This window comes from Budorcas taxicolor, chromosome 13, assembly GCF_023091745.1.
Source record: "Budorcas taxicolor isolate Tak-1 chromosome 13, Takin1.1, whole genome shotgun sequence".
In the NCBI taxonomy this organism is placed as follows: Eukaryota; Metazoa; Chordata; class Mammalia; order Artiodactyla; family Bovidae; genus Budorcas; species Budorcas taxicolor.
Window position 1 is genome coordinate 62,383,197 of NC_068922.1, and position 72,089 is coordinate 62,455,285.

Here is a 72,089-nt window from a genome sequence, read left to right on the forward strand (position 1 = left end):
CCTCTAATGTCACTCCATATGGAGGCCTACAGAAGTTTCTGGGGATGAGAGGCATAGGGATGAAAGTGAAAGTGTAATCGCTCAGTACTGCTCAGCTCTTTGTGATCCCATAGCCAGTAGCCGACCAGGCTCCTCTGTCCATGGATTTCTCCAGGCAAGAATACTGGAGTGGTTTGCCATTTCCTTCACCAGGGGATCTTCCTAACCCACGGCTCAAATCTAGGTTCAATCTCCTGTATTGCAGTCTTTACCATCTGAGACACCAGGGAAGCCCTTCAGAAGGCTCTGGGGGCAAGAGGCAGAGGGGTGGGACCACTTGAATTAACTAATATTTTGAACAGAGTCAATTAAGAAATAGATTCAATTAGGAGAAATGTCCGATTGATGAGGAATGCAGCATCATGATGTGGTGCCCACTTATTTGTTCATACTTTTATTCAGCTAACTTTTTTTTCTTGTACTATACTAGGCGCTTGGTTAAGAACCCACTTACCAATGTAGAGGACATAAGAGACATGGTTTGATCCCTAGGTCAGGAAGTTCCCCTGAAGCAGGACAGGGCAACCCACTGCAGTATTCTTGCCTGGAGAATCCTATGGACAGAGCAGCCTGGCAGACTATTGTCCTTGGTGTCAGCAAGGGTCAGATGCAACTGACTGACAAACACTAACACTGTACTAGGTGCAGATTTTTTACTATTATTTGAGAATTAAACCATGAAATAAGTCACAGTCCCTCCTCTAAGGAAGTCACAGCCTGGTGGGAAAGGCAGCCAAGTTGTCACTAACTAGTACCCAGGACTCTGAACAGTGAATGAAGGCAGCAAGATGGTGGAGTGGGGCCCCCTAACCTAGACTCTGGGGAGAGGTCTGGAGGACATGATGTCTTACTGAAGCTGGAAAGTCAATAGTAAGAAATGATTCAGTTTTAAATGAAAAGAAGAGGAAAGTGTTCCAGGCAGAGGAACCAGCATGTGTAAAGGACCTCTAGAAAAGAGAACTGACCTGGAGTCAAATGTGACTTCTCATGTAGTAGTGCCTTTATCCACTGGTTGTTTGTCTCTGGGCAAGTAAGTTTCTCTGGCTATCTGACCTGGGCTGCCCATCTGTAAGAGAAGAGATAACCATGTCTATCTTCAAGGACATCTGAGTGTCAGAGTGATAGGTGCTCATCCGAGATCCTGTTTCCCTGTGGGTAATTCTCACTCCTGTTCCTCCCATGACTGTCCAGGTGTCAGGACAAGATGTTTCAACTTTGGAAACTTGTTCTGTTGTGTGGCCTGCTTGCTGGGACCTCAGTGTCTCTTCTTGAAAATCTTGGAAGGATGTTCTGAGGAAGCTGAAATCTAGTCTTGACAAAGGACTTGACAATCTTGACAGTACACTTGAAAGTGAGTCAACAATGGATGATCAGTGGCATCTAGGAGTTTGCTTCCTAAGTACTACTACTATTACTACTACTACTACTACTACTGCTACTAAGTCGCTTCAGTCATGTCTGACTCTGTGCGACCCCATAGATGGCAGCCCACCAGGCTCCCCCATCCCTGGGATTCTCCAGGCAAGAACACTGGAGTGGGTTACCATTTCCTTCTCCAATGCATGAAAGTGAAAGGTGAAAGTGAAGTCGCTTAGTAGTCTCCGACTCTTAGCGACCCCATGGATTGCAGCCTACCAGGCTCCTCCCTCCATGGGATTTTCCAGGCAAGAGTACTGGAGTGGGGGTGCCATTGCCTTCTCCATCCTAAGTACTATGCCTGTATTAACAAAGGCTAACCCACTCCAGTGTTCTTACCTGGAGAATCCCAGGGATGGGGGAGCCTGGTGGGCTGCCATCTCTGGGGTTGCACAGAGTCGGACACAACTGAAGCGACTTAGCAGCAGCAGCAGCAGCAGCAGCCAGCAGGGGCAGCTCCTTATGAGTGGTTTACTGAGACAGGTGACTAACTGGTTCCTGGTTCATTTGTTTATTATTTTTCTAGAAACAGGCATTACTTAACTGGATATCAATTTATATCTTCTATCATGGTAAACTCTGCTAATATACTAATAGGATAAATTCTTAAAAGTGACATTATAAAAGTCAAAAGATGTGTATATTTTAAATTACAGCAGATATTTACAAATAATCCCCGTGTTAACAGTTTCTCCAATCATCTGTGAGAGTATCTTTTTTTCTACTCTCTTGACAGCACTGGTTAGGACAACTGAAATTTTTGCCCATCTCACAGATAAAATGTTACAATTGATCTCTTCATTTCTCTAATTATGAAAGATTTCACTCATATTTTCATATTTTATTAGGCATTTATGTATTGTAACTTAAATACTTAATTTGTAATTGTAGCATATTCTTTTGTTGGGTCATTCAATTTTCTTAGTAGTTTGTACTAAGTGGAAAAAGATTCTTACCTAGCCCAGGTAGCTTTAAAATTACCTAACTTTCTAGTGAATCATATTTCCTTGTAATTCTGATTTCTTGGCAGAACTTGGTCTTCTTTTCACTTTTTGGAAATATTACTACACATTGCTAAACATTCTTTATAGGGAGAAGCTAACTTCTGTAAATGATTTCCCTCCAAAACTTGCCAGGGCTTGAGAGTGACTGGGTGATAGTTGCTCAGTCATGTCCAGCTCTTTGTGACCCCGTGGACTGTAGCCTGCCAGGCTCTTTTGTCCACAGAATTCTCCAGGCAAGAATACTGGATTGGGTTGCCATTTCCTTCTCCAGGGGATCTTCCTGACACAGGAATTGAACACAGGTCTCCTGCATTGCAGGCAGATTCTTTACCAGCTGAGCCACCAGGGAAGCCTGGCAACCTGAAAGATATAGGAGGGATCCACTTTCCAATTTCATTGCTGATAAAACTGAGACCAGGTCAGAAGTGTCTGCATCAAAGTCACCTAGTACGTTATAGGCCCAAATGTAGTTTCCACCTTTGCATCATTATAACTAGGTACTGTCCTTTGCAAAACCATGTTGCAGTACTTTGATTACAAATTTTTCTTGCAGCCTTTTATTATTCTTTGAGCTAGTTGTTGCCTTGCTGTTTCTCATTTGTATTATTTTCTACACATATTTCCTTAATACTTTTCAAATGTGCCATTCTACATCTGCTGTGTCACTTCCTCTCTCAAATCCCTTTTTCTCTGTCCATTAGGATTCTATCCTTGTTCTCCTGTATGAGTCATCTCTTTCTAGACCATATGCAAAGCTGTCATTCAGGGACTCCTATTGGCCACTTTCCTGATTTACATTTGTATATTTTCTTTGATTCTAGATTTTCCATTTCTTATTCCATCCTAGGTTTATTTTGTATGAGCAGCTCATTAGTGCTTCACTTCTAGAAGCTGATGTGCAATCGATACCTATTGCCTGCTCAGTGGGATGATGGCTTTGTTTCCCCCGCCCACCTTCAATATGTCTTTTTTTTTTTTTTTCTTACTTTACGATACTGTATTGGTTTTGCCACACATTGACATGAATCCACCACTGGTGTACATGAGTTCCCAAACCTGAAACCCCCTCCAACTACCCTCACCATACCATCTCTCTGGGTGATCCCAGTGCACCAGCCCCAAGCATCCTGTATCCTGTATCAAACCTAGACTAGTGATTCATTTCTTACATGATAGTATACATGTTTCAATGCCACTCTCCCAAATCATCCCACCCTCTCCCTCTCCCACAGAGTCCAAAAGTCTGTTCTTTACATCTGTGTCTCTTTTGCTATCTCGCATATGGGGTTATCATACCATCTTTCTAAATTCCATATATATGTGTTAGTATACTGTATTGGTGTTTTTCTTTCTGGCTTCCTTCACTCTGTATAATTGGCTCCAGTTTCATCCATCTCATTAGAACTGATTCAAATGTATTCTTTTTAATGGCTGAGTAATACTCCATGGTGTATATGGACCACAGCTTTCTTATCCATTCATCTGCTGATGGACATCTAGGTGGTTTCCATGTCCTGGCTATTATAAACAGTGCTGTGATGAACATTGGGGTACACGTGTCTCTTTCAATTCTGGTTTCCTCGGTGTGTATGCCCAGCAGTGGGATTGCTGGGTCATAAGGCAGTTCTATTTGCAGTTTTTAAAGGCATCTCCACACTGTTTTCCATAGTGGCTGTACTAGTTTTCATTCCCACCAACAGTGTAAGAGGATTCCCTGTTCTCTACACCCTCTCCAGCATTTATTGTTTGTAGACTTTTGGATCGCAGCCATTCTGACTGGTGTGAAATGGTACCTCATTGTGGTCTTGATTTGCATTTCTCTGATAATGAGTGATGTTGAGCATCTTTTCATGTGTTTGTTAGCCATCTGTATGTCTTCTTTGGAGAGGTGTCTACTTAGTTCTTTGGCCCATTTTTTGATTGGGTCATTTATTTTTCTGTAATTGAGCTGCATAAGTTGCTTGTATATTTTTGTGATTAGTTGTTTGTCAGCTGCTTCATTTGCTATTATTTTCTCCCATTCCGAAGGTTGTCTTTTCACCTTACTTATAGTTTCCTTTGTTGTGCAGAAGCTTTTAATTTTAATTAGATCCCATTTGTTTATTTTTGCTTTTATTTCCAGTATTCTGGGAGGTGGATCATAGAGGATCCTGCTGTGATTTATATCGGAGAGTGTTTTGCCTATGTTCTCCTCTAGGAGTTTTAGAGTTTCTGGTCTTACATTTAGATCTTTAATCCATTTTGAGTTTATTTTTGTGTGTGGTGTTAGAAAGTGATCTAGTTTCATTCTTTTACAAGTGGTTGACCAGTTTTCCCAGCACCGCTTGTTAAAGAGATTGTCTTTACTCCATTGTATATTTTTGCCTCCTTTGTCAAAGATAAGGTGCCCATATGTGTGTGGATTTATCTCTGGGCTTTCTATTTTGTTCCATTGATCTATATTTCTGTCTTTGTGCCAGTACCATACTGTCTTGATGACTGTGGCTTTGTAGTAGAGCCTGAAGTGAGGCAAGTTGATTCCTCCAGTTCCATTCTTCTTTCTCAAGATTGCTTTGGCTATTCGAGGTTTTTTGTATTTCCATACAAATTGTGAAATTATTTGTTCTAGTTCTGTGAAAAATACCGCTGGTACCTTGATAGGGATTGCGTTGAATCTGTAGATTGCTTTGGGTAGTATACTCATTTTCACTATATTGATTCTTCTGATCCATGAACATGGTATATTTCTCCATCTATTAGTGTCCTCTTTGATTTCTTTCATCAATGTTTTATAGTTTTCTATATATAGGTCTTTAGTTTCTTTAGGTAGATATATTCCCAAGTATTTTATTCTTTTCATTGCAATGGTGAATGGAATTGTTTCCTTAATTTCTTTTTCTACTTTCTCATTACTAGTGTATAGGAATGCAAGGGATTTCTGTGTGTTGATTTTATATCTCGCAACTTTACCATATACACTGATTAGCTCTAGTAATTATCTGGTGGAGTCTTTAGGGTTTTCTATGTAGAGGATCATGTCATCTGCAGACAGTGAGATTTTACTTATTTTCCAATTTGGATTCCTTTTATTTATTTATTTATTTTTTCTGCTCTGATTGCTGTGGCCAAAACTTCCAGAACTATGGTGAATAGTAGCAGTGAACGTTGGCACCCTTGTCTTGTTCCTGACTTTAGGGGAAATGCTTTCAATGTTTCACCATTGAGGATAATGTTTGCTGTGGGTTTGTCATATATAGCTTTTATTGTGTTGAGGTATGTTCCTTCTATGCCTGCTTTCTGGAGAGTTTTTATCATAAATGGATGTTGAATTTTGTCAGTGGCTTTCTCTGCATGTATTGAGATAATCATATGGCTTTTATTTTTCAGTTTGTTAATGTGGTGTATTACATTGATTGATTTGTGGATATTGAAGAATCCTTGCATCCCTGGGATAAAGCCCACTTGGTCATGGTGTATGATCTTTTGCATGTGTTGCTGGATTCTGATTGCTAGAATTTTGTTGAGGGGATTTTTGCATCTATGTTCATCAATGATATTGGCCCACAGTTTTTTTTGTGGCATCTTTGTCAGGTTTTGATATTAGGGTGATGGTGGCCTCATAAAATGAATTTGGAAGTTTACCTTCCTCTGCAATTTTCTGGAAGAGTTTGAGGAGGATAGGTGTTAGCTCTTCTCTAAACCTTTGATAGAATTCAGCTGTGAAGCCGTCTGGACCTGGGCTTTTGTTTGCTGGAAGATTTCTGATTACAGTTTCAATTTCTGTGCTTGTGATGGGTCTGTGAAGATTTTCTATTTTTTTCTGGTTCAGTTTTGGAAAGTTGTACTTTTCTAAGAATTTGTCCATTTCTTCCACATTGTCCATTTTACTGGCAGATAATTGCTGATAGCAGTGTCTTATGATCCTTCGTATTTCTGTGTTTTCTGTTGTGATCTTTCCAATTTGATTTCTAATTTTATTGATTTGATTTTTCTCCCTTGTTTCTTGATGCGTCTGGCTAATGGTTTGTCAATTTTATTTATCCTTTCAAAGAACCAGCTTTTGGCTTTGTTGATTTTTGCTATGGTCTCTTTTGTTTCTTTTGCATTTATTTCTGCCCTAATTTTAAAGATTTCTTTCCTTCTACTAACCCTGGGGTTCTTCATTTCTTCCTTTTCTAGTTGCTTTAGGTGTAGAGTTAGGTTATTTGACTTTTTTCTTGTTTCTTGAGGTATGCCTGTATTGCTATGAACTTTCCCCTTAGCACTGCTTTTATAGTGTCCCACAGGTTTTGGGTTGTTGTGTTTTCATTTTCATTCGTTTCTATGCATACTTTGATTTCTTTTTTTATTTCTTCTGTGATTTGTTGGTTATTCAGAAGCGTGTTGTTCAGCCTCCATATGTTGGAATTTTTAATAGTTTTCCTGCTGTAATTGAGATCTAATCTTAGTGCATTATGGTCAGAAAAGATGCTTGGAATGATTTCAATTTTTTTGAATTTATCAAGTCTAGATTTATGGCCCAGGATGTGATCTATCCTGGAGAAGGTTCTGTGAGCACTTGAGAAGAAGGTGAAATTCATTGTTTTGGGGTGAAATGTCCTATAGATATCAATTAGGTCTAACTGGTCTATTGTATCATTTAAAGTTTGCGTTTCTTTGTTAATTTTCTGTTTAGTTGATCTGTCCATAGGTGTGAGTGGGGTATTAAAGTCTCCCACTATTATTGTGTTATTGTTAATATCCCCTTTCATGCTTGTTGGCATTTATCTTATGTATTGCAGTGCTCCTATGTTGGGTGCATATATACTTATAATTGTTCTATCTTCTTCTTGAATTGATCATTTGATCATTATGTAGTGGCCGCCTTTGTCTCTTTTCACAGCCTTTGTTTTAAAGTCTATTTTATCAAAGATGAGTATTGCTACTCCTGCTTTCTTTTGGTCTCTATTTGCATGGAATATCTTTTTCCAGCCCTTCACTTTCAGTCTGTATGTGTCCCTTGTTTTGAGGTGGGTCTCTTGTAGACAACATATATAGGGGTCTTATTTTTGTATCCATTCAGCCAGTCTTTGTCTTTTGGTTGGGGCATTCAACCCATTTACGTTTAAGGTAATTATGATAAGTATGATCCCGTTGCCATTTACTTTATTGTTTGGGGTTTGGGTTTATACACCCTTTTTGTGTTTCCTGTCTAGAGAATATCCTTTAGAAATTATTGGACAGCTGGTTAGGTGGTGCTGAATTCTCTGAGCTTTTGCTTGTCTGTAAAGCTTTTGATTTCTCCTTCATATTTGAATGAGATCCTTGCTGGGTACAGTAATCTGGGCTGTAGGTTATTTTCTTTCATCACTTTAAGTATGTCTTGCCATTCCCTCCTGGCCTGAAGAGTTTCTGTTGAAAGATCAGCTGTTATCCTTATGGCAATCCCCTTGTGTGTTATTTGTTGTTTTTCCCTTGCTGCTTTTAATATTTGTTCTTTATGTTTGATCTTTGTTAATTTGATTAATATGTGTCTTGGGGTGTTTTGCCTTGGGTTTATCCTGTTTCAGACTCTCTGGGTTTCTTGGACTTGGGTGTTTATTTCCTTCCCCATTTTGGGGAAGTTTTCACCTATTATCTCATGTATTTTCTCATGGTCTTTCTTTTTGTCTTCTTCTGGGACTCCTATAATTTGAATGTTGGAGCGTTTCATATTGTCCTGGAGGTCTCTGAGATTGTCCTCATTTCTTTTAATTTGCTTTTCTTTTTTTCCTCTCTGATTCATTTATTTCTAGCATCTATCTTCTATTTCACTAATCCTATCTTCTGCTTCCACTATTCTACTATTTGTTGCCTCCAGAGTGTTTCTGATCTCATTTTATTGCATTATTCATTATATATTGACTCTTTTTATTTCTTCTAGGTCCTTGTTAAGTCTTTCTTGCATCTTCTCAATCCTTGTCTCCAGGCTATTTATCTGTGATTCCATTTTGATTTCAAGATTTTGGATCATTTTCACTATCATTATTGGGAATTCTTTATCAGGTAGATTCCCTATCTCTTCCTCTTTTGTTTGGTTTGGTGGGCATTTATCCTGTTCCTTTACCTGCTGGGTATTCCTCTGTCTCTTCATCTTGGTTACATTACTGTGCTTGGGGTGGCCTTTCTGTATTCTGGCGGTTTGTGGAGTTCTCTTTATTATGGAGTTTCCCCCCTGTGGATGGGGTTGTATCAGTGGCTTGTCAAGGTTTCTTGGTTAGGGAAGCTTGTGTCAGAGTTCTGGTGGCTGGGGCTGGATTTCTTCTCTCTGGAGTGGAATGAAGTGTCCAGTACTGAGTTATGGCATGTCAATGGTTTTGGAGTGACTTTGAGCTGCCTGTATATTGAAGCTCAAGGGTGTGTTCCTGTGTTGCTGGAGAATTTGCATGGTATGTCTTGCTCTGGAACTTGTTGGCCCTTGGGTGTTGCTTGGTTTCAGTGTAGGTGTGGAGACGTTTGATGAGCTCCTATCAATTAATGTTCCCTGGAGTCAGGATTTCTCTGATGTTCTCAGAATTTGGACTTAAGCCTCCTGCTTCTGGTTTTCAGTTTTATTTTTACAATAGCCTCAAGACTTCTCCATCTATACAGCACCGATGATAAACATCTAGGTTAGAGATGAAAAGTTTCTCCACATTGAGGGACACCCAGAGAGGTTCACTGAGTTACATGGAGAAGAGAAGAGGAAAGGGGGAGTTATATGTGACTGGAATGAGATGAGTTGGGATCAGAAGAGGAGAGAGCAAGCTAGCCAGTAATCACTTCATTATGTGCGCTCCACTGTCTGAGACCGCTCAGAGATGTTCACAGAGTTATACAGAGAAGAGGAGAGGGAGGAAGGAGACAGAGGTGGCCAGGAGGGTAAAAGAGGGAAATGAAAAGGAGAGAGACAGATCCAGCCAGTAACCAGTTCCCTAAGTGTTCTCCACCATCTGGGGCACACAGAGATTCACAGAGTTGGGTAGAGAAGAGAAGGGGGAGGGAGGAGACAGAGGCCACCTGGTGGAGAAAAAGGAGAGTCCAAAGGAGGAGAGAGTGGTCAAGCCAGTAATCTCACTCTCAAGTAAAAATGGGTACTGAAGATTGGGTTTTTAAAGGTACAAAACTGATAACAAATACCAAAAAGCAAAGATTAAAAATCTAGAGTAGAGATTGGATTTTCAAAAATACACTATTACAGAAAAGAAGAAGAAAGAAAAAAAAAAAAAACAAAGTCACAAGAATTATTAAAAAACAACAACAACAACCACAAAAAATATATATATATGGCATTTGCTTTAAAAATAGGGTCTTTTTTTTGGAAAGTAATAGTAGATTATAAAAATAAAAATTAAAGGAGAAATAGAGAACTTAAAAATTAAAAAATGTTAAAATTAAAAAAAGAAGAAGAAAAAGAAAGGAAGAAAAAACCAAAACAACAAAAAAAGAATGATCATAAAAATGGTAAAGGTATATCTGGGACTTTCTCTGGTGTTGTGTGGGCAGTGTGGGGTCAGTTCATTTTCGGATAGTTCCTTGGTCTGGCTTATATTTCTCAAGATCTATACTTCCAAGGTGGTTCCCTCTGTTTTAGCTTCTTCCGTTTGCTGGTCTCTTCAGTGTCTGTTTTCCACCCTGACAGAAGAGGGACGGTGGTGGACACTTTTTTTTTTAAGCTCACTTGTTCAGTCGCACTGTGGGGAGGGAGGGATGCTGCAAACAAATAACACTGGCATGTGCTCATAGTGTCTCAGCCACGCTGGGCCTGCCCCTGCTCACAGCGCACACCGCTCAGGCTCTAGGTTGCTCCGCTGGGAACCGTCTGAGGCTGGCCCTGGGCTGCATGCACCTCATCCGTCTAAGCCGCTCAGGCTCAGGCACTCAGGTAGTCCTCAGAGGCATAGACTCGGTTGGGCCTGCATTTTGTGCCCTTCCCAGGTCCGAGCAGCTCAGGTGTTTGGCGAGTGCAGTTGCTGTGACATATCACCTTTCCCATCCCTGCTGCTCAGTTTTCTGGGTGTACAAATGGCGCCCCTTCTTAGGCGGATGGTGACTGTCCAGAACCCCGAGAAGTCTTAGTTAGCAAAGAAGCTTGCTTGCAGTTTGGAAGTTAATGTCTCTCTGGGGCTGCGATTGCCCTCTTCATGCCCTTCCGACTCTGGCTGCCTGTCACTGGAGGGGGATGGTCTGCAGCCAGCTAATTCTGTTCCATCCTTTGTTCTGTGCACGGTCCTGGAGGTGTCTTATGTTAGAGCTTTTCACATGGTAGCTATCCCACAGTCTGGTTTGCTAGCCCAAGCTAGTTCGCTCTGGTTACACTTGGGGCATTCCAGCCCAGTTCTTAAAAAGCACTGCAGCCCGCACATCCCTGCCCAGCCCCCGCTTGCTAGTGGCAGATGCAGGTGTCTGTGCTGCTTCTCCACTGGGGGAGTTATCATTGGGCTCGTAATCTGTTGGTTTTAACTATTTATTTATTTTTCCTCCCTGTTATGTTGCCCTCTGTGCTTCCAAGGCTAGCCACAGACTCGGCAGCGAGAGTGTTTCCTGGTGTTTGGAAACTTCTCTCTTTTTAAGACTCTCTTCCTGGGACGGAGCTCCCTCCCTACCTCTTTTGTCTCTTTTTTCATCTTTTATATTTTTTCCTACCTGTTTTTGAAGACAATGATCTGCTTTTCTGGGTGCCTGATGTCCTCTGCCAGCATTCAGAAGTTGTTTTGTGGCGTTTACTCAGCGTTGAAATGTTCTTTTGATGAATTTATGAGGGAGAAAGTGGTCTCCCCGTCCTATTCCTCCATCATCTTAGGACCGCCTCTGATGGCTTTGTTGATGGATAAGGAGTGAAGGCAACTTGGAAAGAACAAGATCTCCTGGCTGTGTGACTTTGATCCATTTCTTAAACTTTGATCTTTTATTTCCTCCTCTGAAATTACAGGTATTTGTAGTGCCTACTTTATGGAGTTGTTACAAAGATTAAATGAAATACCATAGGCTCTTATTTAGTACTTGGTGCATGGGAGCTGCTTCATAAGTTGTGTACCACACTAAATGGAGATTGTTTCTCAGCTATCTTTGAGCAATTGAAGACTGACTTCGTATTGCCCCAGGAATCCAATACTGATGAAGAGGCCCCGGAGAAGACCAAAGATACTAAGAACTTGTTGGAACAACTCATTTCTGGAATCTTTCAAGCAGTATATGTGCTAACAGGGTGAGCTGATGCTTCCTTTGGAGATCTTTATTCACAGAAAAGAGAATACATTTATTTGGGGACATAAGTTTGACATCAAAGACAGAAAGATGAATAAGCCTTGTGTGTTCTCACAGAGGGCTTCCCTGGTAGCTTAACTGGTTGAGAATCCACCAGCAATACAGGAGGCCCTAGTACGATTCTTGATCGGAAGATCTGCTGAAGAAGGGATACACTACCCACTGCAGTGTTCCTGGGCTTCCCTGGTGGCTCAACTGGTAAAGAATCCACCTGCAGTGCGAGAGACCTGGGCTCTATCTCTGGGTTGGGAAGATTCCCTGTTCTTGCAGAGCAGAAGTGGTCTGAGGCCAACTCCTCCAGTTCAGTTCAGTTCAGTTTAGTCACTCAGTCGTGTCTGACTCTGCAACCCCGTGAACCTCAGCGTGCAGGCCTCCCTGTCCATCACCAACTCCCAGAGTCCATCTAAACCCATGTCCATCGAGTCAGTGATGCCATCGAACCATCTGTTGTCCCCTTCTCCTCCTGCCCTCAATCTTTGCCAGCATCAGGGTCTTTGCAAATGAGTCAGCTCGTCGCATCAGGTGGCCAAAGTATTGGAGCCTCTGCTTCAACATCAGTCCTTCCAATGAACACTCAGGACTGATCTCCTTTACGATGGACTGGTTGGATCTCCTTGCAGTCCAAGGGACTCTCAAGAGTCTTCTCCAATACCACAGTTCAAAAGCATCAATTCTTCAGCATTCAGCTTTCTTTATAGTCCAACTCTCACATCCATACATGACCACAGGAAAAACCATAGCCTTGACTAGATGGACCTCTTTTGCCAAAGTAATGTCTCTGCTTTTGAATATGCTATCTAGGTTGGTCATAACTTTCCTTCCAAGGAGTAAGTGTCTTTTAATTTCATGGCTGCAATCACTATCTGCAGTGATTTTGGAGCCCCCAAAAATAAAGTCAGCCACTGTTTCCACTGTTTCCCCATCTATTTGCCATGAAGTGATGGGACTGGATGCCATGATCTTAGTTTTCTGAATATTGAGCTTTAAGCCAATATTTTTACTCTCCTCTTTCACTTTCATCAAGATGATGTTTAGTTCTTCTTCACTTTCTGCCATAAGGGTGGTGTCATCTACATATCTGAGTTTATTGATAGTTCTCTCAGCAATCTTGATGCCAGCTTGTGCTTCCTCCAGCCCAGCGTTTCTCATTGATGTACTCTGCATAGAAGTTAAATAAGCAGGGTGACAATATCCAGCCTTGATGTACTCCTTTTCCTATTTGGAACCAGTCTGTTGTTCCATGTCCAGTTCTAACTGTTGCTTCCTGACTTGCATACAGGTTTCTCAAGAGGCATGGGAAAATTAGAGTCAGGTCTGCAGGACCTGTTTGGCGTCTCATGATTTGGGGCTTTCTCCTGTGATTTCAGGGTCAGGATGAAGGTTCTCTTCACCCCCAACTCTACCTGTTTGATGGTGTCTAATGTTCCTTTCCTAAGGAATAAGACTTTTCTTCTCTGAATATAGCTGAGCATAAAGGTCTAAATGGTCTCAGGAGAGAGGAAACTAGAAGTCACAACACATAGGTGACCCTCCACATGAAATCTTAGAGTCAAGCAATTCTGGGTTCTAATTCTGGCTCTGCATAAAAAAGAATGAAATAAAGACATTTGCAGCAATAAAAGGGTGGATTTAGAGATAATCATATAAATGAAGTAGATCAGACAAAGACAAATATCATAGATACCACTAATACATGGAATATAAAATATGATACAAAAGAAGTATACAAAGCAGACTTATGGACATAAAAAAAGAAAAAAAACCAACACCTTATGGCTCCCAAAAGGGAAAGCAGTGTCAAGGATAAATGAGGAGTTTGGCATAAATATGTATACACTACTATATACACAATAAACAACCAACAAGGGCCTACTATATAGCACAGGGAACTATACTGAGATATTTTGTAATAATCTATAAGGGAAAAGAATCTAAAATAAAAATACCTCTATATCTATATATCTGTATCTATATCAAAGTGAAAGTGTTAGTCACTCGGTTGTGTCTGATTCTTTGCAACCCCACTGACTATAACCTACCAGGCTCCTCTGTCCATGAATTCTCTAGGCAAGAATACTGGAGTGGGTTGTCATTTTCTTCTCCAGGGGATCTTCCCAACCCAGGGATCAAATCCGGTTCTACTGCATTGCAAGCAGATTCTTTAACCTCTGAGCCACCATGGAAGCCCCACACCTGAACCTAACACAACATTGTAAAGCAACTAGATATCAATTTAATTTAAAAAAAAACAACAAATTCTGGCTCTGGCACGTATTCACCCTTGGAGTCTTAAGGGAAATTGCAGCTGTCTGATCCTCAGTCTGCCATGCCATCCAGTGGAGAGAATCCAAGCCCTGAACAGGGCTCTCATGAGACCAAAGCAGGCAAGGTCCATGAGGCTCAACTGCTCAGCACAACACTGGCATAGAGAAGAGCCCAGAAATGGTAGTCAGGAGAAGTAACAATGGTGAATTTATTTTTTGCTCAGGGTGAATATCAGTAACCTGCACATCCTGGATATCACTTTAGATGCAACTTCTGAGAACAGCGCTGACATGAAGATCCCCATCACTGCTGACATCACTGTGAAACCGTGAGCATGCTTTAAAATCCGAGGTTTGGGAGCGGCAGTGTGGTGCGGCCAATAGGTATCCAATTTGGAATCAGTCACTTTTCACGCCACTTGCCTTAGTCTCCCCATTTGTAAAATAAGGATACCTTTGCAACTCCTAAATCTTAACCTTTAAAATGTTCTAAAGAATGTTGCCCAGAACCAAATCTCTTTTTTAAAAAAGTCCTCCATGAAATATATTTCCAAAATCATAACACTTATCTAATTATAAAATTTGAGAATTGAGAAGACATGAGCACATAACTCTTAGGCAAATTTCCTCCAGCATCATTTTGTATCTCAAGGTTCTATTTAAATAGCAGTGACCCATAGGGGCCATATAGTAGTGCACAGTATGTAATGAAGAACATGCGAAAATTATATGGAAAACATAATTTCTAAGTACTTTAATTTGAAGATACAAAGAGATAGGACAATAAGAATGTGTAGAAGAGTCTTATACATTAGAGTGCACCATGACTTCATCATTCATTAATTATGAGATCTTGAGATACTTACTAAACTTTTCTGTACAATATGTTTCCTCATTCTGAAAAGATAAATAATGATAGTGCTTTTTTCTCATGGTATTGCTTTTGAGATTAAATGGATTAATCCAGGTAAAATACCTAATGAAGAATTTTGCTTAAGAAATGTTAACTCAAGTTAATTTTGATCATTAGTGTGATACTTTATATACAATTCACATGAGTCAAACCCTTGTGGCCAGGAGAAGAAACTCCTAATATAAGAATGTTGATACCATAAAGAATATAGACAATATTGACATTGTCCATTTGTTGTTCAGTCACTAAATCCTGTACAACTCCTTGCAACTCCATGGACTGCAGCACACCAGGCTTCCCCATTCTTGTCCATAGACATCCCATATAATGTTCACACAAGAGAGAGGCTAAAGTGGGCAATGAGAAGGGACTTCTCCACCTCTGTTCACTGTGAATCTGTTTCCCTGCAGGACTCTGTTGGATGAGATTGTCCACCTGGACCTCAACTTGGTCCTCAAGTTTAGTGTCAGAGTTGAAAATGATACCAAAACTGGTGTCTCCAAGGTGGTCATGGAAGAATGCAGGAACGATCAACACAGCATCTCACTCACCGTGCTGGGACGGTCAGGCCCACACATCTCAGCAAAGCGGGGATCTCAAAGGAACTGGGGTCCCTAATTTCTGCTTTTCTTTAACTGGGAGAGAGTAGAGTATGGAAAAGAAGAGGTCAGACTCTTGAGTCAAACTAGCTTTGCCACTCCCTTGTGGTTTTGTAATCAATTTAGCCTCTAGAAGCTTCAGTTTTCACATCTGTAAATGGAGGATGGTAATAATGCCAAATTCGTAGGCTACTGTGTTGGCTAAATAAGAAAATGTCAGTGTTTAACATACAGCCTGCAACATAGTAAGCTGTCAGTAATAATAACATCCATGCTGACTTTCTGTCTCTTGTTTCTTTCCCTTACTGAGACAGGATTGTTGACCTCTCCGATCATAACTGTGAATTGGTATATTTCACCTGTTAGCTTTCTGTTTTTGCTACATGCTTTTTGAAGCTCTGTTGACAAATGCATGCACATTTATATTAGATGCATTAACATTGCTTGGTCTATCTGAAGAATTGACCCTTCTCATATTACATAATGCCCCTAAACCATAATAATGATAATAATAATAATTCACTGTGCTTACCTTTTTGCCCCTAGTTAGGAGATGGCAAGAGGATCATTAAATGCCTACCAAGGGCCCTAATTTCAGATTGTTCCCAAACCATACTCAACCCACTGGGAAATCCCCAAAATGAGATCTTGAAAACTGAATCTTCTCCATTTAAATCGCTGATCTCTGGTAACCCACCAAATCTACATCTTAAACTGTGTGCTTGATAGAGCATGTTTAGCCCAGGGAAGAGGGTATAAGGAGAAAGGATGATCCCGGTCCTGGCTGGGAGAGGAGAAACTGTCTGGAACTTGAGGGCTGGCACAGGTTGGCCTTGGCAGAGTACAAGTCTGAGGCATGAGCAGAGGTCAGTCCATTCTGCCTCAACAAGGGATCTGATCACAGGTTAACTAAAGACCCCCCAAACCAAAGATACGCTCTTCAGCTTACCATGAGTTAGAAGACTGAGCTGTAAGTCCAAATGCCTGAGCCCTGCTGGGCACTGCCTTGCCCAAAGCCCCAAGGAAACCATTCTGCCTCCAAGTCTCAGTGTCCGTATTTGTGAAATGGCATTCCACTGTGCTGCTCCAAACCCTCTGGGGGCTTTTCTCTCCACTTGGGTATAATCGCAGGCCCTCCAAGAGCCATCTAGGCACTACCTGATGTGGATCCACATCTTGCCCACTCTGCCCTTGACCCGCTAGCTTTTATCTGAGCCTCAGATGAACTCCTTCCACTCAAGACCTGTGCACAGGCTGCTCAGGCACCTAGGACACCTTTCCTACATCCCATTTCTATGTATGTCTCATCATTTAGGGCCTGAAACAAGTGTCCTCCTCTTCTCTCTTTTAATATTCTACTCTCTGCCTTCTGTATACCTGTCACAAGTTGTCATTATATATTCAATCATATGTTTACTTCATTTGTTCCATCGGCCAAAAATGTGTGGAGCACCTGCTCTATGACAGGCAATCATCAGTCTTAAACCTGGAGAATTTACTGGTGACTGCAGAGAAGGAGCTTGTACTCCTGGATCTTGGTATCTGGAGGGAAAGGCAGGCAAACATGCATTCAGTCCACAGTAAAGAGCCCACAAGGAAAATGTTCGATTGCAATCATCCCTGGGCAGAACAACACACCTAACAGGGAGCTATGACACAAAGCCCTTCTTTAGGCAAGCAGTCACGAGGGCTTCCCCAAGGAGGTGACAGTTACGCTGAGAGCTGAAGGTGAGAAGGAGCCAGCCTTAGAAACGTGATTAATATCGGGTTGGCCAAAAAGTCTTTTCAGGTTTTCCATAAGCTGTTACAAAAAACTCCAAATGAACCTTTTAGACAACCCAATATTTATGTACCACATTAGGAGCTGCTTGCGCTTTGTTCATCACTGTGTCCCCAGTCAGGCTTGGTTCCAGTCATGTAGTTGGTGCTCTCTAAATATGTGTTAATGAATGAACGGATGACTGGATGGATGGATGGAAGAATGGATGGATGGACAGAAGAATGGATAGATGGATGGATGGATGGATGGATGGATGGATGAGGTTTCAGGTTTGTGATGAGACTCTCATGAGCTATTGGGATAAGCTGTTGGTCAACCATCGGGTTCAAAGTGATGATCATCCTCGGTAGAAGCTCAAGTCGCCTGGCTTCACGGTGGTCCACCACCTGCTGCCCCTCTTCGCACTGCTCTTGCTTGGCTTCTCTGCCAATTTCACCAAGCTTTTACCAGTTTCTTCTCCCCCAGTTTGCTCAACAGGGTTGTGAACTCTACGGACAACCTCGTGAATGAGGTGTTGTCCCTGTTAATGCACTACGAGGTGAGTTCCCCATTCTTGGGGCTGCAGCCAGGCCTGGTGGGGCAGATGTGACTTTCCCTGGGTGGGCTGTACTCTCTGGAACCTTCCTTTCTGATGGTACAGCTTTCTTTGGGGCAGTCAGTTGCTACCTGCCCCCGTTCACTCAGCCTGGCCTGGTGAGGAGATGAGCAGGGGCCTGACATGAGCTGAAATCACTGGGTCCCACACTTGAACAATTTGCCATACTGCCGGGGTCCAGCCCCGGTGGATCCAAGGTAATTCGAAGGTGGGGACAGAATCGGCATCCTGGAAAAAACTTATTTAATTACAGATATAGAGGGAGATTAGAAACAGATAGTGTAGTAGGAGAATTAGTGGAGAAAAGAGGCTGAATAACTGGTTTATGTGGAATACCAATCACCACCTACGTAGGCCACAGGCGTCTTTCCATTCTCCTGAAGGAGAGAAGGCACTGAGGCCTCCCCGGTCCGATCTCAGAAGCCCAGGCAGAATTAGCAGGCTTGGTGAGTACCCACATTTCAGAAAGGAATTCAGCCAGGGAAACAGGGAGCAAGAAAGAAATGACACGGGGGAATCAGTCTTTCCAGAAACTGATCCGATTTCTTTATTTTTCAGGTTTGTTTATATACCTTTTTGTTATACATAGGGATGAATACAGAGTCACGTGGGGGTCAGCAGACCTGACCCTTGTCACAATCAGATGCTTCATATAAAATTATACAAAGGTCTTATGAGTTTCATCATCTTCTGGCCATGAGGTCTGCTGACATTTTATGGCCCTTTCTGATACCAGTCAGTTAACCAGAAAACTTATTTTTCCAGAGGTGATTTTTTCTTAAATCAGGTGCCACCCTCCAAATAAAGTTGCATCCCTATAGAGTGAGGGTGTAGTAAGTTACAATCAAGAAAGGAATTTACTTAACCTAAGGTTTAACATGTTTAATCTTAAAGGTTAATACTTATTTCTCCTATATGCTAGTTATATTCATTATAAGGGCAGGAATGTGGAGATTTAGCAGCAAATATTGGCTCAACAAATGTAAACCCTTCACACCAATGTTTCCCTTAAGATCTATTTAGTCTTAAGATAGTGATAAAGTTACATTTTTGCATAGCAAGGACAGTGATTTATAGTGATTTATAACAAAGTACAGTGATCCATAACAAAAGAGAAAATTCATTAACTCAAAAAGTCTAGTATTGCTAACATCAAAAAACTACTATATTTCCTTTTCTATATTCCAAATACATTGTTTAATATATTCCCAGGTGCCTAAGGATATGGAGGCCTGATGGCAATCATTGACTCATCAATGAGAAAAGCCCTACACTAATACTCCAAACTCTCTGTGCTATTTATGATTGAGGGGTTGTCACACAAGCTAGTCTGTCAGCAGAGAGGTTTGACCTGAGACATCCTTGTCACATCCAAGGCAGGGAATTAGCAGTAATTAATGGCACGACAAATGAAGAAAAAACCCTTCACCAATATAATTCCTAATCGACCCACTAATACTGTACTAATGATCTTCTAACTTCTCAAAAGAGTCTGTATTTAGAAAGTTTTAAAACATCCTGTGCCTCTCACAGTTGGGAGGCTGTAAACAATCACATGCGGCCAGACGAGCCTGATCAGGCAGGCCAGAGAACCTTCAGTGTTCGTAAGTTGAAACACTCTTGTCACGCCCAGGAATTTTTATTAACTGGAGCTGCAAGTTAACTCCTTCTCTGAGAGAAATGGTTATGGTGGAGAGCTCCCCGTAAAGGACTCTGGTTTGGGGGGTAGATGCTCGGGAACAGGGGGTTTCCTAGGCTTGATCACGCCTTTGCGTATGCCAAGCTTCCTTCCTCATGACCTTTGCCATGGGTGGAATTCCTCACGCTGGCCCCCAACGCCATACCCATGGACTGCCAGGAGGCCTTTTAGCTAATATTTTTCTTCATTCAACACAATTTTAATTCATTTAAATACGAAAACTATACACACCATAGCTCAGATTCATGTGCATCACATAAAAACCATATATAAGTGTGCCCCAAATCCAAATATTCTATATTAGTCATTCTGTAAGGAAGGTGGGAATCTGGCTTTATTAAAACAAAGTCCTCCATGCTGTTCTGTGATTTACTGAACTTGAGTCATGCTCAAACTGTGGTCCTCAGATCAGCAGCACTAACCTCCCATGGACACTCATTAGAAATGGAGACTCAGACCATACCCCAGACCAGCTGCTCAGTAATTTGTATTTTAACAACATCCTCAGGGAATTGTAGGCACACAAAATTGTGAAAAACACAAAACACTTCTTTATGATTCCCAGGGCCCTATTTAACTCTATAGTTTCAGGATCCAGAGGTCAAGGTTTCTAGGGTATAGGGTTCTGGAATGTTAAAAGTCTAGATTCTTCAAGGTTCTAGGATTCTAAATTTCTGAGGTTTTAGAATCCTAGTGTCTTCTAGTTCTCAGATTTGGACCTTCTAGGCTTCCACTGTTCCAGAGTCCTAAGAGTCAGAAGTCCTGAGGCCTCAGTATTGAGCATCTCTGTGGGTGGCAGGCAGGATGCTCACAGCGGGTCATAACCAGTCCTCTTTCCTTCTCCGTCTCTCCTCTCCCTCCTCACCTTCTGACCTCTTTCCTTCCTTCCCTCTCTCCATTTCTCTCTCTCTGTCTCTCTCTTTCCCTCCTTGTGACCCTCAGGTGTGCCCACTAGTCCGCAGCCTCCTTGAAAGCCTGGATGCAGAGTATGTTACGAACGGTATTGGTAAGCCACAGCCTGGGGAAGCAGGGAGGGGGCTCCCTCTGCAGCCTCACAGGGGGGCACATGCTGCTCTATGCCTGCAACACTGGCAGGTCTGGTCAGGGGACCCTGGAGAAGCTGAGGACCCTTCGTCCTGAGGAAGTCATGAGAGGATGGCCAGAGGGGCCCCTGCAGACTGATCGTCTCTGTGGGCCTCTGCCCTCCTTTGTCATGCTGGCAGAAACTGATGCCCAGAATGATGTGAGAAAGAGGATGGGCCTGATCTGGGCTCAAATCCTGGATGTGCTACTTAACAAGAGTGGGGTGGGGAACAACTGCCTCCACCTCTCTGAGCCTCAGTTTCCTCAAAAGTGAAAGGAGATTGTAAATGGTGCCAAGTTGATGCGTGGTTTTAAAGAAATAGCAGAAAGATTGCACTGTCGCAACAGTATGCACTGTTTATAAGCATGACCCCTTCCCCTTGCCTTCTAATGAGGAGATGTGGCTTCACCTCTAGCCCCTGGGGGATTTCCTTGACCTGGGTCTCTGGCAAGACTGTGGTTGCTGGGGGTGCGGGACAACAGAAATGGAATGAGTAACCGTGTCAGGGTCCTGGAGGCAGGCCTTCTAAAAATAGCCACAGGTTCAGTTCCTTGGGCAATCGCTCTGTGCTTCCTACATACTATGTCATTAGATCCTTGAAGGCCCTGTGGGTATTAGCAGTATCATCATACCCGTTTTACACATGAACTAACTGAGGCTCAGAGAGATGGAGTGACATGCAAGAGGTCCCAGGACTGTCAAGTCAGACCCGCTGGAGGGTGATTTGTGTCTAATTTCTATTCAGCTTTTCAGTGCTGGAGCCTGAGAACTGCTATTAATTTGTTCTTTCAGAAGAGGTTTATAGACTCCAACAGGAAAACCCATAAAACAGATGAGGAAAACATCTGTGAAGCCTGCCTGCTGGTGACGTCTGGGCTCTGGGCCCTGGGCTGAGGGAAGATGTACACCACCTCCCCCACCACCGCACACACACACACGCACACACACACACACACACACACACACACACACACACACACACACACACACACAGGGGCCTGTGGAGAAGCAGAAGCAATGCTTGGCTTCTCTTCTTTCTCTAGTGGCAGACTGAGCCCTGATCTCGGTCACAGACCGAGTCCTGACCCTTAATCACACACTCAGACTGCACTTGATTCTGCTCCCTGACTGAGCCCAGAACAGTCAGACTGAGCTTTGACTCCAGTAGTTGACTCAGCCCTGACACTGGTCACAGATAGAGACCAGAGCACATCTCAGTCTGATCCCTGATCCTGATCATACACTGAGCCCTGAACCCTGGCTCCTCTGGGCCCTGATCAGTCTTTTCACATTGGCCATTGTTGCCAAGGTGAGGGGGGTGGGAGGGTGAGGGTATGACGGGGAGTCAGTGCCAGATGCCAGAGAAAGACCCCAAACCACAGGTGCCAGTCCCTCCCCAAGCCTCAGAGCTCTCAGGGTTTGGGGAAAGTACTCCTGCAGCCATGTCTGGTGAACCCAGGAGCAAGTAAGGGTCCCGGGGTGTCCATGCCTCACACCAGGATCTCCTTTCAGATTGGTTCCGGGACTTGACTGAATCTCTGTACCGTCTCCCTCTGGGACGGTCAGTGCTGCCACCATCCCCCAGGAGTGACAACTGAGCCCAATCAAAGGACACCTCTCAGATACTCATGCTCACAGTCAGGACACCCTATGCTCGTCACCCTCCAACCCCAGCAATAAAGAGCCATTTCTGCACCTCCTGCATGCCCCATTGCATTCCTTCCATTGGGATTTCAGGAAAGGCAAGATATGGGCAATCAGAGCAGTGGAGACCTGAATCCAAAGCTGGAAGGAAATTTGGGGATTATCCAGCCCCACTTCCTTGTCTTACGAATGGGACCACTGAGGCCCAGGATGGACAAGAAGGTGACCTGATGTCACATAGAGACAGCCTCACTCTGCCTCTGTTACAACTGCCATGAGGAAGGGCTGCCTTCGCCAGCACAGCTGACCTCATGACCTCCTCACAACACCCTTCTGTTCTTGTCTTCATTGTACAGATTAGGAAACTGAAGCTCATAAAGGACAAATGACTCATCTAGGTTACAGGGTAACAACGGGCAGGACTAGGATTTAAATCCATGGCTATAGGATCCCCTCCTCAGGGAGGTAATGTCCCATCTCCCAGTACTCAGCCACCTCTCCCCAGCCCCCAGCAGGTCCCGCTGTCCTGACCTTGATCTTTCCTGCTCAGGACTGATGAGGTCCTCTTGTGGCCCTTCTGTCTCCTCAATGTGCAAGCCCTCAGCTTCCCCTTTGCCTTGAATGCTGTACACAGCATCCCTTATTCACAGCTGTGTCACCGCTGCAGAGGATGGACCCAGGCTATCTTCCCCAAGCCTCTCCTTTCCAGGAGGCCATCTGACTTTCCTGCCAAGAAGCCCAGGGAACATTTGCCCATGTTGTCAAGGAGTCATCTCAGTGCTGTGTGCAATTCTGTTAGCAAAGAACCACTGTCGTCTTCATGGAAGACTTGGGTTAAGAGAGGCCAGGGTCACACAGAGGCCTGCACCAGCTGCTGCTTCACTCAAGGGCCTTCTGACTAAAGGATGCCTCACAAGTTGAAGTCATTTCAGGAGGCCCTTGAGCCCCCAGGGCAGCTGAAGGGCCTTGGACCTGCTCTCCCAAGAGATCTCAGTTCAGGCTGTGCTGGGGCTTCTAACACAGCATGAGGTGAGAGGTTGGACAGAGCTGAACATGACCTGGCCTCTGCCGTTGCCAGCTGTGTGATCTCAGCCAACTTACTTAACCTCTCAGAACCAGTCTTCTCACCTGCTCAATGGAGTTAACAGCAAAACCTCCCTCGTTGTGTTGACATGAAAATTAAATGAGTCAATGAGTGGAAAGTGCTTTATCAGAGTCTGACACTGGTGAGCACAAATGAATGTCAGCCTCCACACACTGGGATTACTGTCAAACAGTGTTGAGAAAGCATGTATTAAGTCTTTATACACTGTATCTCATTAGATTCTGATTTCTACTGACTGACGCAGTGAATGGTTCTTGAAAGAGGTGTGGCAACTGAGTCTCAGAGAGGGAAAATGACTTCGGGGCAACACAGCTGGTCAGAGGCAAAGCTAGATATCAGGTGAAGTCAGTCTCCTCCAGAGCTGGTTCTTCCCATGCTGGCCATAGTAAAGGGATGAGCACTTTCATCTCTGTCTATATTTTGTGACAATCCCAACCCCCACAACAGTACACAATGAGGTCTCACAATTCAGGACTTCTCCTGAGCAGTAGCCCACTTGGGTCAGTGCTGAGCCTTTGTCCAGGCTGTTCCATCCACCTGGTCATCATTCCTTCTCTCGCTCCAGCTTCTCAATCCTCCTCAGCCCTACGACTCTGCTCAGGAGCTGTCTCCTGGTAAGTGGGGGCCACTCCTCAATGTCTCCTCAACAAAAAGATCATGTTTTCTAGCTTGGAGGTCTACTCAAGCTACCTTGTCACCATTGTCCCAGACAGACAGAGGGTTCAAGAATTGTCAGCTCTCATGATTATCATTTACCTTTTTTTAGTAATCATTTTTTTCCAATCTTTGGTGAGAAATGATGGACATTCATCACTGTATAAGTTGACAGCAACAGTTTGATTTCTGTGTATTATGAAATGATTGTGACAATAGGTTAAGCTAACATTCATCTCCTCGTATAGACACAATAAAAACTAGCGAAAAAGAAAAACACGTTTTCCTTGTGATGAGAACTCTTTAACATTGGCTTTCTTAACAATGTTCCTATACTTCATACATCACTGTTGGCTCTAGTCACCATGATGTGCATTACATCCACAGTACTCATTTGTTTAGAACCTAAAATTTGAGGAAAACTAGCAATAAATGCCTACATTAAGAAGCTGCTGCTGCTGCTGAGAAAACCCAAAAAAATCCTAAGGAACTAGGAAAAGAAGAATAAACTAAATCCAAAGTTACCACTGAAAGAATACAAAGAAGATTACAGCAGAAATATTTGAAATAAAGAAGACAAAATAATAGAAAATATTAACCAATTTTTTTTAATTTTTATTTTTACTTTATTTTACTTTACAATAAACAAAATGATACTGGTCCTTTGAAAATGTAAATGAAATTAAAAAACACTTAGCTACATCTCAAGACTTAAGGGAGCTTTAGGTCTTCACATGTCTGCTTTGCCCTCAAGGTAGATTTTAGACAAAATTATCTGCTAAATCTCACTAGAAAAAGAAGCTATACAAAGGGGATGAGACAATGTATCATTATAGTGCCTTGCTCCAGCTGTGCCTGAAGCCCTCCTTGCCATACTCTCCAGTTCAAATATATTTCTTGCTTCCTATTTTTTATTGTTGTTGAAGCTATGTGAGTCAGGTCCTGCCATTCAAACCCACAGTAAGTGCTGACAATGTACTTGTAGACTCATGTCTTCCTCCTCCATTCTGATATCTACCTGAGGGTCACAGCCACATTGGAAACATAACAGATGTCAGAGGCACAGGAGACCTTAGATTCATCATTTCCACCTCTCGGCTTAAAAGTCTAGGGAGACTTTGGCTCAGAGAAGGAGAAGGACTCATCTCTGGCCACGTGTGACTAGAACCCCACTTATTTTCCTCTTTCTATTACCTGTTAGGTTTCTTGAGATTATCTACTTGGACAGTAGTGTTAGTAGCTCAGTTGTGTCTGACTCCTTGCAACCTCATGGACTGTAGCCCACCAGGCTCCTCTGTCCATGGGATTTCCCAAGCAAGAATACTGGGGTGGTTTGCCATTCCCTCCCCCAGGGGATCTTCCCAACCCAGGGGATGAACCTGGGTCTCCTGCACTGCAGGCAGATTTTTTGCCATCTGAACCACCAGGAAAGCCTTTTTACAAAAACGATTAAACAGCATTATCTAATAACTTTGCTTAGACTATAAGATGCCTGAGCCCCTTCTCAGATACTTAGTGTCAGGGGTTCCCAGAGAGTCTGGTCTGGCATGTCTGGCCAGAAATGGAAACAAGTGGACAAGATGGCCCAAAGGTACTCTCTGCCTTGAGTTCTCAGAGCTGTACCCCCCATGCCATCCTCTAGAACCCCAACTCTGCCTAGACATTACCCTCACAACCCTATATCTTATCCTGCTTCATTTCAACGGGAACCAGGCAGGGGGTGTTACTGCCCTCATTTCTTGGCTGAGGGGTGTGATGCTCAGAAGGGGAGGATGACTTGCTCAAAGTCAAACAGATGGGAAGGGGCAGAGCTAGAGAGTGCTCCCAGTTCTGCATCTTCTCCATTTGAGATGGACTGTTCCAGCTCACAGCCTCTGGAACAACAGTAAGTCACAGTCACTGACCCCAGTCCAGCACCCAAGTGGGGCAGGCAAATGGCTGGCCCAGGGCTTGGCACTGTGTGGCCACTTTCACCATTGGTGCTCACAACAGCCTACTAAGGAAGCAGGGAAAACTCCCTTTTCCACTTGAGGAAACTCAAGTCAGATGAAAGGAGGTGATTAGCCTAGGTCTCACAAGGAAAGGAACCCAGCATATGTGTCCAGGGAAGATCAGATCACATTGGGACCAGCTGGTGGGGCAGCAAAGTCCTTGGGCTTGAATATCATGTTTATTCCTTGACCTCTGCTGTTTGAGTTGGTTGTTATGCCTGATGCATTGGGCCCCTGTCAACCTGGAACACCTGGTCCAGGATGCACAGATGGATGCCCAGTTGGCATTATGGTGGGAGAACCATGAGAGAGCTCCAGGTGACCCAGAGTCAATTTCCTCCAGTTCTGGGCTGAGAGAGGATAAACACTGCCTCCCCTCCCCCCACCCCACACAGTGGTCTGTGGAGAAGCAGAAGCAAAGTTTGGTTGCTCTTCCTTCTTTAGTAGCAGACCTGACCCCTGATTTTGGTCACAGACCAAGTCCTGACCCTTAATCCCACACCCAGACTGGACTTGATTCTGCTCCCTGACTGAGCCCAGAAAACAGTCAGACATAGCTTTCCCTCCAGTTGTTGACTGAGCCCTGACACTGGTCATGGACAGAGACCCAACCACATCTCAGTCTGATTCCTGATCCTGATCGTACACTGAGCCCTGAGCCCTGGCTCCTCTGGGTCCCCGATCAGTCTTTTTACATCATCGATTGTTGCTAAGATGAGGGTGTGCGAGAGTGAGGGGATGAGGAGGGCTCAGTGCCAGGTGCCAGAGAAAGGCCCCAAACCACAGGTGCTAGTCCCTCCCTGAGCCTCGGAGCTCGCATGGTTTGGGGGAAGTAGTCCTGCAGCCATGCCTGGTGAATGCAGGAGCTGGTAAGGGTCCCGGGGCGGCCATGCCTCACACAGGGGTCTCCTTCCAGATTGGCTCTGGGACATGACTGAATCTCTGTACCATCTCCCTCTGGGATGGTAGGTGCTGCCACAATTCCCCAGGAGTGACAACTGAGCCCAGCCAAAGGACACTCTCAGACACTCATGCTCACAGTCAGGACATCCTATGCTTGTCACCCTCCACCTCCAGGAATAAAAAGCCATTTCTGCACCTGCTGTGTGGCCCATTGCATTCCTTCCATTGGGGTTTCAGGGAAGGTGAGGTATAGACAATCAGGGCAGCAGAGACTTGGATCCATAGCTGGAAGGAAATTTTCAGATTATCCAGCCCCACTTCTGTGTCTTAAAAATAGGAAAACTGAGGCCCAGAATGGGCAAGAAGGTGACCTGAGGTCATGTGGAGACAGCCTCACTTCTCTTCTGCTAACACCACCGCCATGTTGGAAGGCTGTCTTCACCAGCACACCTGACCTCATGACCTCATAGGACCCTTCCACAGGAGACACCAATCTTGTCCCCATTGGACAGATGAGGAAACTGAGCCTCATAAGGACAAGTGACATATTGAGGTTACAGGGTAACAACTGGCAGGACTAGGTTTTAAACCCACAGGTATGGAATCCCTTGCTCAGAGAGGAGACGTCCCAACTCCCAGTATTCAGCCACCTCTCCCCAGCCCCCACCAGGTCCCACTCTCCTGGCCTTGATCTCTCCCACCCAGGACTGATGAGGATTCTCTTGTGGCCCTTCTCAACATGCAAGCCCTCAGTTTCCCATTTACCCTGGAGTCTGGAGCACAGAACCCTTTACTCACAGCCATGTCACCTCTGCAGAGGACTGACCCAGGCTATCACCTCAGGGTCCTCGGGCCTCTCCTATCCAGGAGGCCATCCGACTTTCCTGCCAAGAGGGCCAGGGACCATTTGCCCATCTTGCCATGAGCCATCTCAGGGCTGTGTGCAATTCTGTTAGCAAAGAACCACTGTCATCCTCAAGGGAGAGTCGTGAACACACAGAGGCCTGAACCAGCACTGCTTTGCTCAAGGGCCTTCTGTCTGAAGGATGCCCCACAAGGTCAAGTCACCACAGGGGGCTCTTGAGCTCCTGGGGCAGCTAGAGGGGCCTTGGACCAGCTCTCCCAAGAGACATCAGTTCAGGCTGTGCTGGGGCTGCTGACACACATGAGATGAGAGGTTAGACAGAGCTGAGCATGACCTGGCCTCTGCCGTTGCCAGCTGTGTGATCTCAGCCAACTTACTTACCCTCTCAGAACCACAGTCCTCAAACCAGCCCCTTGGAGTTAATTAACAGTAAAGCCTCCCTCATTGTGTTGACGTGAGAATTAAATGAGTCAATGAGTGGAAAGTGCTTTACCAGACTCTGACTCTGGTGAGCACAAGGTGTATGTCAGCTTCTACACACTGGAATTACTGTCAAACAGTGTTGAGAAATTCTGTATTAAATCTTTATACACTGTATCTCACTCAATTCTGATTTCTACTGAGTGATGCAGTGAATGGTTCTTGGAGGAGGTGTGGCAACTGAATCTCAGAGAGGTGAAGTGATTTCTCCAGGACCACATAGCTTGTCAGAGGCAAAACTGGATTCCATATAAAGTCAGAGCTGGTGCTTCCCCTTCTCGCATAGCAAAGGGATGAAAGTTTTCCTCTCTGTCTATATTTTGTGACAATACCAACTCCCACAACAGTACACAAGGTCTCACAATTCAAGTCTTCTCCTGAGCAGTACCCCACTTGGGTCAATGCTGAGCCTTTGTCCAGGCTATTCCATCCACCTGGTCATTATTCCTTCTCTCCCTCCAGCTTCTCAAGCCTCCTCAGCCCTAACATTCTGCTCAGGACCTGTCTCCTGGTAAGTGGGGGCCACTCCTCAATGTTGCCCCAACAATGAGACCATGTTTTCCAACTGGTAGCTCTACCCAAGCTATCTTGTCATCATTGTCCCATACAGACAGAGGGTTCAGGAAGCTTCAGCTCTTATAAAAACAGTTTAAACTTTTTTTAGTAATCTTTTTCCCATTTTTTGGTCAGAAAAATTTGACATTCATCACTATATAAGTTGAAGACAACAGTCTGATTTCTGTGCACTAGGTTAAGCTAACATTCAAGTTCTCATATAAAAACAATAAAAAAAGAAAAACAGTTTTTCCTTGTGATCAAAACTCTTAGAATTTTCTCTCTTAACAAAGTTTCTATATATCACACATCACTGCTAGCTATAGTTACCATGTTGTATATTATATCCCTAGTACTAAAATGTAAGGAAGAGTAGCAATAAATGCCTACATAGAGAAACAAGAAAAACCCAATAAACAATCTACCTCTGTACCTTAAAGGATTCGAAAAAGAAGAGTAACTAAGCCCTAAGTAACCACTGAAGGAGTACAATAAAGATTACAGCAGGAATAAATTAAATAAGAAGAGAAAAATAATTGAAAATATTAACCAAACTAACTTTGGTGCTTTGAAAATGTAAAAGAAATGAAAAACCCTTAGCTAGATCTCATGACTCACAAGGGGGCTTTAGGTCTTCACATGTTGCCTGGGACTGCTTTGTCCTCAAGATAGTATTTATATACAAATATTTTGGCAAAGTTCACTAGAAAAAGAAGCTATACAAAGAGGATAAGACAATGTATTGTTATAGTGCCTTGATTCAAGTGTGCCTGAAGTCCTCCTTGCACAAAAATTCCAGTTCAAATACATGTCTCGCTTCTTATTTTTTATTTTTATTGAAGCCAGTGTGAGTCAGCTCCTGCCATTCAAATCCACAGGAAGTCCTGAAAACACATTTGTTGACTCAAGTCTTCCTCCTCCAATCTGATGCCTACTCAAGCGTCACACAACCACATTGGAAACATAACAGACATCAAAGCCACAAGAGAGCTTAGAGGTCATCATTTTCACCTCTTTGCTGGAAAGTCTAGGGCGACGATGGCCCGGGCAAATGGCTTGGCACTGCAGGTGCACTTCACCATTGGTGCTCACGACAACCCACATAGTAGGCGTGGCAAACCTTATTTTCCAGTTGAGGATACTGAGGTTCAGGGAAGGGAGGTGACTGGCCTAGGTCTCACAAGCATAGGAACCCAGCCTTTGCATCCTCAGGGAAGGTCAGGTCATATTGAGCCCTGCTGGTGGGGCAGCTGAGATCTTGGACTTGAATATCTGCTTATTCCTCAACTGCTGCTGTTTGAGTTGGTTGTTATGCCTGGTGCATTGGACCCATGTCCACCTGGAACACTTGGTCCAGGAAGCCCAGATGGGTGCCCACTTGGCATTGAGCTTATAGCACCAGCAGAGTCCTCTGGGTTACCTGTGTCCATCTCCTTGGTTCCCCCTCCTGCATCTCAGTAGGAACCTGATGAACTCAGCTCTGACAAAGTACAAGTAGGGCTAGAGGCTTGAGGAGCTAGCCTTCCTCACGGGAACTGTGGTCCCGCCAGCAGAGCACAGAGTAGGGAGAAGGTAGCAGCCCAGGTGCCCAAGCCTGGTGCTGGGACATGGAGGACCCCATCCAGCAGAGCCTTGGATCCATCAGCAGACCACCCTCCACACTGTCTGAGCCTGGTTTATACACATCTGAGGTCCCTCTTCCCCTGGTTACGGGCACAGAGCTGAGGGATGTGAGGAAAATCTTGTGGAGAAAATTTTTCTCATCTCAAGACTGCAACCCATGGGGTGGGGACGATGTAATGAACTCAGACCTGGAGTTGGCCCCAGGCTTCCACTGCCTTATTGTAAAATGGGTATACGACCTGGTACCTGGATCCCCGTGCCAAAATGGAAATTAAAAGGGTACCAAGGGGATGGTGGTCAGATCTCAGTTCCGGATTCGGGCAGACTGCTTTCTAATCCTCTCTTTCCCTGTTGCTGGCTTGTGGCCTGGACAAGGGACTTCATCTTCCTGAACCTCAGGTCCCTAGTGTGCAGAATGACACTAAGTATGGGAGTCTCCTCCCAGGTGTGCTGTGAGGATGTGGAGGGATAATGTGTGTAGGCTCCTAATACAACAGTGATGACGACAATAATTATTGCTGGTGTCTGGTCACTTCACTCCCCTCCACCTCAGGTGTCCCATCTGTACATGACCTCACTGCACAGGGTTATGGAGAGGACGAAGGGAGGAGATTAAGCATCCAATATGCTTTATGCTTAATCAATGAAAACCAGATTTCTTATTTTGTGCACTATAAAGACCACATGACCTAGATGGGCTCAGACTTCCGGTACACCTGTGTCTATCAATTCTGGCTCCCTGGTGACTAGTGTATAAGCTTTGGGAGGTGCAGTTCCTCACTAAGCCTCAGCTTCCTGTCAGGACCATGTTACAGATTCCAAGAAATATGATGTCAAGTACAAGTACACCTCATCAATTGTAGGGACTGGATGGAGCTTTCTGCAGAGAAGCCCTCCCAGGCACTCCTGGGCTTGGAGGACTGGATTGATTAGTGATGTCTGCCCCAAGTTCAGGAGGGGAGAGTGGAACGATTGCATGTTCGCCAGATCAGGACCAGGTCATCTCTAGTGGCCCCTCCAGCCGGTGATGGGGGCATGAACACCACATATTCACAGAGGTTGGGACTCTGGGACCTGCCTAGTGCTGTGGGGTGGAGGAGAGACCCTGATCTGGGTTCTAGGCTTGGCTCAGTTTATAACCTCTTTTGTGACTCTCAGTAAGACGTTCATTTTCTCCAAGGTCTCCATTTCCTCTAACTACAAAATGAATAGAGGCTTCCTGCTACACAGTTGACCCCTTGGTGTTCTGAGAGGTGGTCAGGAATGTCTGGGGGCTACTTGCTACATTCCCACCAGCTGGAGCAATGTACGTAGGGGAGAAAGCTCGGGCCAGCCCCGCCCACACCCTTAGCCACTACACATACCTGTGGCCAGAGAGAAGGGAGGGGGGTTCTAATGCAGCAGAAGTGCCCCGTGTCTGGGGAGAGGCAGACGTGCACCAAAAGTACCTGGAAACACAGCAACGTGCTCTCCCTCAGGGTCACCCAGGGGCAGGGTCCCCGATCTGTGTGTTACAGTAACAGTGACAACACGTCAGGGAGCATGTGTTCATCAGCTATGATCACAAGGCATTGTTATGACACAGGAGACACGTCAGGGAACAAAACAGACGAGATCCCTGCCTAGTGGGGCTCCCTGTCCAGTGGACGAGGAAGAAAGCTAATCTTTACGGACCACGTGTCCAGATTTATACATGCTAACTGTGTACCCTTCAGACCAGTTCAGTGATGTAGGTACACCCATTTGCCCTATTTACAGGTGAGTAAACTGAGTCTCTAAGAGGGAAAGATCATGAGGCTAGTAAGTGGCAGCACTCTGATTTGCTTACAGCCTCCTCATACTTTCAAGAACTGCACACACGGCCCCTTGTCTCCCTCCCTATTTTCCAGGGCTCCTGAATGCTGCCTTAGGTCACCACTCACTACTATGTATTTCAGTAATAGTAATTATGATGACCTCTATTATTCATGGAGCACCTTCCTCAGCCAGGGCTGGGTTGGGCTCTCTACTGACATTTCCTCGTTTAGTGCCCCCAGCAGCTCTTCTAAGGTAGAGGATATTCTAGTGCTCGTTTTCATGGTTGAAAGGAAAAAAACAGGGCTCAGAGAGGTTATGACATTTACCTGCTGTCACACCACCAACAAGGAAAACTTCTGGGATGTACACCCAAGGATGACCTAAGAGCAAGCTTATTGTACTGTTACAAATAAAACACATGGATTACTGGATGAGTACATTTTAATTAATCAGCATTAAAAATGCTTATGCAAGCTCTAATAAATATTTATTGAAAATCTGCTTTCTGTCAGGGCCTGAGCATGAAGCCTGTGGTTTTGGCTTCAGAGAGGGGGTAGTTATCACTGTGCCCATGGAGTTGGTGCAATTCATGCTCAAAGCAAGAGTGTGGGGCACCTGGGCAGGTGGGAATGTAGCAAGTATCCCTTAGATGTTCCTGACCACCTCTCAGAGCCCCAAGGAGTCAGCCATGTAGCAGGGAACCTCTGTTCATTTTGTAGTTAGAGGTAACGGAGACCTTGGGAGAAAATGAACATGTTACTCAAAGTCACAAAGCAGGTTATTTGCTGGCCAAGATTGGAACCTAGATAAGGGTCTTCATCTCCTTCTCCCAGCACCAGGCAGGTCCCAGAGTCCCACCCTCCATGAACATGTGGTGTTTGTGTGCCCATTGCTGGCTAAAGGGCCTCTTGGATATGACCTGGGCCAACAGTGGCAAACACACAATGCCTCCACTCTCCCCTCCTGAACTTGTGGCAGACATCGCTAATCAATCCTTCCCTCCAAGTTTAGGAGCTGCCAACGAAGGCTTCTTAACATAAAGCCCCATCCAATCCCTATATTCAATCAGATCGTATTTGAGACCATAGTACTCTCTCCACTATCTTAGCCCCAGAAGGGAAACTTAGGCTTATGAGGAAGCACACCTGCCAAGGGCTATACACAATCACCCAAGGGAGCCAGAATTTGCGGAGACTGGTTTACTGGAGACCTGAGCCCATTTTATCTCATTCAGTCTTTATTGCACACAAAAATAAGAAATGCAGTCAGTGATGTTGCTCAGTCGTGTCTGACTCTTTGCGATCCCATGTACTGTAGCCTACCAGGCTCCTCCATCCATGGAATTTTCCAGGCAAGAGTACTGGAGTGGGTTGCCATTTCCTTCTCCAGAGGATCTCCCCGACCTGGGGATTGAACCCAGGTTCCCTGCATTGCAGGCAGAAACTTTACCATCTGAGCTACCAGGGAAGCCCAAGAAATTCAGTAGCCATTGCTTAAGATTAAGCGTATTGAGTGCTTTATTTTCTCACCTAGTCTTCTCCATAGCCCTCTGGGGTGGGACCACATATAGATGGGAGACCTGAGGTAGAGGGGAGTGAAATGGCCTGACGATAGAAACAACTGACATCATTTCATCATTGGTGTCACTGCATATCAGGGACCTACTTCAATCTCAGCCCTTCATACACATTATCCCACCACATCCTCACCACACACCTGGAGCAGAATCCCATCTTTAGTCCCATTTCATACACAGGGGACCTGAGGCTCCAGGAGATGAAGCTCCTTGTCCAGGCTGCACAGCCAGTAACAGGAGGAGGGGATTCAAACTCAGCTGGCCCAGCACTAGAGCCGGGGTATGATCACCAGCACCTCAATACCCTTTTAATTTCCATTTGCCACCAGGATCCAAACACAGCTTGACTACCTATTTTACCAGCTGAAGCCTGGGGCCAACACCAGGTCTGAGCTCACTATATCACACTCAGTCCCCTGGGCTGTGTCCTGAGTAGGGACAACTCTCTGCGCAGGGTTTCTGCACAGCCGTCAGCTCTGTGCCCACAACCAGGAGAAGAGGGGCCTCAGATATTTGCAGAACTGGGCACAGACAGTCTGGGAGGATGGTCTGCTGATGGGCCCAAAGCTCTGCTGGACAGGGTTCTCCATGACCCAGGCTTAGGCTTGGGCACCTGCCCTGTGCTTTGATGGTGGGAACAGAGTCAGGGTGAGGAAGGCTAACTCCCGAAACCTCTGGACATACCCCTACATTTCCTGGCTGCTATCATGTCCAGGACAGGGTTCCAGGTTCCTAGTGAGATGCAGGTGGGCAAACGGAGGAAACGACCCTGCTAGACGACTAGCAGGTGCTCCTAACCTAATGCCAAGTGGGCATGCATTTGCACTTCCTGGACCGGGTGTTCTGGGTTGACAGGGGCCCAGTGCACCAGACATTACAACCAACTCAAACAGCAGAGGTCAAGGAATAAACAGGGTATTCAAGTCCAAGGACTCTCTTGCCCCACCAGCTGGCCTCAAGGTGATGTGCTTGAAATGTCCTTCCCTGGGGACCCAAATGCTGGGCTCTGTTCTTGTGAGACCTAGGCCAGTCACCTCCTTTCCCTAAACCTCTGTTTCCTTAACCGGAAAGTGGAACTTTCTGAACCTCCTCATGGAGTTGTCCTGAGCACCAGTTGGGAAAATGGATCTGCAGTGCCAAGCCCAGGCCCTGGCACTCACCTGCCCCTACTAGGAACTGATCATCATGGCTGATGAATGCCACTCACTGCTGCCCCCAGAGGACAAAAAAAGCTGGCTTTGTCTTGGGTGTGGTCCATGATGAGACACTACCCAGCACCAGCCAGTGTGACTCCAGGAGGCCATGGCCAGGTGGGTGTGGGTCTTGGGAGGACAGGCCGGTGAGAAAGGAAAGAGGCAGGAAGCCTGAGGGAACCATATCCCCATGGGGCAGCCAGACTCAGGGAGGAAAAAAACCTGGGAGCAAGAGTCATACAAATGTGCCACAATAATCTTTGAATGAGAGACCAAGGAAATGTCAAATCATGGCTCACAGTCACATCAAGTCACACAGGACATTAGCAGTCATCTGGTCAAATTCCCAAGCATCTCTAAGGACGGGACCCTCACCACCTTATCAGGGAATAGACGGCCTTATCAGATGCCACAGAGATGCTTAGAGCCTTCTTGAGCCAGGACAGGGTCTTGGGACCCACATGAGAAGAAAGCCCTAGAGGAAAGGGTGGTAACAGCTTCCGGAGGGCAGAGAAGAAGGGAAAAAGTCAAATGATAATGATCTGCTGTGACAGAGGCCAGCAAGAAGCTGAGCTCGGGGAAGATGGGGAGGGACCACCTCAGGTGAGCCGTCACAGAGGTTGCAAGGTGATGTCAAGAGCCAGGGACAACTAGGCAGGTGAGTTCTGGGGAAAGGGAATGGTTTGTGTGGAGGTCAAAGGGAGAAAAAGGGCTGACATCTTTCTGGAACAGAAGGAATTCGGTAGGGCTATGGAGGGAGAGGCAGATGAGTTTGGGGTGGCTGTGAACAGCGCCACAAGGCCACGATAAGGATGTTGTTTTGAAGCTGAGTGCTTCGACCTCTGGCCGCTGCACTGAGAGTAGATGGGTTGGGGACAAGCATGCAGAGGAATCCTGCATACATGAGGGTAAATATGGAAGCAGATTTTGTTCACTCACAGGAGTAAATCTACTGACTAAATGGAGTAGGTAGACAGGGGTGGGTGGTCCTGAACTGAAAACATTTGGCCTAAAGTTGGCTCCACTGGAGAGCACTCAGATATAAGAGAAGATTTGGGAAGAATGACCTCACTGGTCACTGACCCTGACTCTGTGGGCCACAGTTCTAGCCCCATATTTGTCCCTGTCTTACTGGGGGACCTCAAGCTGGTTTCCAAATACTGATAGAATTAGGATCAGTAATTTCCCTCTGAGCCTGCGTTTCCAAATCCTGATGGAATTAAGCTGGATGATCACTATGGGTCCTTCTACCAGAACAGTCTCCACTTCATCCATTCTTGGTCTGTATCCCAGCCCCCACTTACAATGGCTGCCGTCTTGCCAGCATGAGAACCTGCTCTTAGTCTTGGCACAAAGTCCTCTCCATATCCACTTATTCCAATTCAATCATCCTGGGTGACCTTTGCTTCAGAAGTCTCTCTGCATTCGCTCTGGACAGGGGTTATTTTCATTGGAGTCTCCTTGGATGCCTCTGGACGCAGGACTTGTTTCCGGGGGCAGCCTCCCTTCCCATCACCATCTGGAAGATATAAGGGCCATCAGCACCCGGCGGAATTCAGGAGGCTGTGCAGGCGAGCAAGGACTCTGTAAGTATTTTCCTCCAAACCTGGGAATGGTGGGCTTTCTACCTAATGTCACCCCACCAAAGGCCTTCAGAAGGCTTTGGGGGCTGGAGGCAGAGGGATCGGTCTAACTCATTATCTTGACTAGCGTAAACTGAGAAATGGATTCAACTAGAAGTGCCAAACTGACATGAAAATCTGGCTCATGATGTGGTGCCCGTTTATGTGTTCATACTTTTATTCAGCAAACTTTTTTTGTTGTAGTGAGCGAAGAGCAGGGTTCTTACTATGTGTAATGAATTCAATAGTGAGATACATACAATCCCTCCTCTAAGGGGTGCACAGCCTGATGGGAAAGGCAGCCAAGTCTTCCCTAACTAGTACCCAGGACTGGTCATACAATGAAGGCAGCAAGATGGTGGAGTGGGGCCCCCTAACCTAGACTCTGGGGAGAGTCTAGAGTGATCTTCCTAGAGGACATGATATCTTACTGAATTTGCAGAGTCAGTAGGAAGTGACTCAGGTAAAAATGAAGAGAAGAGAGAAATGTTCCAGGCAGAGAAGACAGCATGTGGTAAAGAGCTCTGACCTGGAGTCAGGCATCATTTTTCAAATAGTAGCTCTTCATTCACTAGTTGTTTATCTCTGGGCGAGTTGCTCTAACTTTCTGACCTGGGCTGCCCATCTGAAAGAGAAGAGATAACCCAGGCACTGTTGAGTGTGAGAGTCACAGGTGCTCATCCAAGATCCCGTCTCCCTATAGATAATTCTCACTCTTGTTCCTCCCATGACTGTCTAGGTGTCAGGACAAGATGTTTCAACTTTGGAAACTTGTTCTCTTGTGCGGCCTGCTTGCTGGGACCTCGGCCTCTCTTCTTGACATTCGTGGCAATGATGTTCCGGGCAAGCTGATATCTGGTCTTGAGAGAGGACTTGGCACCTTTGACAGTACACTTGAAAGTGAGTTAACAACAGGGATGGTCAGTAGCACCTAGGAGCTTCCTGCTAAATACTATGCCTGTATTACCAAAGGCTGCATCAGGGGCTCTCTTTATGGGTTGTTTACTAAGAGGGATAACTAATTGGTTCCTGGGTCATTGTTTATTATTTTTCTAGAAACAAGCAAAGATTAACTGATTATCACTTTACATCTTCAGTTCAGTTCAGTTCAGTTGCTCAGTCGTGTCCGACTCTTTGCGACCCCATGAACTGCAGCATGCCAGGCCTCCCTGTCTATCACCAACTCCTGGAATGTACACAAACTCATGTCCATTGAGTCGGTGATGCCATCTTCTATCACAGTAAACTTTTCTAATATGTTCGTAGGAGAAATTCCTAAAAGTGACATTTCAAAACTATGCATATTTTAGCAGATATTGACAAATAATAATACCCTATGCTAACATTTTCTCCAATAGTCTATGAGCTTACCCTTTTTGCTACTTCCTTGACAGCACTGAACAACTGAATTTTTTGCCAGTCTCACAGATGAAAGGTTATAATTCATGTCACTTAACTTCTCTCTAATTCTGAAAGAATTCATTCATTTTTTCATATTTTCATAATTATGGTTAATTACTTAAATATTTTATTTATATTTGTAGCATATTCTTTCTCTGGGCCATTCAATTTACTTAGTACTTTGTATTAACTAATTGGAAAAGGATTCCTACCTAGCCTAGGTAGCTTTAAAATTACCTGCCTTTCTAGTTAATCACATTTCCTTGTAATTCTGATTTCTTGAAAGAACTTGGCCTTTTTTTCAATTTCTGGAAACATTCCCAGCACCCTGACAAACATGCTTTATAGGGGAAATTATTTTCTGTATATGACTTCCTTTCAAACCTTGCCAGGGCTTGAGCAAATGTCAAAGATATAGGAGGGACCTACTTTCCAGTTTCAGTGCTGATAAAACTGAGCTCAGAAGCAGAAGTGTCTAGATTATCTATAGGACCAGATGGAGTTTCCATCTCTGTTTCCATCATTTTAATTAGATAGATATTGTCCATTGCAGAGCCAAGTTAGAGTACTCTGATTACATATCTCTTCCTGTAGCCTTTTATGTATTTTTTTTTGAGCTGGTTGTTGCCTTCCTGTTTCTCATTTGAATTCTCTTCTACACGTATATTCTGAACTCTTTTCAACTGTGCCATTCTACATCTGCCATGCCACTTCCTCTATCAAATCCCTCTTTTCTCTGAAAGACCCTCTGTTAGGACTCTCTGTCCTCCTGCTCCTGAATGAATCACTGCTTTCTAGGCCTGCTATCCAGGACTCCTACTTGCCACTTTAATAATTTGGAGCCATATTTTTTCTTTGATTCTACACTATCCATTTCTTATTTTATTCTCAGTTTATTCTGTTTGTATGAGCATCTCCTTAATCTTCACTACTAGAAGCTGATGTGCAATCAATATCTATTGCCTGCTCAATGGATTGATTGCTTTGTTGAAATGATGAGCATATATTAGCATGATATTAGCATGATACTAGGAACAAGGTCTCCCAGCTGTATGACTTTGGTCCATTTCTTAATCTTTTGAGCCTTTATTTCCTCATCTGAAAGTGCAGATAATATTAATATCTGTTTTATGGAGGTGTTATAAGATGAAATAACATAGGCAAGTAGTCTCATTTAGTGCCTGTTGCCTAAGAGCTGCTTCTTAAGTTGTGTACTGCACTGAACGGAGATTGTTTTTGCAGCTATCTTTCAGAATTTGAAGACTGAATTGGAATCCAGGTGTTCAGACGAGGGGGTGGAGGAGACCCAGCAAACTGAGAATTTGTTGGAACAACTCATTTCTAGAATTTTTCAAGCAGTGAACAGGCTTACAGGGTAAGTTGATGCTTCATGTTGGGGATTTTTGTTCCCAGAAAAGAGAATACATATCTTTGGGGAGGTAAGTTTAATATAAAAGAAAGAAAGATGAATAAACCTTGTGTGTTCTTGCAGAGCAGAAGCGGTCTGAGGCCAGCTCTGCCAGAGCCTGGGGAAATTAGTCAGGGTTGCAGGGCCTGTGAGCATCTCACGGGTCTGGACCCTCCCATTCTGTGATTTCAGGGTCAGGATGAAGATTCTCTTCTCTCTCACCTCTATCTATTTGCTGATGCCTAAAGTCCCTTTTCTAAGGAATAAGACTTTTCTTCTCTGAATATAGCTGAGTATAAAAGTCTGAATGGCCTCAGGAGAGAGAAAACTAGAATTCACGCCACGTATATAGGTGGCGCCACACATAACATCTTGGAGTCAGGCAGTTCTGGGTTCAAAATCTGTCTCTGCATAAAAAGAATGAAATAATGCTGTCTGCAGCAACAAAAGGATGGACATAGAGGTTATCATACTAAATGAAGTAAGTCAGATAGAGGAGAAACAAATACCATATGATACCACTTATATATGGAATCTAAAATATGATACAAAGGATCGTATATAAAACAGACTCATGGACCTAAAAACAAACTCATGGTTACCAGAAGGGAAAGCAATGTGGGGGAGAAATTAGGAGTTTGGCATTAACATATGCTAAGTTGCTTCAGTCATGTCCAACTCTTTACGACCCTGTGGACCATAGCCCAACAGGCTCCCCTGTCCATGGGATTGTGCAGGCAAAAATACTGGAATGGGCTGCCATTTCCTACTCCAGGCATTAACATATACACACTACTATATATACAGTAAACAACCAACAAGGACCTACTATATAGCACAGGGAATCATACTCAGTATTTTGTAATAACCTATAAGGGAAAAGAATCTGAAATAAAATTACCTCTGTAATTATACATATCTATATCTGAATCACTCTGCTGCCCCCCTGAAACTAACACAACATTGTAAAGCAACTATGTATCAATTTTAAATAAACATGCTGGCTTTGCCTCATATTCACTCTTGGCCTTTTGAGGGAAATCACAGCCATTTGATCCTCAGTCTGCCATGCCATCCAATGGAAAGAATCCAACCCCTGACCAGGGCTCTCATGAAGACCAAAGCAGGCAAGGTCCATGAGGCTCAAATCTCAGCACAAAGCTGGCATAGAGAAGAGCCAAGCAATGGCTGTCAGGAGTGACAATGGTGAATTGTGGTTTTTACACAGGGTGAGAATCAGGAATGTCCAAGTCCCGGATATCACATTCGAAGCGACTGCTGACAACAGCGCTGATGTAAAGATCCCCATCACTGCTAATGTCGCCGTGAACCTGTGAGTAGCCTAGGAATCTGAGGTTTGAGGCAGCGAGGTATGGCCAATAGGTCTCCAATCTGGAATCAGGCACTTTTCCACCCTGCTCTCTTGGTCTCCTAATCAGTAAAATAAGGAGGCCTTTGCAACTCCTAAATCCTAACCTTTAAATTGTTCTAAGAAACATTGCCCAGAACGAAATCTTTTTAAAAAATCCTCCATGAAATATATTTCCAAAATCATAAAATTTAATCTAATGATAAAAGTTGAAAATTTGAGAAGACGTGAACATTTTTAACCCTTTGGCAAAGTTTCCTCCTGCATCATTTTGTCTCTCAAGATTCTCTTTAAGTAGCAGTGACCAGTGTGGGCCATATTGTAGTGTACAGGTAGTAATGAAGAGCATGAGAAAATTATATGGAAATTGTAATTTCTAAGTATTTTAATTACTTTATAAATAGAAAGAGAAAGGAAAATGCAGATGTGTAGAAGAGTCTTTATAAATGAAGTGTACGATGATTTCATCATTGAACTATCATATAAGATCTTCGAATAGTTACTTAACGTCTCTATACCAAATATTTCCTCATGCTGAAAGTAGAGATAATGATAGTGTTTTTCCCTCATGGTACTGCTGTCAAGATTAAAAGGCTTCATCCAGGTGAAATAGTTTTGTGAAATACTAACACAGGGTTTGTACTCAAGAAATGTAAACTATTATTTTTATTTTATTTGTTGGTGTGATATTGTATAGAAATTTCATACGAGCCAAACTCATGTGGCCAAGAGAAGCAATACCTAATGTAAGAATGCAGGTTCCATAAAAATTTTACACACTATTGACTTTATCCATAGACATCCCCTGCAATGGCCATCTAGAGAGAGAGACTCATGTGGGCAATGTGAAGAGACTTCTCCACCTCTGTTCACTGTGAATCTTATTCCCTGTAGGCCTCTGTTGGGTGAGATTGTTGACCTGGACCTCAAAGTGGACCTCCAAACTAGTGTCAGCATTGAAACGGATGCCGAGACTGGTGACTCCAGGGTGGTCGTGGGAGAATGCCCCAACAACCCAGAAAGCATCTCACTCACGGTGCTGCCAAGGTCAGGCCAACACATCTCAGCAGAGCAAGGAATTCCAGAGGAGCTGGGACCCATAATTTCAGCCCTATTTCTAACTTTGGAAGGAGTAGAATATGGATTAAAAAAAGAGGGGGTGGGGAGAGAGTTCAGACTCTGGAGTTAAGTTAGCTTTGCCACTCACTTGGGTCTTTGTAATCGATTTAGCCTATAGAAGCTTTAGCTATCATATCTGTATACTAAGGTTGGTAACATTACCTAACTCATAGGCTACTATGTTGACCAAATGAGAAAATGCAAGTGTTTAGCATACTCAGAGAATATTTGGCCAAGCACATACTAAGCTTTCAGTAATAATAATATCCATTCTGATTTTCTGTCTCTTGGTTCTTCCCATTACTAAGACAGGGAGTGTTGACCTCTCAAACCATTTCTGTGAATTTGTATATTTCACCTTTCAGCTTTATTTGTTTTTGCTTCATGGTTTTTAATACTCTGTTGCATGCACATTTAGCATTGTTACATCTACTTGAAGAACTGACCCTCCTCTTATTATATACTCTCCCTCAAAAAATAATAATAACAATGATAATATACTGTGTTTACCTTCTTACCTCCAGTTAAGAGTGGGCAAGAAGAGTAATCTCTGCCATGGGCTCTAATTTCAGACTGCCCTAATCATCTTCCACTCAATGGAAGATTCCCAAAATGAGATGTTGGAAAATTAATTCTCTCCATTTGAATCACTGATCTCTAGTAACCCACAAAATCTAGATCTTAAACTGTGTGCTTGAAAGAGCAGGCTTAGTCCAGGGGTGAGGGTAGAGAGAAAAAGGCTGACCCTGGTCCTGGCAGGGAGAGGAGAAGTGGTCTGGAAGCTGAAGAGTGGGGCAGGTTGGCCTTGGCAGGTATCAAGGCTGAGCCATGAGTAGAGGTCAGTCCATCCTGCTCCAAGAAGGGATCTGATCACAGATTGCCTAGAAACCCTCCAAAACCAAAGATAGGCTCTGCAGCCTACCATCACTTGGAAAGACTGTAAGTCCAAATGCCTGGTCTCTACTGGACACTGCCCAGCCTCTAGCGCCTAGGAAATCATCCAGCCTTCTGGGTCTCAGTGACCGTATCTCTGAAATGGCATTCCACTCTGCTGCTCCAAACCCTCAGGGGGCCTGTCTCTCCACTTCGGGTAGAATCTCAGGCCCTCCCAGGGCCATTTAGGCTCTGCCTGATCGGGGTCCACCCTCATATCACTGTGCTCTCCCCCTTGCCCACTCTGCCCTAAACATGTTAGATTTTGCTCTGAGTCTCAGAAAAACTCCTTCCACTCAAGACCTCTGATGGGCTGCTCTGGCACCTAGAACACCTATCCCCCATCCCATCTCAATGTGCATCTCATTATTCAGGGTCTAAAACAAGGTTCCTCCTATTTTCTCTTTCCAGATCTACTCTCCCCCTTCTGAATGCCTGTCACAAGTTGTCATTATATATTCAATCGTATGTTTACTTCATTTATTCTTCCAGCCAAAAATGTGTGGAGCAGCTGCTCCATGCGAGGCAGCCGGCATTCTGAGCTCTGAGGAATTTGTTGGTGACTGCAGGCAAGGAGCTTGTTCTCGTGAAGCTTAGTCTCTTGAGGGGAAGGCAGACAGGCGAGCATTCAGTACAGCAATAAAGGGCTCACACGGGGAATTTCAGATGGCAAAGATCCCTGAGTAGTGCATCACACTTAACAGGATGCTATAGTACAAAGTGTTGCGAAGTCCTTCCTTAGGCAAACAGTCAGGGAGGGCTGCCCTGAGGTGGTGAGAGGAATGCTGAGAGCTGAAAGTAGGAAGGAGCCAGCCTTAGGGAAGCTTGTTTAATATGGGGTTGGCCAAAAAATTTATTTGGGGTTTTCCATAAGATGTTACAGGAAACTCAAAACGAGCATTTTGGCCTCTAATATTTAGGGACCATAATAGGAGCTGCGTGTGCTTTGTTCATCACTGTGCCCCAGTCAGGTTTGGTTCCCAGCATAAATATGTGCTGACAAATAAATGAATGGATGGCTAGATGGGTGGATGGATAAAAGAATGGATGGATGCATGGATGGATGGAAGGATGGAAGGATGAGGTCTCAGGGTTGTGATGAGACTCTAATGAGCTACTGGGGTGGGCTGCTGGTCAACCATGGAGTTCTAAGTGATGATCCCGCTGGGTAGAAGTTCAAACAAGTCACCTGACTTCAAGGTGTTCCACCATTCACCAATGTTTATCAATTTCCTCTTTTCTCCAGACGCTTTGGATTGCTCAACGATGTTGTGGACATTGGAGTCAACCTTGCGAGGAGGGTGGTGTCCTCTGTAGTGCAGGATGAGGTGAGTCACCCACTCCTGAGGGGCAAAGCCACACATGGTGGGGGCAGGTGTGTCATTCCATGGGTGGGCTGTACTCTCTGGGCACCTTCCTTTCTGAAGGGCCAACTTCCCTTTGAGTTGTCCGTTGCTACTCCCTCCACCCCACTTCACTCAGCCTGGCCTGGGGAGGAGAAGAGGGGCCCAATATGAGCTGAAATCACTGGGTCCCACACTTGAACCATTTGCCATACCCATGGACTGCCAGTAGGCCTTTCAGCTAATATTTTTCTCATTTCAATACAACTTTACTTTATTTATTTAAATACCAAAACTACATACACCTTAGGTCAGATTCTTATGTATCATATACAAAACTGTACGTACCATGTGCCCTAAATTCCAAAGATTCTAAATTATTTACTCTGGAAGGGGGCTAGGAATCTGGGGTGTTTTTTTTTTCAGTCCTCCAGGAGGCCCTGAGATTTACTGAACTGGAGCGTCACTGCTCAAACTGTGGATGTCAGACCAGCAGCACTGACCTTCCCTGGGCATTTTTTGGAATGCAGACCCTTAGGTCCCACTCCAGAACTGCTGCTCATTAATGCATTTTAAAAAGATCCTTGAGGAGTTGTATACACACAAAATTCCCAGGGCCCCGTTTGACCCTCAAGGTTTCAGAGTCCAAAGGACAAGGTTTCTAAGAGCACAGGGATCTGGGATGCTTATAGTCTAGATACTTAAGGTACTGGGATTCTAATGTTCTGAGGTTTCTGGGATTCTAGTGTCCTCTGGATCTCAGATATGGGCCTTCTAGGTTTTCATGGCTCTAGAGTCGGACACGACTGAAGTGATTTAACAGCAGCTGCAGCAGCAGACTCCTAAGGGTGAGAAGTTCTGAGACCCCAAGTAGTGAGCATCTCTGTGGGTGGCAGGCAGGGTGCGCATAACAGGTAATAACCAGTCCTCTAACTTCTCCCATCTCTCCTCTCCCTCCTCACCTCCTCACCTCTTTCTTTCCTTCCCTTTTTCCATTTCTCTCTGTGTGTCTCTCTTCCCTGGTTCTGTGTGATCCTCAGCTGTGCCCACGAATCCGCGAACTCCTTGAAAGCCTGGCTGCAGAGTGTATTAAGAAACTCATCGGTAAGTCACAGCCTGGGGAAGCAGTGAGGGGGCTCCCTCTGCAGCCTCACAGGGGCTGGTATGCCGCTCTATGCCTACAGCACCAGCAGGTCTGGTCAGGGGACCCTGGAGAAGCTGAGCAAGTCAGAAGAGTGTGATTGGAGGGGTCCCTGCAGACTGAGGGTCTCTGTCGGTCTTTGAGAGCTTCTACTGCCCTCCTTTGTCCCACTGGCAGAACCTGCTGCCCAGAATGATGTGAGAAAGAGGACAGGCCAGATCTGGATCTGCTACTTAGCATCTGTGCCGTCCTGGTCAACTGGCTCCGCCTCTCTGAGCCTCGGGTTCCTCCCAGGTGAAAGGAGATTATGAACAATGGCTTAGCTGATGAATAGATTTAAAGAAAAAGGCTAATATCCAGTAGGCATTGATGATAAACACCATCCCTTCCTTTCCCTTCTTATAAGGAGGTGTGGTTTCACCCCCAGCCTTGACCTGGGTCTCTGGCATCGCTGGGGTTGCTGGGGCTGTGGGCAACAGAAATGGGATGAGTGAAGCATCATGGCCCTGAGGCAGTTCTTCTAGAAAATAGCCACAGACCTGGTTCATTGGGCCATCGCTCTATGCTTCTTATATATTATCTCACTGGATCCTTGCAATGACCCTGTGGAGATGGGTAGTTTCAGGATACCCATTTTACAGATGAACTAGCTGAGGCTCAGATAGATGGAGTGACACACAAGCAGTCCCGTGGCTGTCAAGTCTGACCTGCTGGAGGGTGGCAGTCACTGTTGTCTGATCTGTGTTTGGCTTTCCAGTGCTGGAGCCTGAGAACTGCTACTCATTGTGTTCCTTCAGGTGAAACTCAGGCCACCCAAGATGAAACTGGAAAGCGCAGATGAGGAAACCGCTGGGATGCCTGCCTGCTGGTGAGGGCTGGGTCCAGGGCCCCAGGCTGAGAGAGGATGAGACTCCCCACAGGGGCCCGTGGAGAAGCAGAAACAAGCTTGGCTTCTCCTCTTTCTCTAGTGGCAGACTCAGCCCTGATCTCGGTCACAGACCACCTCCTGAGCCTTAATCTGACACACAGATTGTGCTCGATTCTGCCCCTGACTGAGCCCGGGACGGTCAGCCTGAGCTTTGACTCCAGTAGTTGACTCAGCCCTGACACTGGTCACAGATAGAGACCAGATCGCATCTCAGTCTGATCCCTGATCCTGATCATACACTGAGCCCTGAGCCCTGGCTCCTCTGGGCCCTGATCAGTCTTCTCACATTGGCCATGGTTGCTAAGGTGAGGGGTTGGGAGGGTGAAGGGATGAGGGGGGGTCAGTGCCAGGTGCCAGAGAAAGACCCCAAACCACAGGTGCCAGTCCCTCCCCAAGCCTCAGAGCTCGCAGGGTTTGTGGGGAAGTACTCCGGGAGCTGTGCCTGCTGAATGCAGCAGCAGGTTAGGGTCCCGGGGTGTCCATGCCTCACACCAGGGTCTCCTTTCAGATTGGTTCCGGGACTTGACTGAATCTCTGTACCGTCTCCCTCTGGGACGGTCGGTGCTGCCACCATCCCCCAGGAGTGACAACTGAGCCCAGTCAAAGGACACCTCTCAGACACTTGTGCTCACAGTCAGGACACCCTATGCTTGTCACCCTCCACCCCCAGCAATAAAAAGCCCTTTCAGCACCTCCTGTGTGCCCTGTTGCATTCTTCCAATGGGATTTTGGGGAATGTGGGATATGTGCAACCAGGTAAGCAGAGACCTGGATCCGAAGCTGGAAGGGAGTTTGGGGATTATCCAGCCTCACCTCCTTGCCTTACAAGTAGGAACACTGAGACCCAGGATGGGCAAGAAAGTAACCTGAGGTGTCATAGAGACAGCCTCACTCGGCTTCTGCTACAGCACCACCAGGATGGAGGGCTGCCTTCCCCAGCACACCTGACCTCATGACCTCCTCACAACACCCTTCTGCTCTTGTCCCCATTGTACAGATGAGGAAACTGAGGCTCATAAAGGACAAGAGACATATCAAGGTTACAGGGTAGCAAGTGGCAGGACTAGTTTTTAAAGCCGTGGCTATGGGATCACTTGCTCAGAGCGGTGATGTCCCATCTTCCAGTATTCAGCCACCTCTCCCCAGCCCCTGCAGGTCCTGATGTGTGATCTCAGGCAACTTACTAGAACCACACTTCTCTCACCTCCCCAATGGACTTAACAGTAAAACTTCCCTGTTGCACTGTTGTGATGATTGAATGAATCAATGTGTGGAAAATGCTTAAGCAGATTCTGAGACCTGGTGAGCACAAGATGAATGTCAGCCTCAACACACTGGAATTACTGTCAAACGGTGTTGAGAAATCCCATATTCAATCTTTATACACTGTATCTCACTCGATTCTGATTTCTACTGAGTGATGCAGTGAATGGTTCTTGGAGGAGGTGTGGCAACTGAGTCTCAGAGAGGTGAAGTGACTTCTCCAGGGCCACACAGCTGGTCAGAGGCAAAGCTGGGTTCCGTTTGAAGTCAGCCTTCTCCAGAGCTGGTTTTCCCCCTGCTGGCCATAGCAAAGGGATGAGAGTTTTCCTCTCAGCCTATATTTTGTGACAATCCTAACTCCCACAGACTAAGATCATGGCATCCGGTCCCATCACTTCGTGGCGAATAGATGGGGGAAACAGTGGGAACAGTGGCTGACTTTATTTTTGGGGGCTCCAAAATCACTGAGGATGGTGATTGCAGCCATGAAATTAAAAGATGCTTACTCTTTGGAAGGAAAGTTATGACCAACCTAGAAAGTATATTAAAAAGCAGAGACATTACTTTGTCACAAAGGTCTGTCTAGTCAAGGCTATGGTTTTTCCAGTGGTCATGTATGGATGTGAGAGTTGGACTATAAAAAGAGCTGAGTACCTAAGAATTGATGCTTTTGAACTGTGGTGTTGGAGAAGACTCTTGAGAGTCCCTTGGACTGCAAGGAGATCCAACCAGTCCATCCTAAAAGAGGTCAGTCCTGGGTGTTCATTGGAAGGACTGATGTTGAAGCTGAAACTCCAATACTTTGGCCACCTAATGTGAAGAGCTGACTCATTTGCAAAGACCCTGATGTTGGGAAAGATTGAGGGAAGGAGGAGAAGGAGATAACAGAGGATGAGATGGTTGGATTGCATCACCGACTCAGTGGACATGGGTTTGGGTAGACTCTGGCAGTTGGTGATGGGCAGGGAAGCCTGGTGTGCTGCGGTTCATGGGGTTGCAGAGTCAGACACGACTGAGCGACTGAACTGAACTAACTGCCACAAAAGTGCGCAAGGAGGTCTCACAATTCAGGACTTCTCTTGAGCAGTAGCCCACTTGGGTCAGTGCTGAGCCTTTGTCCAGGCTGTTCCACCAGCTGGAACATCACTCCTTCTCTCCCTCCACCTGTTTCAATCCTCAGCCCTACGCCTCTGCTCAGGAGGTGTTTCCTGCTGAGTGGGGGCCACTCCTCAATGTTTCCCCAACTAAGAGACCATGTTTTCCAGCTGGTAGGTCTACCCAAGCTACTTTGTCATCATTGTCTCATAGAGACAGAGAGTAGAGGAAGTGTCAGCTCTCATAACAATGATTTACACATTTTAACAATTTTTTTTCCATTTTTAGTGAGAAATAATTGACATTCATCACTGTATAAATTGAAGGCAATGGTTTGATTTCTCTGTATTATGAAATGATTATAATGACAATAGATTCCGCTAACATTCATCTTGTCTTATAGGTACAATAAAAAATGCAGAAAGAAAGAAAAACGTTTTTTCATTGTGATGAGAACTCCTAGGATTTGCTCTCAACAACATTCCTGTATATCATGCATCACTGTTAGCTTTAGTCATCATGTTGTACCTTACATCCCCAGTATTCATATGTTCAGAATTGTAAGTTTGTACTTTTGACCATCTTCTTTCAATTCCCTCTCCTCCTACTCTCCACCTGTGGTTATCACATCTGATTGCTTTTTCTATGAATTTGCTTTTGTTTTTAGTTTCTAATTATAAATGAGATCACATAGTATAGGTCTTTTTCTAACTTATTTTATTTAGGATAATGCCTTTAAGAGCCAGCCATGTACTCACAAACAGTAAGATTTCATCATTTCTAATGACTAAATAAAATTCTCTCTCTCTCTCTCTGTATATATATACATATATATTATATATACCATAATTTCTTTATCCATTCATCCATCAATGTATATTTAAGTGTTTCCAGGTATACTGCTAGAAACATAGGGGTGCAGAGATCTTTCTGAGTCAGTGATTTCATTTATTTTGGAAGTATTTACAGAAGTATTAATAAAATTGCTGAATCATATGGCTCTGGGCTCTTAGTTGGGAGAGTTTTCACTGCTGATTCAATCTCCTTACTAGTAATCAGCCTACTCACATTTTCTATTCCTCCCTGATTCAGTCACAGAAAATTGTATGTTTCTAAGAACTTTTCTATTTCTTTTAGGTTGTCCGGTTTGTTACCATTATGGTTGTTCATAGTAGCCTCTTAGGATTCTTTGAATTTCTATAGAATCTCTTGTAATGTCTCCTTTTTCACTTATAATTTTGTTCATTTGTGTCATTTCTTTTTTTTTTTTTTTTCCTGGTTAGTCTAGCAAGAGCTTATCGATTTCATTTACCTTTTCAAAGAACCAACTACCAGTTTGGTTAATATTTTCTATAATTTTTCTCTTCACTGTTTCATTTACTCCAGTTCTGATCTTTATCGGGTTCTTTCTTCTGTTAACTTTGAGCTTAGTTTATCTTTGCTTGCACAGATAGTTTCATTTTTATTTTTGGTCTATACTGGCTGTTTAAAGTGATTTAACTTCCAATTTTGATTTCCTACCTCCTGTATCTTCTGGCCTCTTTTCTACTTTGAGAAGGTCTTTCAATATTTCTTTTAGGATAAGTTTAGTATTGCTGTGTTCTTTTAGTTTTTGCTTCTCTGAGATATTATTTATTTCTCTCTTATTCTAAATGATAATCTTCTTGGGTAGAGTATTCCAGGTTGCAAGACTTTGAATGTTTATATACACTCCCATGCTGTTTATATATGGGAGTGTCCCTGTGTAGCTAGGGTAGCCTTATTTTCCTTGGTCCGAGGCCTGTTCAGGTGCTGGATGCTTGCTGTCTCTTTCCTCAGCATATGTTGGCCATTATTCCCTTGCTAGGGTGAGTGCCTGGGGAGGTGAGGGCCGTAGCTGGTGCCCAATCATGGGACCCTCAATGGCATCAGCAGTCCACACCCACCTCTGGAGACTGAGATGGAAGCAGTGGCTTGCACCTACCCCTGGAATTCATGTGGCTGGTGCCCTGCTGCCTGACAGCACACACTCATGGAGAAAGAAGCTCCTAAGGGAAGCCCACCGCCCTCCTCATGGGCCTCCCAAAAATGGTGCCTTGCCTCGTTCAGGCCCAGGCTTCTTCCCTTCTTCCCATACTTCCTTGGTTGTGGAGAACCACACCTTTGTCCCTTCAGGCAGCTAATCTATGTCCATTCTCCAAGCTGACTTCTGAAGCCCAAATCTCAGCAGCTAGCACTCGCCCACCCCAACATATGAGCATCTCAGGCTGGGGAGTCTGACAGCAACGACAACCACCTGTGCAGGTCTCGCTCCAACTGACCCTCCAGAAACCAGTGGCTGTGTTCTCCTTTGAGGCTTCTAAGCTCCTGCTCTGTCCTGGCTGATCCCCTTGCCAATGATGGGACTTCTCCCGGAGCACATGTTCCATTCCCACTCCTTTCTCTCTCTTTCTTTTTCTTTTTTGCTTTGTCCTACCCAGATATAAAGAGATTTTCTTGTCCTTTTTGAACTCTGAGGTCTTCCTCCAGAGATCAGTAGATTTTCTGCAAGAACTGTTCCATATGCAGATATATTTTTGAAGAATTTGTGGGAAGGGTGAGCTCCATGTCCTAATTCTTCACCATCTTGATCCACTCCCTTGGAAATGTATTGTTGGATCTTGTTTTTTTTTTTTTTTAATTTATTTACCCATTCTAAGTATTTTGATTGGAGAATTTTATCCATTTACATTCAAAGTAATTATTGATTGGAAAGAAATTTCTATCCCCATTGTTTGAATGGTTTTCTGCTCCTCTCTAGATCCAATGTTCCTTATTTCTTATCCTGCTATCTTTTCTGTGTGTGTTTTAGTGTCTTTCGGTTTCAGTATGCTTTGAATTCTTTCTGTGTTCTTTTATGTAATAACTACAGGGCTTTCTCTTCCAGTTACCATGAGGATAACAAAAATATTTTATGCTTGAAACATCCTATTTTAAACTGACCACAACTCAACTTGTAGAATTAATAAATTTTAGGCTTTTACTTCCAGAGAAGGCGATGGCACCCCACTCCAGTACTCTTGCCTGGAAAATCCCATGGACGGAGGAGCCTGGTAGGCTGCAGTCCATGGGGTCATGAAGAGTCGGACATGACCGAGCACTTCCCTTTCAATTTTGACTTTCACACAATGGAGAAGGAAATGGCAACCCACTCCAGTATTCTTGCCTGGAGAATCCCAGGGACGGGGGAGCTTGATGGGCTGCCATCTATGAGGTCGTACAGAGTCGGACATGAATGAAGCGACTTAGCAGCAGCAGCAGCAGGCTTTTACTTCACCTTTTCCTCACATTTTAGGTTTATTTTAGTAATTTACATGTTTTCATGGAAATTAAACTAGGAACAGATTATTATTGTTATGGTTATCTTTCTTCTCTCTTTTCTTGACTTTTAATAAAACTTGTGTGAGTTATGCACCAATATTGCCACATTGGAATCTAACTATGACTATATACTTACCACTAACAGTGAAATCTATGCTTTTAATGTTCTTATGCTATTAATTAGCCTACTTTTACTTCCACTCAAAGAACTCCCTTTAGCATTTCTTATAAGTCAGTTCTGATGGTAATGAACTCTCTCGGATTCTACTTGTTCATAAAATCTTTATCCCTTCTTTGTTTCTGAAGGACTGCTTGTGCTTCACCAGCTGTAGAATTCTTGGTTGATAGTTATTTTCTTTCAGTATTTTGAATATCTCATTCCTTTCTCTGCTGATCAGAACAGTTTCTGTTGAGAACTCAGCCAATAATTTTACAGGGTCCCCTTGTATGCAACTTCTCTTTTTCTTTTGCTTCTCTTAAAATTCTTTGTCTTTCATTCCTGTTCAGTTCAGTTCAGTTGGTCAGTCGTGTACAACTTTGCGACCCCATGAATCACAGCACGCCAGGTGTCCCTGTCTATCACCAGTTGCCAGAGTCTACCTAAACTCATGTCCATTGAGTTGGTGATGCTATCCAACCATCTCATCCTCTGTCATCCCCTTCTCTTTCTGACAACCTCAATCTTTCCCATCATCAGGGTCTTTTCAAATGAGTCAGCTCTTCGCATCAGATGGCCAAAGTATTGGAGTTTCAACCTCAACATCAGTCCTTCCAATTAACACCCAGGACTGAACTCCTTTAGGAAGGACTGGTTGGAGCTCCTTGCAGTCCAAGGGACTCTCAAGAGTCTTCTCCAACACCACAGTTCAAAAGCATCAATTCTTTGGTGCTCAGCTTTCTTTATAGTCCAACTCTCACATCAATACATGACCACTGGAAAAAACATAGCCTTGACTAGACTGACCTTTGTTGACAAAGTAATGTCTCTGCTTTTCAATATGCTGTCTAGGTTGGTCATAACTTTCCTTCCAAGAAGTGAGCATCTTTTACTTTCATGGCTGCAGTCACCATCTGCTGTGATTTTGGAGACCAAAAAAATAAACTGGGCCACTGTTCCCACTGTTTCCCCATCTATTTGCCATGAAGTGATGGGACCGGATGCCATGATCTTTGTTTTCTGAATGTTGAGCTTTAAGCCAACTTTTTCACTCCTTTCTTTCACTTTCATCAAGAGATTCTTTAGTTCCTCTTCACTTTCTGCCATAAGGGTGGTGCCATCTGCATATCTGAGGTTATTGATATTTCTCCCGGCAATCTTGATTCCAGCTTGTGTTTCTTCCAGTCCAGCGTTTCTCGTGATGTATTCTGCATATGTTATATGAGCAGGGTAACAATATACAGCCTTGACGTACTCCTTTTCCTATTTGGAACCAGTCTGTTGTTCCATGTCCAGTTCTAACTGTTGCTTCCTGACCTGCATACAGCTTTCTCAAGAGGCAGGTCAGGTGGTCTGGTATTCCCATCTCTTTCAGAATTGTCCACAGTTTATTGTGATCCACACAGTCAAAGGCTTTGGCATAGTCAATAAAGCAGAAATAGATGTTTTTCCTGAACTCTCTTGCTTTTTCCATGATCCAACAGATGTTGGCAACTTGATCTCTGGTTTCTCTGCCTTTTTGAAAACCAGCTTGAATATCTGGAAGTTCATGGTTCACTTATTGCTGAAACCTGGCTTGGAGAATTTTGAACATTACTTTAAGAGCATGTGAGATGAGTGCAACTGTGTGGTAGTTTGAGCATTCTCTGGCATTGTCTTTCTTTGGGATTGGAATGAAAACTGACTTTTCCAGTTCTGTGGCCACTGCTGAGTTTTCCAAATTTGCTGACATATTGAGGGCAGCACTTTCACAGCATCATCTTTGAGGATTTGAAATAGCTCAACTGGAATTACATCACCTCCACTAGCTTTGTTCGCAGTGATGCTTCCTATGGCCCACTTGGCTTCACATTCCAGGATGTCTGGCTCAAGGTGAGTGATCACACCATCGTGATTATCTGGGTTGTGAAGATCTTTTTTCTATAGTTCGTCTGTGTGTTCTTGCCACCTCTTTGACTCTTGAGAAGACAATAATAATGTGTCTTGCTGCAGACCTATTCAGATTCCATCTTTTTGGGGTTTTTTGGACCTCATGGATCTGGATGTGCATTTCTCTCCCCAGGTTCAGAATGATTTTAGCCATCATTGCCATCATTATATGTTCTATCCTTTTGTCTTTCTGGAATTTCCATAATGAATACTATTTCTTTTCATCCTGTCCCATAAAATTCCCATAGGCTTTCTTTATGCTTTTGGTTTTTGCTTGTCTGACTGGGCAATTTCTAATGTCCTATCCTCCAGGTAGATAATTCTTTCTTCTGTGTGGTCAAGTCACTTAAAACTTTTGAAACTTTCCATTGAGGTCTTCAGTTCAGTCATTGTACTTTCAATGTAGGATCTGTTTGCTTTTTTTTTTTTTTTTTTTTTATACTTTATTTTACTTTACAATACTGTACTGGTTTTGCCATACATTGACATGAATCCACCACGGGTGTACATGTGTTCCCAAACGTGAACCCCCTCCCACCTGCCTCCCCATAACATCTCTCTGGGTCATCACTGTGCACCAGCCCCAAGCATGCTGTATCCTGCATTGGACATAGACTGGCGATTCGATTCTTACATGATAGTATACCTGTTACAATGCCATTCTACCAAATCATCCCACCCTCTCCCTCTCCCTCTGAGTCTAAACGTCCGTTATACCCATCTGTGTCTTTTTTGCTGTCTTGCATACAGGGTCGTCGTTGCCATCTTTCTAAATTCCATATATATATGTTAGTATACTGTATTGGTGTTTTTCTTTCTGGCTTACTTCACTCTGTATAATCGGCTCCAGTTTCATCCATCTCATCAGAACTGATTCAAATGAATTCTTTTTAACGGCTGAGTAATACTCCATTGTGTATATGTACCACAGCTTTCTTATCCATTCATCTGCTGATGGACATCTAGGTGGTTTCCATGTCCTGGCTATTATAAACAGTGCTGCGATGAACATTGGGGTACGTGTGTCTCTTTCAATTCTGGTTTCCTCAGTGTGTATGCCCAGCAGTGGGATTGCTGGGTCAGAAGGTAGTTCTATTTGCAATTTTTTAAGGAATCTCCACACTGTTCTCCATAGTGGCTGTACTAGTTTGCATTCCCACCAACAGTGTAGGAGGGTTCCCTTTTCTCCACACCCTGTCCAGCATTTATTGCTTGCAGATTTTTGGATCGCAGCCATTCTGACTGGTGTGAAGTGGTACCTCATTGTGGTTTTGATTTGCATTTCTCTAATAATGAGTGATGTTGAGCATCTTTTCATGTGTTTGTTAGCCATCCGTATGTCTTCTTTGGAGAAATATCTATTTAGTTCTTTGGCCCATTTTTTGATTGGGTCGTTTATTTTTCTGGAATTGAGTTGCATAAGTTGCTTGTATATTTTTGAGATTAGTTGTTTGTCAATTGTTTCATTTGCTATTATTTTCTCCCATTCAGAAGGCTGTCTTTTCACCTTGCTTATATTTTCCTTTGTTGTGCAGAAGCTTTTAATTTTAATTAGATCCCATTTGTTTATTTTTGCTTTTATATCCAGAATTCTGGGAGGTGGATCATAGAGGATCCTGCTGTGATTTATGTCGGAGAGTGTTTCTCCTCTAGAAGTTTTATAGTTTCTGGTCTTACATTTACATCTTTAATCCATTTTGAGTTTATTTTTGTGTGTGGTGTTAGAAAGTGATCTAGTTTCATTCTTTTACAAGTGGTTGACCAGTTTTCCCAGCACCACTTGTTAAAGAGATTATCTTTACTCCATTGTATATTCTTGCCTCCTTTGTCAAAGATAAGGTGCCCATATGTGTGTGGATTTATCTCTGGGCTTTCTGTTTTGTTCCATTGATCTATATGTCTGTCTTTGTGCCAGTACCATACTGTCTTGATGACTGTGGCTTTGTAGTAGAGCCTGAAGTCAGGCAAGTTGATTCCTCCAGTTCCATTCTTCTTTCTCAAGATTGCTTTGGCTATTCGAGGTTTTTTGTATTTCCATACAAATTATGAAATTATTTGTTCTAGTTCTGTGAAAAATATGGCTGGTAGCTTGATAGGGATTGCATTGAATTTGTAAATTGCTTTGGGTAGTATACTCATTTTCACTATATTGATTCTTCCAATCCATGAACATGGTATATTTCTCCATCTATTACAGTCCTCTTTGATTACTTTCATCAGTGTTTTATAGTTTTCTATATATAGGTCTTTAGTTTCTCTAGGTAGATATATTCCTAAGTATTTTATTCTTTTCGTTGCAATGGTGAATGGAATTCTTTCCTTAATTTCTTTTTCTATTTTCTCATTATTAGTGTATAGGAATGCAAGGGATTTCTGTGTGTTGATTTTATATCCTGCAACTTTACTATATTCATTGATTAGCTCTAGTAATTTTCTTGTGGAGTCTTTAGGGTTTTCTGCGTAGAGGATCATGTCATCTGCAAACAGTGAAAGTTTTACTTCTTCTTTCCCAATTTGGATTCCTTTTATTTCTTTTTCTGCTCTGATTGCTGTGGCCAAAACTTCCAGAACTATGTTGAATAGTAGCAGTGGAAGTGGGCACCCTTGTCTTGTTCCTGACTTTAGGGGAAATGCTTTCAATTTTTCACCATTGAGGATAATGTTTGCTGTGGGTTTGTCATATATAGCTTTTATTATGTTGAGGTATGTTCCTTCTATTCCTGCTTTCTGGAGAGTTTTTATCATAAACGGATGTTGAATTTTGTCAGAGGCCTTCTCTGCATGTATTGAGATAATCATATGGCTTTTATTTTTCAATTTGTTAATGTGGTGAATTACATTGATTGATTTGCGGATATTGAAGAATCCTTGCATCCCTGGGATAAAGCCCACTTGGTCATGGTGTATGATCTTTTTAATGTGTTGTTGGATTCTGATTGCTAGAATTTTGTTGAGGATTTTTGCATCTGTGTTCATCAGTGATATTGGCCTGTAGTTTTCTTTTTTTGTGGCATCTTTCTCAGGTTTTGGTATTAGGGTGATGGTGGCCTCATAGAATGAGTTTGGAAGTTTACCTTCCTCTGCAATTTTCTGGAAGAGTTTGAGTAGGATAGGTGTTAGCTCTTCTCGAAATTTTTGGTAGAATTCAGCTGTGAAGCCATCTGGACCTGGGCTTTTGTTTGCTGGAAGATTTCTGATTACAGTTTCAATTTCCGTGCTTGTGATGGGTCTATTAAGATTTTCTATTTCTTCCTGGTTCAGTTTTGGAAAATTGTACTTTTCTAAGAATTTGTCCATTTCTTCCACATTGTCCATTTTATTGGCATATAACTGCTGATAGTAGTCTCTTATGATCCTTTGTATTTCTGTGTTGTCTGTTGTACTCTCTCCATTTTCATTTCTAATTTTATTGATTTGATTTTTCTCTCTTTGCTTCTTGATGCGTCTGGCTAATGGTTTGTCAATTTTATTTATCCTTTCAAAGAACCAGCTTTTGGCTTTGTTGATTTTTGCTATGGTCTCTTTTGTTTCTTTTGCATTTATTTCTGCCCTAATTTTTAAGATTTCTTTCCTTCTACTAACTCTGGGGTTCTCCAATTCTTCCTTTTCTAGTTGCTTTAGTTGTAGAGTTAGGTTATTTATTTGACTTTTTTCTTGTTTCTTGAGGTATGCCTATATTGCTATGAATTTTCCTCTTCGCACTGCTTTTATAGTGTCCCACAGGTTTTGGGTTGTTGTGTTTTCATTTTCATCATTTCTATGCATATTTTGATTTCTTTTTTTATTTCTTCTGTGATTTGTTGGTTATTCAGAAGTGTGTTGTTCAACCTCCATATGTTGGAATTTTTAATAGTTTTTCTCCTGTAATTGAGATCTAATCTTAGTGCATTATGGTCAGAAAAGATGCTTGGAATGATTTCGATTTTTTTTGAATTTATCAAGTTTAGATTTATGGCCCAGGATGTGATCTATCCTGGAGAAGGTTCCATGAGCACTTGAAAAAAAGGTGAAATTCATTGTTTTGGGGTGAAATGTCCTATAGATATCAATTAGGTCTAACTGATCTAATGTATCATTTAAAGTTTGTGTTTCTTTGTTAATTTTCTGTTTAGTTGATCTGTCCATAGGTGTGAGTGGGGTATTAAAGTCTCCCACTATTATTGTGTTATTATTGATTTCCCCTTTCATACTTGTTAGCATTTGTCTTACATATTGTGGTGCTCCTATATTGGGTGCATATATATTTATAATTGTTATATCTTCTTCTTGGATTGATCCTTTGATCATTATGTAGTGTCCTTCTTTGTCTCTTTTCACAGCCTTTGTTTTAAAGTCTATTTTATCGGATATGAGTATTGCCACTCCTGCTTTCTTTTGGTCTCTATTTGCATGGTATATCTTTTTCCAGCCCTTCACTTTCAGTCTGTATGTGTCCCTTGTTTCGAGGTGGGTCTCTTGTAAGCAGCATATAGAGGGGTCTTGTTTTTGTATCCATTTAGCCAGTCTTTGCCTTTTGGTTGGGGCACTCAACCCATTTACGTTTAAGGTAATTATGATAAGTATGATCCCGTTACCATTTACTTTATTGTTTTGGGTTCGGGTTTATACACCATTTTTGTGTTTCCTGTCTAGAGAAGATCCTTTAGAATTTGTTGGAGAGCTGGTTTGGTGGTGCTGAATTCTCCCAGCTTTGCTTGTCTGTAAAGCTTTTGATTTCTCCTTCGTATTTGAATGAGATCCTTGCTGGGTACAGTAATCTGGGCTGTAGCTTATTTTCTTTCATCACTTTAAGTATGTCTTGCCATTCCCTCCTGGCCTGAAGAGTTTCTATTGAAAGATCAGCTGTTATCCTTATGGCAATCCCCTTGTGTGTTATTTGTTGTTTTTCCCTTGCTGCTTTTAATATTTCTGTTTGCTTTTTTTATGAATGCGATTTCTTGGTTGAACTTCTCATTTTATTCATGTGCTGTTTTCCTAATTTTATTTTACTTGTCCGTGTTTTCTTGTAGTTCACTAATCTATGGGTGACCTTGACAAACCTAACTGGTTCTTGTCCAAGGGTACCAAGCTCCCTACCCTTTGCATGTCCCTCAAACCCAGACTCTGCCAGATTTGGAGAGTGTTCGGGCAGGCAGGGGTGTTGATGCACCCCATGTGCACTGAGCAAGCCATTAGCATCCAGAGCAGAGAAGCAACTGGCTCAGAGTGGCCCACAGCTGAGGAGAAAAGCCCTCAGCCTGCCAAGGCCACACTCACAGCCCCTACAGAGCCACTCTGGGTGCTGATGCCAGTCTCAGGCTCCTCTGTTATGCTGTAACATTGGGCAAGAAGAACCCAGCTTGGGCCTGACACAATGCTGAGTGATTCAACTCCTCAAACCCTGCAGGGCCTGTGTACAAGGGGCACACAGATGGTGCTGGCATTGTGTGGGGGCTGTTAGTACACTCTGTGGCTATCTGAGTTCCAGGCTGGTTTGTCCATATAATCCCAGAAAGAGAAGCAATCAAGCCTCCCACTTCTTCTCCCCTCTCCTTGGCATCCCACCTCTTCCTTCACCTCCAGGGTTCAAGGAATCTCCTTGCTAGCATTTTGCTGTTCACCACTCATTCACCTATCCTGAGAATAGTCTCACTGTGTACAGTCAAAAAAAAGTGCATTCATCCATTCAACACCAGTTAGTGCCTGTATTGCATCTCATCCTTTGCTTGGTAATGGGGCTTCTTAGAAGAGGGAGGTGCCAGCCCTCAAGGGCCTCACAAGCTGGTGGGGCAGAGATGGTAAGAAAACTAAGGGAGTGCTGTGACCAAGATGGAGACCAAAATCATTCCTGACTTTGCTCCCCTGGTAAGAACAGGGGAGTGATTATTAGATGATGATGATGTTGATTATTATTATTAGATTATTATTAGTGATTGTTAGAACAAACCAGCACAGAGAGGATCCTAGAATACAAGGGTGAAACTGAATCATCCCCCACAACACAGAGAACCAGGACAGACCACCTTAGAGGGTAAGAAAGAAGCTCCACATGTCACTCTTCTAGGCTGGTAGAGCTCCATGTGGACAGCTTCCTCTCAGCCTCCAGGGAGGAAAGAGAACCCTGGGAGCCAATCAGAGCACCTTCAGCATTGTGATCAATTTGTGGGATGACCCATTTATGATCTCACAGCATAGGGACTGCCAGGAAACCTGTGAGGGCTCATCACTGGGATACTGACTTCAGTGACAGAGAAAGAAAGAGGGGCTTGCAGCAAGCAACACATAGAACTTGGCAGACCAAGTTCATACCTGCAGTGATCAAGTAGTAATCACAACCAGTGCCTTTGCCCATTTGCAGAACTGAACTGGGGGTGCACTCTGAGCAGAGAACTTGGTGGGAAGCAAGTCTGTCTGATCCACATTCTCAAAGGAGTTTACTGGCCCTAGAGCTCAGTTTGTCCATGAACAGTCAGGGAGGAGAGTCCCAGCTCCCTCCCACAGGAAGAATATCTTGTGGCCCCACCTAACCAGAAGGGCTGGGGGCAGCTATTGGAATCTGTGTTTACCAAGCACAAAACAAGAAAAAGGCAGGGAGAGCCAATAGTTCGCAAAGCAAAGCTAGTGACTGCTCACCCAGGAAACGTGGGGTGTGAGTTGGTTTCAACTAAAACAATAAAGAGAAAGCTTTATCAGCATTAGAGCAACTTCCCCCACTGTGCTGGGACAGGAAAGCTAATTGCTGAGTGCAGCCTGTAGCCTGCTCAACTACAGAACTTAACCAGAGCACGTGGGAAGCTGTGTAGCCCATTCAACAGTCCTAAGTACTGTAGCCCTTGAAGACAGCACAGTCAGCAACTTTGCTTGTTTGTAGAGCAAAACTGATGGCTTCATGGCATGGAATGCAGCATACTCAAGCTTTCAAAGAATAAATCTAGAGGTTGTGGGTCCGGTCCTGCAGCATATTGTACTGCATATAACATCACGTCCCTGAACGTCTAGTAAGTCTGGCCAGAGAATCCAGAGCTCATTCTACAGCCTCACCTAAGTAGGACTCAAGCCAGCAGTTGGATCCAAATGTCTTCAGGCAGAGGCACACCCCTATCCTCATTCTCAGAACTCAAACCATTGCCTCACCTCCAAATAGACCAAAACAGCAGGTTCCATCTGGCCAAGGACATCACCCTCAGACACACCCAGAATACAAAGTTGAGCTGACTGGTGAAAAACTGTCTCTGCCAAAGCAAACCTGTAAATCTGGAAGAGGAGCCTGATTACTCAAATGAGCGATTCCAGGATAAGGAATCAAGGATCACACAACATAAGTGAACTATGGTACCACCAAAGGAAACTAAGGAAGCTCTAATAACTGACCCTCAAGAAATGGAGATCTATGAACTGCCAGACAAAGAATGAACTCTCTCAGCTTCTGCTTGTTCAGAATAGTTTTTATCCCTTCTTTGGTTCTGAAGGACAGCTTGTGCTTCACCAGTTATAGAATTCTGCAGCACACCAGGCTTCCCTGTCCTTCACCATCACCTGGCAGGCTGCAGTCCCTGGGGCAAAGAGTCAGACACAACTGAGCCATTGAACAACAACAATCACAAGAGAAAGCCCTGTAGTTATTACATAAAAGAACACATAAAGAATTCAAATCATACTGAAACAAAAGGATACTAAAACGCACAAAAAAAAGAGACAGCGGGACAAGAAATAGAAACAATGGATCCACAAAAAAAGCACAATTAACAAAATGGCAATAGTAAGTCCTTACCAATCAAAACTTTAGTTAAATGGGAATGGATTAAATTATCAAATTAAAATACATAGCATGGCTAAATAAATAAAAAGCAATGTCTAAAAATATACTGCCCACAAGAGATTCACTTGAACACTAAGTACCCACATAGATTGAGTGTAAAGGGATAGAAAACAACATTTCAAGAAAATGTTAACAAATAAACAAATCAACAGCAGGGTTAGCCGTACTTAAAACAGACAACATAGACTTTAAATTAAAAATAATAAAAAGAAACAAAGAGACTCATTATAGAGTGATAAAGGGGTCGATACACCAGGAAGATTTAACAATAGCTAATGTTAGTGTGCTTCACATTAGAACACCTAACTATATGAAGCAAAAGTAAATAGAGCTACAAGGAGAAATAAACAGCAATGTGGTGGTAGTTAGGGCCTTTACTATCCTAGTCTCAAAACGGGGTAGATACTTCAGATAGAGAATCTATAAGGAAACAGAGGATTTGAACAACATTATAGGCCAAATGGGGACTTGCCTGGTAACTCAGTTGGTAAAGAATCTTCCTGCAATGCAGGAGACCCAGTTTGATCCCTGGGTCAGGAAGATCCCCTGGAGAAGAGCATGGCAACCCACTCTAGTATTCTTGCCTGGAGAATCCCCATGGACAGAGGAGCCTGGCCGGCTACAGTCCATGGAGTCACAAAAGAGTCGGATAAGACTGAGAGACTAAGCACGTAGGCCAAATGGACCTAGCATACAAGTATAGAACATTCTATTCAACATCAGCAGAATACACCTTCTTCTCAGGCACGCATGGAACACTTTCTGGGAAAACTGCAAAACAACTTGGAGCAAATTCAAAAAGACTGAAATTGTATCAAGTATAATTTCTGAAAACAATGGCATGAAACTAGAAACCGGTAAGAGGAAAACTGGAAAATTCACAAACACATGGAAGTTAAACAACATTCTCCTGTAAAGTGAGTGTCGCTCAGTCGTGTCCAACTCTTTGCGACCCCATTGACTATACAGTCCATGGAATTCCCCAGGCCAGAATACTGGAGCGGGTGGCCTTTCCCTGCCCCAGGGGATCATCCCGACCCAGGAAAAGAACCGGGGTCTCCTGCATTGCAGGTGGATTCTTTACCAACTGAGCTATCAGGGAAGCCCTGAACATTCTCCTGAACAACCAATAAAAAGAAGAAAGAAGGAAATAAAGTTTTTTAAATGAAAATGGAAACACTATATATCTAAACATACAGGATGCAGGGAAAGCAATTCTAAGAGGGAAGTTCATAGCAATAGATGCCACATTAAGAAGCAAGAAAAATCCCAAATAAACAACCTAACTCTATACCTTAAGGAACTAGAAAAAGAAGAATAAGTTAAGCCCAAAGTTATTAATGAAGGAATACGATAAAGATTACAGCAGGAATAAATGAAATGCAGATGCTTTGCCATCTGAGCCACCAGGGAAGCCCCTAAGTGAGATAAAGAGGAGAAAAATGATAGAAAATCTTTAACAAACATATAGCTGGTCCTTTGAAAATGTAAAAGAAATTGAAAGGCCCTTAGCTAGATCCCATGACACATAAACGGAGCTTTAGGTCTTCACATATTGCCTGGGTCTGCTTTTATCCTCAAAGATAGAATTTAGACACAATTACCTGGCAAAACTCACTAGAAAAGAACCTATACTAGAGGGCATGAGAGAATGTATTCCTTCAGTGCCTTGATCCAAGTGTGCCTAAAGTCCTCCAAGCCCCAAACTTTCCAGTTAAAATACATTTCTCCCTTTCTATTTTTTGTTTTTGTTGAAGTCAGTTTGAGTTGGATCCTGCCCTTCAGGATCCAAGTAAGTAGATGCTGACTTGGCACATTTACAGACTCACATCTGTCTCCTCCATTCCGAAACCTACTCAAGGGTCGCACGACCACACTGGTAACAGACATAACAGACATCAAAACCACAGGAAAGCTTAGAGGTCATCATTTTAACCTCTTTGTTGGAAAATCTAGGGAGGCTATGGCCCAGAGAAGGATTCAAAGTACACGTGACTTTAACCCAACTTATTTTCTTCTGTTCACATATGTTAAGCTTTGCTTTTAAAAAAAGAAAAAAGATCAACAAAGTTACTTAATAAGTCTGTTTAAATGATAGATGCCTGAGCCACTTCCCAGATACTTAGGGTTACCAGCTCCCAGTCAGGCTGCCCCAGGGTGTCTGGCCAGAAATGGCAACAACTGGACTGGATAGACCAAAGGTTCTTTCTACCTTAAGTTCTAAGAGCTGAAGACGCCACTCCTTCCTCAAGAGCCCCACCTCTGCCTAGACATGACCCTCACAACCTAAAAGCTTATCCCATCTCATCTTCTCAGCAACCACATGGGGGGTGTTCCTGCCCCATTTCCCAGCTGAGGAATGTGGGGCTCAGAAGGGCAGGATGACTTGCTGAAAGCCACATGATGGGAAGGGGTGGAGCTGGAGAGCACACCCACTTTTGCACCCTCTCCCATCGGAATCGGCTCTTCCATCTCTGGGGGCAGCAGAAGTACCACTTGTTGGCCCCAGTGTCCAGCACTCAGGGGGTGCAGGTGAATGCGTGGCTCTGCACATCCATCTTTGCTACTGATGCTCACCACAACCTTATAAGGTTTGGAAGACCTCATTTTCCAGTTGAGGAAACTGAGTGTCAGGGAAGGGAGGTGACTTGCTCAGGTCTTACAAGGATAGGAATCCAGAATTGGCACTCAAGGGGAAGGACCTTTCACCCAGATCACATTGAGGGCCAACTGGTGGGGCAGGATTGTCCATGGACTTGAATATCTTGTTTATTCCTCGACTGCTTCTGTTTGAGTTGGTTGTTATGCTTGATGTATTGGGCCCCTGTCAACTGGAACATCCAATCCAGGAAGCCCAGAGGGGTGCCCACTTGGCACAGGCTGGGAGCACCAGTGGAGAGTTCTAGGTCATCCAGGGTCCATCACCTCTGGTCCCCCAGCTGCATCTCACAGGGTCTGGATGAACGCCACCAGGACAAAGTAGGAGTCAGGCTGGAGGCTTGAGAGGCTGGCCTTCCTCACTCTGATTGTGGTCCCACCATCAGAGCACAGAGCAGGGACAAGGTGGCAGGCCAGGTGCCCAAGTCTGGGCCTGGGACATGGTGGGCCCCATCCAGCAGAGCTTTGAACCTGTCAGCAGACCACCCTCTTCACTGTCTGTACCCAGTTCTGCAAATGTAAGAGGTCCCCCTTTCCCTGGTTGTGGGCACAGAGCTGAGGGCTGTGCCAAAATCTTGTGAAGAGACTCTTTCTCACCTGAGAGCCATGGCCCAGGGGTTCCAGAGAGATGAGGTGAACTCAGACACAGTGTTGGCCCAGGCTTCAGCTGCCCCATTGTAAAATGAGCAAAAATGAGTAAGTAAATGAGTAAAACCTGGTGCCTGGATCCTGGTGGCAAAATGTAAATAAAATGCAAACCAAGGGTGTGGTTGTCAGACGCAGCTTTGGGGTCAGGCACACTGGGTTTGAATTGTCTCTTTGTCTGTTGCCGGCTGTGGTACCTGGACAAGGGGCTTCATCTCCCTTAACCTCAGGTCCTAGTATGAAATGGAACTAACTATGGGACTGTCCTCCCAGGTGTGCTTGAGGATGTGGAGGGATCATGTGTGTAGGCCCCTGATACATGGTCACAACAGTGATGATGATGACTATAATTATTGCTGGTGTCTGGTTACTTCACTCCCCTCCACCTCACATCCCCTATCTGCAATGATGCCACTCAACAGGTTTATGGAGAGGATGAGGCAAGGAGATCAAGCATCCAATATGTTTATGCTTAATCAAAAGTGAAAGTGAAGTTGCTTAGTCGTGTCCGACTCTTTGCGACCCCATGGACTACAGCCTCCCGGGCTCCTCCGTGCATAGGATTTTCCAGGCAAGAGTACTGGAGTGGGTAGCCTATCCCTTCTCCAGGGGATCTTCCTGACTCAGGGATTGAACCTGGGTCTCCTGCATTCCAGGCGGATGCTTTACCCTCTAAGCCACCACATTTCTTATATTTGTGTGCTATAAAGACCACATGAGCTAGATGGGCTCAGACTTCCAGTAGACTTGCATCTACAAATTCTGACTCCCTTGCTGACTGGTTTATAGACCTGTGTCTAGAAATTCTGACTCCCTTTGTTAGAAAGTGCAGGCTTCACTAAGCCTCAGCTTCCCATTCAGGACCATGTTAGAGACTCTAAGAACTATGGTGTCAAGTACACCTCATCGATTGTAAACACTGGATGGAGCTTTCTGCAGAGAAGCCCTCCCAGGCACTCCTGGGCTTGGAAGGCAGGATTGATTAGTGATGTCTGCCACAAGTTCAGAGGGAAGAGTGGAACGACTACATGCATGCCAGGGCAGGACCAGGTCATCCTTAATGGGCCCTCCGACCAGTGATGGCCATGTGGACACCACACGTTCATGGAGGGTGGGACTCTGGGACCTGCCTAGTGATATGGGATGGAGGAGGGACACTGATCTGGGTTCCAGTCTTGGCTCAGTTTATAACCTGCTTTGTGACTCTAAGTAAGATGTTCATTTTCTTCAGGGTCTCCATTTGCTCTAATGACAAAATGAACAGAGATTTCCTCTTACACAGCTGAACCCTCAGGGCTCTGAAAGGTGGTCAGGAATATCTGCGGACTACTGGCTACATCCCTACTAGCTGGAGTAACATGTGTAGGGGAGAAACCTCGGGCCAGTCAGGCCCACACCTTTGGCCACTACAAATACCTGTGGTCCCCTGAACAGGGATGATCCAGAAGAAGGTAGGGGTGGGTCTCAATGCAACAGAAGTCCCAGTGTCTGTGGAAAGGCAGACATGCATGGAAAGTACCTGAAAACAGAATAACATGCTTTCCCTCAGGGAAGTCACCCATGGGCAGCGTTCCTGGTCTATGTGCTATAATAACAGCAAAAACAACATGTCAGGAAACTTGTTCATCAGTGACATTCACAAGGCATCGTTATGACACAGGCGACATGTCTGGGCACAAAACAGATAAGATTCCTGCCTCGTGAGGCTCCCACTCCAATGGAAGAGGAAGAAAGCACATCTTTAGGGATGCGAGTCCAGGTTTACACATGCTAACTGTGTACCCTTCCGACGAGTTCAGTGATGTAGGTACACCCATTGTGCCCACTTTACAGGTGAGTAAGCTGAGTCTTTGAGAGGGAAAGCTCACCAGGCTACTAAGTGGCAATGCCATGACTTGAGCCCAGGTCTATCATACCTTTAAGAACTGCACACATTGCCCCTGTCACCCTCCCCATTTTCCTGGGCTCCTAGCGCTGCTTAGGTCACCACTCACTACTGTTTTGCCATATTAGCTATGATGATGATCACTGTTATTCATGGAGCACCTTCTCCAGCCGGGGCTGCCATGGGCTCTCCACTGACATTTCCTTATTTAGTCCCCCCAGCAGCTCTTCTAAGGTAGAGGACACTCTCATTCTAATTTCATGGTTAAAAAAAAAGCTGAGACGTTAGGTCACTTGCCTGCTGTCACACAGCTAACAAGAGAGAAATCTCGGATTCACACCCAAGGCTGACTCTAGCCAAAGCTTCTGTATTATTATAATGAAATGCATGGTTTCTAAAAGTGTACATTTTAGTTAATCAACATTAAAGGAAAATGCTTCTGTCTGCTGTAATAAATATTTGAGTGTCTACACTATGTCAGGCCCTGGGCATGAACACAGTGCTCTTGACTCTTATGGTTTTAGAGAATGGGTTGTAATCACTGTGCCCAAGAAGCCGGTAAAATTCATGCTCAAAGCAAGAGCGTGGGGTGCCCCAGCTGGTGGGAATGTAGCAAGTAGCCACCAGGTGTTCCTGAACACCTCTCAAAGCCCTGAGGGGTCAGTCGTCTAGCAGAAAACCTCTGGTCATTTTGCAGTTAAAGGAAACAGAGGCCCTGAGAGAAAACAAACATCATACAGAGTCACAAAGCAGGTTACTAACAGAGCCAAGACTGGAACCTAGATAGGGGTCTCCTCCTTTGCCCAGTTCAGGCAGGTCCCAGAGTCCCACCCTCCGTGAACGTGTGGTGTTAGTGTGCCCATCGCTGGATAAAGGGCCTCTTGGATATGACCTGGGCCAACAGTGGCAAACACACAGTGCCTCCACTCTCCCCTCCTGAACTTGTGGCAGATACCACTAATCAATCTTTCCTTGCAAGTCCAGGAGCTGCCTGCGAGGGCTTCTTACCAGAAAGCTTCATCGAGTGCCTATAATCAACCAGATTGTATTTGGGTCCATTGTACTGTCATTGCTACTCAGCCCCAGAAGGGAAACTGAGGCTTATGAAGAGGTGTACCTGCCAAGGGAGGCGATACACCATCACCCAAGGGAGCCATAATCTGTGGACCCTGGTATACTGGGGACCTGAGACCATTCTATCTCATCCAGCACTTGAAAATAAGAGGTGCATTCAGTTCAGTTCAGTTCAGTTCAGTCGCTCAGTCGTGTCTGACTCTTTGCAACCCCATGAATTGCAGCACGCCAGGCCTCCCTGTCCATCACCAACTACCTGAGTTCACTCAGATTCACGTCCGTTGAGTCAGTGATACCATCCAGCCATCTCATCCTCTGTAGTCCCCTTCTCCTCCTGCCCCCAATCCCTCAGAGGTGCTTTAGCCACTGGTGTCACTGCATATCAGGGGCCTACCTCATGCTCCACCCGTCATACATATTATCCCACCACATCCTCACCACACACCTGGAGGAGAATCCCATCTTTAGTCCCATTTCACACACCAGGGACCTGAGGCTCAGGGAGATGAAACTCCTTGTCCAGACTGCACAGCCTGTACCAAGTGAAGAGAGAGGATTCGAATACAGCTGGCCCAGCAATGAAGCCGGGGTATGAGCACCACCCCCTCGGTATGCTTTTAATTTCCTTTTGCCACCAGGATCCAAGCACAGGGTTGTTTACCCATCTTACCAGGTGAAGCCTGGGGCCAAAACCGGGTTGAATTCACTATATCACACTCAGGCCCTTGGCCTGTGTCCTGAGTTGGGAAAACTCTCTTCACAAGATTTTAGCACAGCCCTCTGCTCTGTGCCCACAACCAGAGGAAGAGGGACCCCAGTGTTTGACAGTCTGGGAAGGTGGTCTGCTGATGGGCACAAGGTTCTGCTGGATGGGTTCCTCAACATCCGAACCTCAAGCTTAGGCACCTGCTCTGTGCTCTGATGGTGGGATCACAGTCAGCGTGAGGAACACTCGCTCCCCAAGCCTCCAGCCCTACCCCTACTCTGCCCTGGCCACATCCATATCCAGGACAGGCTTACAGGTTCCTACTGAGAAGCAGGTGGAAGAACGGAGGAGAAAACCCTGCATGACCCAGAGATCTCTGCTGGTGCCCCCAGTCTGATGTCAGCAGGCACCCATCTGCTTCCTGGACCGGGTGTTCCGGCTTGACGCAGGCCCTATGCACCAGGCGTTACAACGGAATCAAACAGCAGAGTTCGAGCAATGAACAGAGTATTCAAGCTCAAAGACGCTCCTGCCAAACCAGTTGGCCTCAATGAGATCTGGGTGAAAGCTCTTTCATTGGTGACTCAAATGCTGGGCCCTGTCCATGTGAGACCTGTGTGAGTCACCTCTTTTCCCTGAGCCTCAGTTTCCTCAGCTGGAAAAAGGGGCTTCAAGTCTCCTCATGGGGTTGTCGTGAACACCAATGATGAAAGCGGACCTGTGGGGCCGAGCCCAGGGTCAGCCACTCACCTGTGGCCTTCCTGGGTCTGGACACTGTGGCCAAAGAAGGCAACTTGCTGCTGCCCCCAGAGGATGGGAGCTGGAACAGCCGACCTCAATGGGAGAGGAAGTAGAACCGGGTCACTATCCAGCTCTGTACCTTCCCATCTGTGTGACCTTGAACAAGTCATCCTGCCCTCCTGCACCTCACATTCCTCAGCTAGGAAGTGGGGGCAGTAACACCCTCTGGTCGTTGCTGAGAAGAGGAAAGAAGATGAAGCCGCATAAGCATATTGGGTTGTGAGGGTCATGTCTAGGCAGAGGTGAGGTTCCAGAGAATGGCATGGGGGTCACAGCTCATAGAACTCAAGGTAGAAAGTACCTTTGAGCCATCTAGTCCAGTTACTTCCATTTCTGGTCAGCCACCCTGGAGCCCCTGAGCCTAAGTACCTAGGGAGGGGCTCAGGCATCTATAATTTAAAGAAATTTAGTAGGTGATCCTGGTTAGTCTTTTTATTTTTCCCCCTAAGACTATTGCCCAAAGTAGAAAATGTCATCAAAACCAAAAGAGATGAAATGAAAGAGGAAAGGATGTGGGGTTCAAATCGCTTTGAACCCTTGGATGTAGTCTTGGATGAGTCTTTCTCCTTCTCTGGGCCACAGCTCCCAAGACTTTTCATCAAAGAGGTTAAACTGATGAATTCTAAGATCTCCTGAGGCTTTGAAGTCTGTTATGTTTCCAATGTGGTCATGTGACCCTCTAGTAGTCATCTTAAGGGAGGAAGCACATGTGAGTGTACAAGTGTGCTGAGTCAGGACTTACTGTGGGTTTGAACAGCAGAACCCAATTCACACTGACTTCAACAAAAAAGATACGGAGGGAGAAATGTATTTGCACTGGAAAGTCTAGGGCACAGAGGACATCAGGCACAGCTGGATCCAGGCACTGCAAGGATATATTGTCTCCTTCCCTTTGTATGGCTTCATTTTCTAGTGAACTCTGTCAGAGAATTGTATCTTAACTGTATCTCTAAGGACAAAAACAAACCCAGGCAATCTGTGGAGACCCATAGCCCCTTTTGTGATAGTGACCTTTTTCTCCAGAACTCTGGTAACATGGTCCCCATGATTCTGTAAAAGTACCCTTGAAATAGGGGGATAATTGGAGGTGTTTTCTTCTTGAATCTAGTGATGCTGTCTTGTTCTCACAGGTATGTATGCATGCACGTTGAATGTTCATGTCTTCATATAATTATGAATATGCTTCTTCAAGAGTTCCAGACACACTGTAGGGATCAGAGGACAGAGGACCTCAGAAAGAAGGAAGACATGGTTTCTCTCCACTTTGGTAGATTTAGTTTAGTGTGTACTAGACTAGGGAGTCCCCCAAATGCTTTAGCAGATGGGGAACATTGATCATGTGGTGAAGTTCTGTCTTCATGTGAATTAGAGCCAGCAACCTCTAAAGCAGTGAGTCACCCTGAGAACATGGCTCCTTAGAAAGTAGGGACTTGTGTGCCAGCCCCAGACTCACCAGCAGGGATCAAGCATGAAGATCATTTCACCTCAAAGCTCAGCCATGAGAGGAGGCTGATATCAGTGCAAGAAGCTGGCTTTGTCCTGGGTGTGGTCCATGATGAGAAATAGCACCAGCCACTGTGACTCCAGGAGGCCATGGCCAGATGGAGGTGAGCTTTTGGGAGGCAGGGAGGCTGAGAAAAGGAAAGAGGCAGGAAGCCTGAGGGAACCACAGCTCCTTGTTCCATAGCTCAGAACCATAGCTCCTCTCCCTGAGCCAGACTCAGGGAGAAAAAAAATCTGGAAAGAAGAGTCATACAAATCTGTAACAATGGCTTAGTAGAGACTAAGGAAGTTTAGAATCATGGCTCACAGTTACATCAAGTCACACAGAATCTTAGCAGCCAAGTTCCTGAGCATTTCTGGTGATGGGACCCTTACCATCTTCCCAGGGAGTGGATGGCTTTAGAGGATGTTCCAGAGAGGCTTGAAGAATTCTATAGCCAGGTCAAGGTTTGGGGGACCCATGTGAGAGGAAAGCCACAGAACAAAGGATGGTAACAAGTTGCTGAGGGCAGAGAACAAGAGGAAAAAGTCAAATGATGATAATTTGCTGTGAAAAGGAGCCAACCAGAAGATGAGTCAGGGGGAAAGGGAGGGACCACCAGGTGGACAGTCACAGAATTTGTGAGGTGATGTCGAGAGCCAGTGACAGCTAGGGAGGAGAGTTCTGGGAAGATGGAGTGGTCTGTGCAGAGTCCCAAGGCAGCAAAGAGGCTTGAATCTTTCTAGAACAGAAGGAAGACAGTAGGGGCCATGGAGGGAGAGGGAGATGGTTTGGAGTGGCAGTGAGCAGATGACACAGGGACCATGATGGGGACTTCGGTTTTACACTGAATGAGACCCCTCTGGCTGCTGCATTGAGAGTAGAGGGATTGGGGGCAAATGTACAGAGGGAGACCACATATAAGAAGGTATTTTGCAGGCAGATATTGTTGTCTCTCAGGGGGGACTCT

General features: G+C 44.4%; 1 protein-coding gene and 1 pseudogene across 1 annotated transcript; both read left to right on the plus strand.

Moving 5' to 3' along the window:
* Nucleotides 1–1,243: 1,243 nt before the first annotated feature.
* LOC128058079 (short palate, lung and nasal epithelium carcinoma-associated protein 2A-like) lies at nt 1,244–22,234 on the plus strand (annotated as a pseudogene).
* Nucleotides 22,235–37,396: 15,162 nt separating this feature from the next.
* Nucleotides 37,397–46,199, plus strand: LOC128058774 (short palate, lung and nasal epithelium carcinoma-associated protein 2A-like). The gene is made up of 7 exons (XM_052651251.1): nt 37,397–37,544; nt 39,288–39,420; nt 40,682–40,786; nt 41,717–41,869; nt 44,121–44,202; nt 45,258–45,321; nt 46,156–46,199. The coding sequence occupies exons 1-7, from the start codon at nt 37,397–37,399 to the stop codon at nt 46,197–46,199; spliced, it is 729 nt and encodes a 242-aa protein (XP_052507211.1).
* Nucleotides 46,200–72,089: the final 25,890 nt, after the last annotated feature.

Excerpts from the sequence above, each read along its gene's own strand:
- LOC128058774 (XM_052651251.1), top strand. The coding sequence starts at position 37,397 with ATGTTTCAACTTTGGAAACTTGTTCTCTTGTGCGGCCTGCTTGCTGGG. Across the intron at positions 37,545-39,287 it reads CTTTGACAGTACACTTGAAA|CTATCTTTCAGAATTTGAAG; the intron begins GTGAGTTAACAA and ends TTGTTTTTGCAG. Across the intron at positions 45,322-46,155 it reads GTGTATTAAGAAACTCATCG|GTGAAACTCAGGCCACCCAA; the intron begins GTAAGTCACAGC and ends GTGTTCCTTCAG.